The following is a 72,089-nucleotide window of genomic DNA, read 5'->3' as shown; positions in this document are numbered from 1 at the left end:
GGCTTTTAGAAAATATTTGCAAATATCTTTTTCCATTCTGTGAGTTGTCTTTTAATTCTGTTGATAGTGTCTTTTGATACACAAAATTTTAATTTTTCTTTTTAAGTTTTAATTTTGATTGAATTTGTTTGCTTGTGTTTTGTGTCATACCTATGAAAATGTTGCCCTATTCAAGGTCATGCAGAGTTTCACCTATGTTTCCTTCTAAGAATTTTATAGTTTTTAAAATAGTTTTAGCACTTACATTTAGGTTTTGATTCATTTGGAGTTAATTTTTGTATGTGTTGTGAGGTATGGGTCAGATACATTCTTTTGCATGTGGATATCCAGTAGTCTCAGCACGAGTCATTGAAGAGACTATATTTTCCCCCATTGAATGGTCTTTTTAGTCTTGTCAAAAATCTATTGACCATAGATACGTAGGCTCTCAATTTGATTTCACTGAGCTATACGTTTTTCTATATGCCAATACCACATTGTTTTGATTCGTGTAGCTTTGTAGTAAGTTTTGAACTTGGGAAGTGTTCTTCTTCCAAATGTGTTCTTCTTCTAAATTATTTCCACTATGTGGGATCCCTTGCAATTGCATATGAATTTTAGGATCTGCTTTTCCACTTCTGCAAAAACGCTATTGGAATTTTGATAGTGATTTGCATTGAATTTGTAAATCATTTTGGTAGTATTGTCATTTTAACTATGTCTTCCAATCCATGAATATCAAATATCTTTCCATTTATTTAGGTCTAGGTCTAAGTCTTCTTTAATATATTTCGACAGTGCTTTGCAGTTTTCAGTGTGCGAGTCTTGGACCTAATTGGTTAAATTTCTCCTTAAGTATGTTATCATTTTTGATGCTATTATACATGAAATTGCTTTAATTTCCTTTTAAATTTTCTATTATTAGCATATAGAAATAAAACTGATTTTTACATGTTGACCTTATATCCTGAAATACTGCTAAACTCATTTATGAATTCTAATTGAATTTTGGTAGTTGTTCAGCTTTTCTATATATAAAGTCATGTCATTTGCAAATTGAGAAATTCTTCCTTTCTAATTGGGATGCCTTTTATTTCTTTTCCTTGCCTAACTGCTCGGACTACAACTTCCAGTACAGTGTTGAATAGAAGTGGCAAAATCAGGCACCCTTCTCTTGCTCCTAATCTTAGGGGGAAAGCTGTCAGTGTTTCACTATTCAACATGATGTTAGCTGTGGATTTTTCATCACTGTACTTTATCATGTTAAGGAAATTCCCTTCTATTCCTGAATTGTTCAGTAATTTTACATGACTGGATTTTGCATTTTGTGAAATGTTTTTCCTGCATCAAGATGGTTGTGTGTGTGTGTGTGTGTGTGTGTGTTTTGCTCTCATTCTACTAATGCAATGTATTATATTGATTGCTTTTTTTATGCTGTACACATCTTCAATTTCTGGGATAAAGCCCACATGGTCATGGTGCTTTATCCCGCTAGATTTATGTTAATTTGGCTAGGAGTTAGGCAGCCATAGGTGCCAGAGACTTCAAATTCCTCTAGTATCCTTGTTTTTGTCTCCACTATTGACAAAACACTAAACACTCCCTAAACACTCCTCCTCAAGGAGAGTCTGTATCTCTCTTTCTGCTGTAATCCAGTGTTGTTGGTATGTTGGCAAGCTGTGGGGTAAGGGTGGGAGTAGGGATGGGGGAGGAGGATTCTATAATCTTCCAATTAAATCTCAGTTTTAGTAGGCCCATGTCTAGGGCAAATGTTTATCGGGTGGTATAGCTTTTTCCCAAGTTCCTTGCCCTATACTCCCTCCTCTAGTTGCAGCATTCCCAATCTTTTTCCTTGAATCCCCCCCAACCCCATCTATTTGACTGTTTTCTCCTCCTTAGTGAGACAGGAAGGTTAAAGGGGGCTAAAGTGGGAGGAGTGTCCTTACCTCAGCCACCATAAGACTCTAGAAACTCTTTTCCCCAGGAGAGTAGGCATTTTTGGTGGAGAAGACTCTGGGTGTATTTTACAATGGTTACTCTTCTTCCACTAGAGCCCTGAGGGAATATTTCTCAGGTTGCCACCATGCAAATCCAACCGGGTTTCTGGATCTAATGACAATGGAAATGTGGGGGACTCTTAAGGCTGTGGCCCCCCAGGAGTTTCTCACTCTCAAGACAGTCCACACAACCTTCAGCAATTTATCAAAATGAGCATTTAAATCTTTCTACCAGTTTATGGCTTCAGTAATTTCTGTTCCAGGTAAGCAGATCTTGGATGTATCTTTCTGGATATGCCTGTCTCTCCAGATTTCAGTGTTGCAATTTGCCCACCAACCTCAGTTCTCAGGAAGATAAAAGCAAAGTCACTGATTTTCAGCCTGCCCCAATTTTTCTTCTTGTAAGGATACAAGCGATCACTTGCAAGCTGTTTACATGTCATAGCTGAAACAGGAATTCCAAACAAGTTTTGGAATGCTAGAAAGTTGAAGATTATGAAATGCAAACAAAATCACAAAAATTCTTTAACTGCTCAAATGTTTAAATGCTGAAGTAATGCAACAGCTTCACAATAAGTACTCCAGTGTCAACAGAAAGAATATCAGGTGTTGTCTGTGCAGAATTATGCAGAAATGTTGAGTATGGGCAAGATAGCCAACACCCTGCATAGAATCCATTGCACTTTGATTCAACTTTGAATAAATTGTTTGCACTTTTGCACATCCACCATAATTTGCATTTGTATTATCTCTATGGAAAGCAGTACACTTCTCATGAACTCAATAAGTGAGCAGCAGCCTTCTAAGCAAGCCTTTTTCACGAGAAAAACATACAAGCAAAGGGATTTATTTTTCAGTATTGTGATTACTTGCAACTTGGGCTGTGTTGTAAAAAGACAAGGCATTTTAGATCTTTAATAATCTCTGTAATAGTAAATAGAGTTATTACATTGTTTTATTGTTACAGCATTTCATCCTGGCACTTAAAATTTTTTTGCAATTTTAGAATCAGAAAATACTCCTGGTATGTTTGATCAGCCATTTGTGCTGAAAAGATTGATAATGATGATACACAAGGTGGACGGTCATTACAACTTCTGCTGTGATTATTTTATTTTCATCCGAATTTGTTTTAATTAGAAAATGTATTTTATCTGTTTATAGCTGAGATAATCCTATATCTCTTAGGTTTAGCTGTTAATAGATACTGGTTTATAAATGACTTTCTATCACTTTTTCATATTGAATGAACACTTTCATGCTGTGGAAAAGGTTTCAAAAGGATTTTTTCCCTCATTTAATACATAACCAATGTTCTGAAAATGAATCATGAATTTACATTTGCATTTGGGATTCAAATACTAGATGATAGCAAACACCACAGAAATTGAAAATATTGAATTTGATAGTCTCATGGCATCATGATTATGTTTGTCACTCACGAGCCTAAAGTTATAACAGTAAATTGGGGTTGAACTGTAGAAGTTGTTACCAACTAACAATAAATTGAACTTTGAGATGTGATGCGGAAAAGCTGGACATCATGTATGGCTGCAAGCGAGAGCTGTATTCGCAAGGAAGAACCTTCCCAAAGAAAGCCACAGCTCATCTCATACAAGGTTTTGGGAAGCTTCGTTCAAGGATTGGTGGATTTTCAGAAGCAGGGGTGTGTATTGATTGACAGACTTTCAATTATGTTAGTGTGATCACTGAAATAAGGCTGTTATTGACTGGCAAACTTTCAGAAGTATGGTCACTAGACTGAGGTATCTGCTGACTGACTTGTCTACAGGCATGGGATAGTAACAAATTGGCTGACTTTCAGAAGCTGCAGTCTCTTTAACTTGCTAACTGTCAGAAGCATGGCCACTGTTAATGTTCAGAGCATGTGTACTGATCCAAAGTAATCTCTAATTAATGGTGATTACTTGCTTACAACTTGAGACTGTGACAAAAAGAAGTCTTTTCCTTTCTTTAATATGGAAAAGAAGACTCTCAATTCTTATTTACCTTCTCCTACACCCACCCCGCCCCCCCCAACTTTGGTCTTTCCTCCGCCAAAAATATGAGAGAGACTATAAGGGATTGTTTCGGTCTTTGTGGAGATACAATTTTCAGCTAGCATTGCCACCTAAGTCATTTAAGTGCCAATTACTGAAGCAGAAAAATAGTTTCAACTGCTCGATTTTCATTACTGGGAAAAAGCACAACTTATTACAATAAGGGTGACCTGACAAAATCAATACAGGATGCAGTTCAAAGTCATTCAATACGAGACATATCCAGTATACACAGGATACCTGGCAACCCTACCTTCGAGTCAGCTTAGCCTTCTCATTCACCAACCTCATCTCTTTGCTTGTGAACAACATGTCTTGTTTCTAATCCATTATCTTGTCTCCTGTTCTCCATATATGCTATCCCTGCTTGAGTTTGGACTCTCATTCACCTATCACTTGAATTACCATAGCCCAGATTTCTAGGCATCAGTCTATACAGCTTTAATACATACTAAACACACCCTCTATACATCATTGCCAGAACAATGTTCCTTACTTAACATTTTTAACTGACTCCATCAATTTCAGGATAAAATCCAAACTTCTTTTCATGGCAAATAGGCCCTTTGTGTTCTGGCCTCTGCCTTCTACTCAGACTTTAACATCTGCCATTCTCCTGCTCATTAGTTCTATACTTGAGTTTCCATAAAGGTGTCATGGTATTACTCACCTCTACCTCTCCTATTTGGAATGCTGATCTCATCCTCTGGAGAATTCTTATTATTCTTTCAAAACCTGGCTCAGGCATCATTGCCTCTGGAAAGCTTTCTCTGATGTCACCAGGTTTCCTTGGTTACATTCAATCTCTCCTTCATCACGTCCACATCTCTACAACTTTCTTGCACTGCAACATATTGTCACAACCTATCTATCTGCCTGTTAAAACAACCACACTTACATACAGTGACATAATAATTTGCTTTACTCATCTGATAGTCCTCCATCCCCTTTCCTCCATTCATGGCTTCTTGAAGGCCTGTGACCTTTTTCTTAAAATTCCCAGTGTGCAGCATAATACATGTCCCAAAGCTGGGACTCAAACAACCAACCAACCAAACTACTGAGTTGCTTATAAATTACTCCTTTTGTTTTCTTAAAATTGTTTGACACTAGAGAACACCAAGTAGGAAAAACATACTCTTTACTTCATGAAGTGATTGATGTACCTTCCAATATTTTGGCACATATGCTAGATTCATTAAACTACTTTTGACAGCCCCTTCTGCTGTGAATTTAGAATATATGTTATTAAATATATATGTATAATATATATTAAATATAATTTAATAGCTTTAAACTTGAAAATTGCTTATTTTTCCATTTAATATACTTAAGATGACAGCTCACAGTATATAGCATGTATAATTTCATAATAAATGACTTCAGAGCAAAAAAAATACTTCTGAGAACAGAATTAAAAATTGTGTAGAAAATTTCCAATTCACAGCAATTACTAGAACAAAGGAAGAGAACAGACTTTTATTTCTACTTTTAAATGAAATCCAGGCACAAAGTTTGACATCAAGTCAGGAAAAGGACAAACCCCAGAAAGTCAGAGGTAGTTTACAATTCATTTTTAACTTTCATTTGGTCCTTTTCTCTAAAAATGTATAATTTCTTTGACCACGTCTTTTATATACTATTACAATGTCAGTTATTTTTAAAAAAGTATTAAGTTTACAGTTTAACAGGAAATCCAGTGCACACTTCCCCTCATCACCCAGATGTTTACAACAATGACATATGATATGCAGCATGCGATGCTGTAGAGAAAACAATTACTTTACAAATGCCCAAAGTCAAGGTCTCCAGTCCGGAATTCTTCATTTTAGGTTATTATAAAGTGTCTGATAGGACTGAACAATTTCCACTTTTCTCATTATCTATTACATAGGTTTATCCTTGGAATTTATTATTTGATGACTAAATCATAGAATGGCTTTTCATATCTATTACATTTATTACATCACTTTCATGTATTCTGATGAGCTTTGGTTTCAGAATGTCACACATGCAAACCTACTTTCTAGGGGTTCTCTTCAATATGAATTTTATGATGATTAGTAAGAGATGACCTGTGATTGAAAAGTTTCCCACATGTATTACATTCATAGGGTTTCTCTCCAGTATGAATTCTCTGATGGGCAATACGTGATGAGCTTTGTCTAAAAGTTTTCCCACATGTATTACATTTGAAGGGTTTCTCTCCTGTATGAATCCTTCGATGTTGAATAAGAGCTGATCTTTGGCCAAAAGATATCCCACATTCTTCACATCGATATGGTTTCTCTCCTGTGTGAATTCTCTGATGATTACTAAGGGATGAGTTACACCTGGATGTTTTCCCACACTCATTACATTTATAGGGTCTTTCTCCAGTATGCATTCTCTGATGTTGAATGAGAGCTGAACTTTGTCTGAAGGCTTTCCCACACACTTTACATTTACATGGTTTCTCTCCAGTATGAATTCTTTCATGAATAATAAGTGTTGAGTGGGAACTTAAGGCTTTACCACATTCATTACAATTATAAAACTTCTCACCAGGAAGAATTAGTTGGTGTCTGTTAAGTCGTGAAATAGAAGTGAAACCTTTTCCACATTCATTACATCTATAAGGCTTTTCTCCAGTGTGAATTCTTTCCTGTTGAATAAGAGATGCACTCTGACTGAAGGCTCTCCCACATTCACTACATTTAAAAGGTTTCTCTCCTGTGTGTTTCCTCTGATGATAACGAAGGGATGAACTAGACTTAAAGGTATTGCCACATTCATTACATAAATAGGACTTCTTTCTGGAATTCATTCTCTGACATCCAGGAAGGGATGTGTTGCAACTAGATGCCTTCCTACCTGGATTATATTTATAGAGGTTTTCTCCAGCATGGATTTTTTGATGTATAAAAAGACCTGACCTTCTGCTCAAGGATTTACCACATTCTTTACATCTATAGGATTTCTCCACAGTGTGTGTTCTTAGGGGTTTATAAAGGGATGTACTGAGAGTGAAGGCTTTCCCACATTCTTTACATATATAGGGTTTCTCTCCAGTATGAGTTATTGGATGTTGAATAAGAGCTGAACTTTCGTTAAAGGCTTTCGAACAGTCTTTACATTTAAACAATTTCTCTCCACTATGGTTTATCTCATGTTTATGAAGGGATGAAGTATTAATGAAGGTTTTCTCACACATCCTACATTTATAACGTTTCCCGGCTGTGTTGATTTTTTGTTGATTAAATAAATTGGCCTTCTTGGGCCCAAATGTCAGGGTAGCGGTTCCTCCCAAAAGCTGACTCCAGCTGTTCCAAGTGCGCTGGACTGAAGGTGGTGCGTTGGCAGCGCCAGGAGTGTGGGCAAACCCTCTGTCCTCCTTGTGAGCAAAGACTTGGTCTCCCCACTCCTACACCAGAGAGGTTCCTGTAGGGCTGAGTGCTCATGTCTGAGAAGGAGGGTGGAGGAGAGTTTGCTGCCGCATGGATCCACCCATCCATCCCAGACCACATATGCTGGAACCCCCAGTTTCTACTAGGACCCAGTGTATTGCTCATATACTCTGCACTGACCAGAAATTCTTCAGCTTTCAGAATTAGCTGAATCCAGCTCAGCCTTGGCCCTGCTTCACTTCTGATTCCCTTAACCCATGCTGCCCTCTCCACATGAAGTCTGCCCCTCAGTCTCACTTGTCCTAGGCACTCACGCTCCCTCTGCCTCACTTCTGCATCTTGTGCCCACTCCCCATTACACTCCCCCAGATGCATCCCCATGTAAGGCATGCCCCTCCATAGCCTTTCATCTCTCTCAGCACACATACCACCTTCCTGGGTCTCACCCTGTGGATCTCCTATTTGCTCTGACAACCTAACAAACTGCCCAGGTCTCTGTCTATGACCCCTATGACTTGCTCCCTGCTCTCATGGTTCACATGCAACTTAAACCTTTATATTGTTCCCATTGTCCTATTCCCTCCACCTGGGAAGATGAAACATTCCTCACTCTTCTGCTCAGATACACCCTCCTCACACATACATTTCATCTTCTCCCCTATCCCAGTCCTGGCCTGGCCACCAGGCTGCAGGAAACTGAGCTCGTGGGAAAGGCCTGCCTCTTCTCCCTACAGACTCACTAAGCTCCCACACTAATTAGTCTGAGAGCCAGCTGGGGAATAGAGAACAGGAGCAAAAGGAAACACCTGGGAGGCACACACTGAGAAAAGATATCTGGAGTAAGGATCCCATCCCCATGGGGACCCAGGCAGTAGTCCCTACCCAGTGCTCACTGTCCACCTTAGCCCCCTGCTCTCCGCAGATCCAAAGCCCTGGCCCCTCCACCTCTCTTCCTTGGAGAAAGCAGTGCAGTGAGCAAACTCTGAGGTCAGGAGTGAGGAGACAGCTTTTAGCTCAGCCTCTGCCACCTCCTCATCCGTCAGGGTCTCAGTGTGCCACTCTGTAAAGCAAAGGCGTTGTATCGGCCCATGTGTTCTAAGATTCCCTTGTTTTTAACATTCTAGGATTCTGGTTTTTTATTTCTCCTCTTCACTTTCCTCGTGGTGAACCATCACCCCATGGAGCCTGGGCATGGAGCATGCACACCTGCTGTCTCCTCAGGACCACCCCAGAGATTCACTCACCCACTGTGGAGGTCAATGTCCCAGCGGCTGCGTAGCCCTCGGGCCAGAGACTGCTGCAAACTCGCCCCTTCTTTTGTTTACCCTGCTCACTCTTCCCTTCTGCATCCATGGCTCACAACAAAGACCAAAGACAGCTCAGTCTCCTGTCCCTGATTCTGGATCAGTCTTTCTGTGTTTCTGTTCCCCTCTATGCCTTGTATTTCACTGCTTTCCCCCTGTTTATACCTCTCTCTGAATCTCTCTCCCTGTGTAGATATAGATAGATAGACCTTTTTCTCTCTCTCCTTTTTTCTAACTTTTCTTTCTATTTCTAATTCCCCATTCCTTTGCTTGAGTATCATCTCATTCTGCCTTGCCCTCACTCTGTTTCTCTGTTTTAGTCTGCACTTTTCTCCGCCTGCACCTTCTCTCTCTGGGATGCCGTTCTCTCCTTTTGCTCTCAGATGCCTACTTTCCCAGCTTGCAATCCCACACTAACTCTTTCTCCCTGAGCCTTGGAGGAGTGACCTGTTCCTCACCCCTGTGAGCCCATCCAATCATTGCCTGGTCGCCAGAGCCCCCATCATCAGGGGAGGATCACAAGCCAGATGAGGGAAGGTGCTCTGTTGGAGGGTCTAGGGACTGGGGCCAAGAGCTCATATTCCCAGAGGACCAAATTCTTTTGTCCTGTTACATCCCCCCCTGGGAGAAGGCAGGGGAAGGAAGAGAAAATGCATTCCTCCTGAGACTCCTCCTCAGAACCTCATCATGAGGGGAGAGGGGGAGGGAGAGTTTGTGCAAATGGAGATGAGGAGTAGGGCCTGCCTTGTGTCTCAGTACGTGGGTGATTCCCACAGACTTCTTTCCAGGAAACTAAAAAACTAAAAACACAAGTACATTCTGGCCCCTCCTAAATATCCTGATTCTCAGAATACACTGGACACCCCGTCAGGACAACCTGAACCATAGGATGAGTCTCCCGGACACCATAGTTCTCAAGTACTTTCTGTTTTCTTCTCCCAAATGTCACCTCCTCATTCACTCAGAACCCCCCAGGACTCCCTGACCCTCCAAGGTCACCCAGACCATCAGAGAACACTTACCCTCAAGAGCATCTGTATTCCAGGTGCATCCTGATCTCCCTGGACCTCAGGACTCTGCAGAAGACTGAGATTCCCATGACATCCCGACATTCTGATTCTTCAAGGAAACCCTGACATACCCACCATTGCTGAGCAGTCAGGACACCCTGACACATGCAGTACTCTGCTTCTTGAGATTACTTAGATCTAGGAACTACATTCTGACATCTGTAGGACATCCTGACCCTTTAAAGACAACCCAATATCCTAGGACTCTAGGGTTCTCTAGGACACACTGAAACCTAGAGTATTCAACCTCAACTAGGAGATTATCCCTGTCCCCCGCCATGAAGTTCTGAAATGTCAGAATAGACTGAATCAATGAGGGCACCCTAATCCCCTTGGAACACACTGTACTCATAGGACTGTCTGATCCCCAATGTTATGCTAATCCTTCACACACATTCTTTAAAAGAACAACTCAAGACAGAAAAACATAGTAATCTTCCAGGATCCTGAGGCTTACAATATGATCCATGGATCAGAAGTATAAGCAGCACATGAGAGCTTGTTAGAAATGTAAGATTTGAGGCCTCACTTCAGTCCTACTGAATCAGAATTTTCACCGTAACAAGATCCCCAAGAGAACTGACTGTACACTTGTCTTCATCAGCTCTGGCTGCCATAATAAAATGCCAAAGGTAAGGTGGCTAAAACAACAGGTATCCATTTCTCACAGTTCTGGAGGCTGAGAAGTCCATGATTAACGTGCCAGCTGATTCAGTTCCTTAGAGACTTTTCCTGGGTTACAGACAGCCACCTTCTGTGTCTTCACAAGACAGAAAGAGAACTCAGTCCTGGTCTCTTTTCTCTTCTTATAAAGACACTACTCTTATCTTGTGGCCTCAACCTCACGATCTCACTTAACCCTAATCACCTCCCAAAGGCCCCACCTCCAAATATCATTGCATCACATTGGGGTTAGGACTCAACATATGAAGTGGTGAGGAGACACAAACATTCAGGTCATAACAACATAAAAGTCGAGAAACACTGATCCAAGATGCCAACCCCTCTCCCCCTACCCCAGGGTATACTGTGGCCTCCTAGAGAAACTCGAGCTGCATGACAGCTCTGCCTCCCAAGATTCATGTAGTCAACTTGGATCCACAAGCACACACTGAATTCCAATACTCTTGCTGCCTCAAAATAGCCTAACCCTATAAGGGAACTCTGACCAGCCATCCAAAGCAGCCTGATGATCCCAGGACACTCTGATAGTACAAAGAAACTCTGACCTACTACCCTGCTCCCCAAGACATTGAGACACTACAGGTTTGACTTGACATCCCAGGATACCATCATTTCCTAGAAGGCTGGGGAGGAGTTTTTTTTCCAGGGCATCCAAATTCCCACTCAAACTTGACCTTCAAGGAAGTCTGATACCCAGGGTTCTCTCACCCTACCAGAGGCAGGATGGTGTGGTGGGGAAGAATACAGGTTCTGGAATCAGGCTGCCCTGGGTTCAAATATCAGCTGTACCACTTACTAGCTATGTGATCCCGGGCTCATTACTTTGTATCTCTGCACCTCAGCTTTATCATCTAAGGATAATAATACAGTCAATTCTCTTTATGTAGGTAGTTTTCTTCCATAAAGTCATGATAAACACTGAATTGGTGAATACTGAACCACTGTTACTAAGGGAAAGAGGTTCCTGTGAGCCTCTGGCCACAATATTTTTGGTCAACCAATCAATACATAACATTGTTGTATGTGTGTCTCAGTTTAAATACACCTTACTTAATATATATTGTAAACTCATTAACATTGAACTCATGGCCAACAGCACTGTAACTCATACCTGAACAAAGATTATTTTCTCCGTTAAACACCTCATGGCCCTCCTGCACTTAGGAACACTAGACAACATTGCAGCACTATGCTTGGGGGCCGTTTGGAACAGTACTATTACCTTCAAAAGACAAAAATGTATAAAATGTTGGCTTAGACAAGATAGAAGTTTATTTCTATCACCCACAAAATAAGATCAGTTGTAGGTATTCAAAGGCTGGTACAGTGGATCTAAGATGTCATCAGACTCCCAAGCTCAGGAATTTCTACCCCATTATCTTAGTGTAAGTTTTCCATCCTCATCTTATGGTCCAGGGTGGCAGCTGGAGGTACTGTCATCATTTCCACACCACAGGCCAGAGAAAGAAGGAAAAGTAGAAGAGCGAGCATCCATGTGCCACGAGGCTGGTGCACCCCAAACTCTGTGGGACAGAAGTTCCTGCACTCAGGACCCTTCCTGACCTTGGCCTGTCCCTATGTGCCTCTTCCTCTGGCTGGTCATTTGTGTCATTTATAGTATCCTTTAAAATGAACCAATAATGGTAAATAAACTGTTTCCTTGAGTTCTGTGAGACATTATAGCAAATTATCCAATTTGAGGATAGGGTCATGGAAACCCCGATGTGTAACCAAGTTTAACAGAGTATGAGTAACCTGGGGGCCCAGTACTTCTGATTGGCATCTGAATGGGGGTAGCTCTGTGGGACTGAGCCCTTAAACTCTGGGGTCTGTCTTAGGTCAGAATAGTTAGTATCTGAATTAAATTAAATTATAGGGCACCCAATTAGATTGGAAAGGAAAAAGTAAAATTGTCTTTGTATGTGGACACAATAATCTGCCATGCAGAATTTTTGATGGAATTATAAGGCATCTATTATAGCTAATTAGTGAGTTTAGCAAAGTTTCAGGATTCAAAACCAATATTAAAAAATAATCATATAACAACAAATAATAAATAATTTGAATTAAAAACTTAGTACCATTTACAGTAGCATAAAATATGAAACATTTAGTGTTAAAGTTGTCAAAAATATGAGCAATCCATACACTGAAAACTAAAGATAATATTCATGAGTGGAATAAAAGAAAACCTTTTAAAATGAAGAAATATGCTATGCTTTTGGGTCAGGATACTAATTATCGTTAATTCTGAAATAGATAACATTTCATGTGGTCTCAAAATTTCATCAGACTTTTTCATAGAAATTGGCAAACTGATTCTAAAATTTATATAACAATGCAAAAAACCTAGCATTGCAAAAACAGCTTTGAAAAAGATCTAAGTTGGAAGACTTACACTGTCCAAATTCAAGAATTATTATATAAAGATTGTACTCAAGACAAATGAGTCTTGGCCATCAGTCTTGGCCATGAGTCCTGCCATCCGTATAGACAAATATATGAATGAAAAGGAAAGAATTCAGAAATAAACCCAAATACAAAGGCAATTTAGCAGAGAACGTCTAGCTTTTTTAAACAAGTGGTGCTGGACCAGTTGGCTATCTAAATCATATGGGGTGAGGGGGTATGGAACTTAGATCCATACCTCATACCATATTTTAAAATTAACCCAAAATGGACCACAGATCTGAATGTAAAATCTAAAGTTATAAAACTTCCAAAACACGTAAAAAATCTTTGGAGGGCTTCCCTGATAGCGCAGTCCTTGAGAGTCCACCTGCCAATGCAGGGGACACAGGTTCATGCCCCGGTCTGGGAAGATCCCACATGCTGTGGAGTGGCTGGGCCCGTGGGCCATGGCCACTGAGCCTGCGTGTCTGGAGCCTGTGCTCCAAAATGGGAGAAGCCACAGCATTGAGAGGCCCGCGCACCAAAAAAAAAACAAAAAAAAAAACAAAAAAAAAAACTTTGGGTACTTGGATTACATAAATATGTCTTAGATATGACACCAAAAGACCATATATAAATGAACAAACTGGTAAATTGAACATCAAAGTAAGAACTTCTGTTCTTCAAAATACACTGATAAATGAATTAAAAGACAAGTTACATACTGGAAGAAAACATTTGCAAATCATATATCTAACGAGAACATTTATCTGTTAATTCATATATCTGATAAAGTTTAACTATGCCCAATATACAAATTCAAGAATATAAAGACAAACATTGTAATTTTGAAAAATGCAAAAAATTTGAACAGGCAATTCACCAAGAAATATACGCAATACAACAACCTTGGAAAAGAGTTTGGCATTTTCTTAAAAATGTTAATTTCTTAAAATGATCCAGCCTTTCCTCTTCTAGTTAATTAATCCAAGAGAAGAAAAAGCATAGATCCATACCAAGTCTTGTAGTTGAATGTTGCTAGCAGCTTTATTTCTAAGAGACAACACAAGTCTTCATAGATAGGCGCCTGTATGAAGCATTGTAGTATAGCCATGAAATGGAATATTACCTGCAATAAAAAGGAATAAACTACAGCTACAGCATGGATGAATCTCAAAACAATTATGCTGTTAAAGAAGCCAGACAAAAGTGTACATGTTATAGGATTTCATTTCTGCAAAACCCAAGAACAAGAGTTGGCAAAGCACAGCCTATAAGCAAAATTCAGCCCTCTGCATTTTGTTTTCTTTTTTTAACAAGTTCTTTGGAACATAGCCATCATCATTTTTTTTCATATTTTCTATGACTGCTCTCCTTCTACAATGGGAGAGGTGACATTGCAACATGTAGAGTACTCAGTAACTGGCCTTTTACAGTAAAAATTTGCTGACTCTTGCCTTAGTGTACATGTTGAAGTACATAGAAAACACAATGGAATCTATAGAAACATTCCTAGAATTGATAAGCTAATTTCAGAGTACAAGGTGAATACGTAAAATCAACTGTGTGTCTATATGTTAGCAATAAAAGATTAGAATTTAATTCTCCCCAAATTAATCAACAGATTCAATACAACCCAATCAAAATCCTAACAGACAATTTTCAAGAAATTGACAAGCTGATTTAAAGGTTTATATTGAAAAGCAAAGGACCTAAAATAGCGGAAAACCTTGAAAATTAAGAACAAGTTCAGATCACTTATACTATTGATCTCAATATTTAACATAAAGATTCAATAATCATGACAGTGTGGTATTGGTGTTAGATAAACATAGAAATGAATGCAACACACAGAAACTCCAGAAATAGAATTGAATTTCAACAAAGGTGCAAGTATAATTCAATATGGAAACAGAAATCTTTTTAGCAGGTGATGTTGGAACAACTGGTAATCAGTATAGATAAAACCTAACTCTAATTATTATCTCACATCATATTCACTCACGGAAATGAATCATAAAGTTAAAGACAAAATTCTATTAAACTACTGGAAGAAAACATGGTACAAAATATTTGTTACACTGACTGAGGCAAAGATTTCATGAATAGGACATAAAAAGCATAAATTTAAGGGGAAAGAGTGATAAGATGAACATTAAAATTAATTTTTTTTCTTTTCATAAGGCATAAGAAAATTAAAAGCAAACCACAAACTGGGAGAAAATATTTGCGAAATTTACAATTGAGTCCAGAAAAAATAAAACTCAAAACTGAGAAGAAAAACAGCTCAATAAAAATAGACAAACAACCCAATAAAAACGGGGAAAATATTTGAACATAACTTCACAAAAGGGGATATATGAATAGGCGATAAGTATAAGATGCTCAACATCACTAGTTATCAGGAAAATGCAAATTAAAACCACAATGAGATATTATTATACATCCAGTAGAATAGTTAATGTTAAAAAGACTGACAAGGGCTTTCCTGGTGGCACAGTGGTTGAGACTCCGCCTGCTGATGCAGGGGACATGGGTTCGTGCCCCAGTCCGGGAAGATCCCACGTGCCGCGTGAGCCATGGCCACTGAGCCTGTGTGTCTGGAGCCTGTGCTCTGCAACGGGAGAGGCCACAGCAGTGAGAGGCCTTCATACCGAAAAAAAAAAAAAAAATGACTGACAATACCCAGTGTTGATAAGGATGTGTAACAATTCGAACTCTCAAATATTGCTGATAGGAATGCAAACTGTCCAGCTATTTTTTGCAAAAACGGTATTGCAGTATCTTATAAAGTTAAAACATTTACCATAAAAACCAGTAATCACATTCCAAGAAAAATGAAAGCATATGGCCACACACAAACTTCTACAGAAATATACATGGTAGTATTATATGCACATTGTATACATATATAGTGATATGCATACATATTATACATAATAGTTCTAAACTGGAAACAAACCAATTTCCTCAACTGTTGAATGGTTATAAAAATTGTGGATCTCCTTACTATGGAATACTACACAGGAATGAAAAGGAACACAATGTTAATAAATGCAACAACTTTGTGATACATTGACAACATGGATTAATCTCAAAAGCATTATGCTAAGTGAAAGAATTCAAACACAAAAGACCACATACTGTATGATTCCATTTATATTAAATTCTAGGAAACACAAAATTGTAGTGAAAGAAAGCAGATCAGTGATTACCTGGTCATGGAAGGGTGCTAACTTCAAAGGGAAACAAGAAAACTTTTTAGGGTGATATAACTGTTGTGTTTCTTGATTGTGGTGGTGGTTACATGACAACATGATTTTAACATTCATCGAAGTGTAATGTAAATGGGTAATGTTTATTATCTATCAATTATAACTCACCCCCCCAAAATTAATTTCAAAATATGGAAGGAAAAGAGGCATAAAAATTAAGCAAATGATGGCCTCCCTGGTGGCGCAGTGGTTGAGAGTCCGCCTGCCCATGCAGGGGATATGGGTTCGTGCCCGGGTCTGGGAGGATCCCATATGCCGCGGAGCGGCTGGGCCGGTGAGCCATGGCCGCTGAGCCTGCGCGTCCAGAGGCTGTGCTCCGCAACGGGAGAGGCCACAACAGTGAGAGGCCCACATGCCACACACACAAAAAAAATTAAGCAAATGAAAAAAATAGGCAATTATTAACTTCAGGATCATTCAAAATTTGTGCCAGGAAAAACAAAAGGATTAGTACACAAACGGTGTATAACAGAGTCAGAAAGTCAATAATAGATATTGACATACCTCCAAATTGTGTTGTGCCTATAAGAGGAGCATTTGAGGAAGAGGAAAAGGGATGGTGAAATGGTATTAACTCATCACCTGTCAAAATGGGAAGACAATATATTGTAAATCAATGATCAAAAATAGCATTATAAACATATTATTTAGAAATATATAAAAGTATTTATATTGGGAAGTTGGATCATGGAGTGGAAAGATAGGTAGTGAACTACCTTTCTCATTTAAAGAATTGTTTAACTTTTAAAGCTATGCTAATATATTTATTTGACTAAAATAATTTTAAAATAAAAATTCTTGATTAAATACTTGATTTATTCAGTTTTTATATTCCTTTATTATTAATAAGAGCATTTAAGTCTATTTTCCCATAGCTTTTTATATTTTTTCTCTAATTTATGAATCATTTGGTTTAAACTTTCTTTTTGATATGGGGATTATGAAGAACACTGTTTTAAATTTTATCAACTGAACATTTCTTTTTACATTTTGATTTCTGGTTTCTAATTTTTGGCTTTGTGGTGAAGGCCATAAGAGAATATATCTTATGAAATCAATGTTTGATTTCATTGATTCAGTTTTCATTTCAAAAACTCTATTATAAAGTTTTTGTTGTAGTCAAGAAAATGGCCAACATTTATAATTATTCCCTGGGCTTAAAATAAGAATATATATTTTCTATTTTCAAGGTGGAAATATGTGTATTTTATATGTGTGTATATATATATATATATATATATATATATATATATATATATATATTTTTTTTTTTTTTTTTTTTTTTTTTTTTTTTTTTTTGCAGTACACTGGCCTCTCACTGCCGTGGCCTCTCCCCTTGCGGAGCACAGGCTCTGGACGTGCAGGCTCAGCGGCCATGGCTCACGGGCCCAGCTGCTCTGCAGCATGTGGTATCCTCCCGGACCGGGGCACGAACCCATGTCACCTGCATCGGCAGGCGGACTCTCAACCACTGCGCCACCAGGGAAGCCCTATATATATATTTCTAACTGAGGTATAGTTGATTTACAATGTGATAATTTCTGCTGTACAGCAAAGTGATTCAGTTATATATGCATTTTTTAAATATTCTTTTCCATTATGGTTTATCTCAGAATATTGAATATATTTCCCTGTGTACAAATCAAATTTCTTTGTTGTTTAAACAAAATCTCTGTCATATTTTTTAATTAACTACTTGATCTATCAAATTCTGGGAATTGTATACTAAAGTCCATCATTAAGACATTAATCAACTTCTTTAAAATTTTTTTAAACCTTTGCCTAACCTATTCCTATTCTACATTGCTGTTGCAAACAGTTGCTACATTGTTTTGTTTGATTTCATAACTGTGATTAAGTTTTATGAATTTGTCCTTTGTTATCATAAAATATTCCTCTTTTGTGATTTATGCTTTCAGTTGACTTAATTATTGCTTTATCTGTAATTAATAATGCCACCAATGTTCTCTAATTTTTGCACTTGCCTAACACACCTTTGCCCAATTTCATATTTGTGTTCTTTCATTTTTTAAAATTGGTTTTAAAACTCACCTTGTAAAAATTTTGCTATGTATATGCACACAAATAGAAACTTAAAAATACACATCCAAGTGCCAATAGCCCACAGATATTATTTAGATGACCACATATATAACCCACACCCAGTATTCCCTACCCCCATCCACAGGCCAGCATTTCTAAGTGGTACCTCTGGTTTCCTATGTCAGGGACACAGCAACTATTACAGAGATTAACTGAGACAGAATTGAGGGTCTGTTCTTAGACCTTACTTTCTTACTATAAATTGACAAACCTTTTATTTGAAAGAAGAAAGAGTGCAGAGTCCTAAAGACTTAAGGATTATACAAAAGGGAGTCAGTGTAGAGCCTTGGAGCTACCGTGAATATCTGTGGGCCAAGTTCACTGGCTTCACAATTTTTCTTCAGATCAATTCTGAGCACAGAACAAGGGACCAAGTATATTTTGTCTGTGACATGGGTGTGAGATGTACTTGATGCAATGGGAAGCAACAAGTCTGAACACGAAACTGATTCCCCTCAGGCTGAGATATCTGTTTCCAGAGAGGATAGGAACAAAGAACACTTAGTATGTGTGCCTTTAATGAGGAGCTGTGGGGAATCCACCTGTCTGAATCTAAGTGTTCTCCTCCAGGGAGAAAATCTTTCTGACTCCCCCACTAGCTGTGACATTCTCATGATTCAGGGTCAGGCAAGGAGCCAGTGGAGACAGGGGTCCCATGATAGCCTCTCACAGCAGCAGAGCAGCCAGGTAAGAAAATCTGGGAAAGCAGGTGAGGACACAGTTATCTCCCACAGAGACAGATTCACACAGACAAAAACACATACATTTACATTTGGAGAAACACACACTAAATGCTTCAGCATCTCACCAAGTTCAAACGGGAAACATCACCTGGTTTAACATGTACAAGCCTTTCCTCTTTCAGGATGTACTGCCCATTGCAGAAGAGAGCAAGCATGTTTCCAAGGTGGAAACAGAAAATTAAGCAGTGGGAAACGAAAGAGGTAACTAAGGGCAGCATTGCTAAGATCAGTGATGGCAGGCTCTTAGAAATTCTGGCCAAAAGCTCAGAGCCAAGAGCCACCCTCTTTCCTCACAAAAGAGACTCTTCTGTCAGACATTCAAGACCCTCCTATTCTGCCCTTAAGCTCCACCGTTTTATTAGTTGCTTCCTTGTGTACCTTCACTGTGGTCTATGACCACATTACAGAAGTGTCTCAGAGGGAGGTTGCTTGGATGCCACATGGAACCCCACAGAGGGGGTCAGCTTGAGCTGCGGTCCAAGCACGAAGCATCCTCAGTTTTAAGGTCCAGGAACACAAACACTCAATGCTGCAAAACATGAGATGTCTCAGAGACAGTCACAAACTAAAGAGATTCACAAGGGACTAATATATGAAACCAGGCCCTCTTACCATATTGACTTGGGGGTTGGGGCCAACGTTGCTTGTACTCCTGGTAGGACTATCTCAGCAAACATTGACAGGAAGTGGCTAACCTTAATGCTGGCAGATCTCTCGACCTAGAGTCTGGGTTATTTAGAGCCTGTACACCTGTTTTTGCCTTTGCCAGTTCCCAGACAATAGGAAAAACCCTACACCATCCTGCTATACTTCTTTCCCCTTCTACTACCATTTCCATTATGGGAAATAGCTTACAATTAAGACCCTAATATCAACATCTACTCTTTGGAGCACAATGAAAAAGTCTGCACAAATATTGTTTTGGTTTTTCCTTGATGCAACCCCTGTACCCCACTTCTACATTCGACATCCTTTCCCTGAAGTACTTTCTTTCAATAGCTCTGGGTACTGCCAACTACTGCCTTTCTACCTTTTAATTCTGATATAATTTATGAGAAAATGGCTTCAGATCTCAGAATTTTACATTGGTTTTACTAAGTTAACTCTCAAAATGCTGGATACTTTATAGTCACCATACTATATACATCCTGCAACCACTCTCCTAAAAGTATTGCCTGTGACATCCTTTATCCCAGTCAGTCAAGACATTTAACCTGTAAATCTCCTCCCCTGAAATGCCATCTCCTCTCCTCTTTACTATTCGAATACTGTGTATTCTTACATATTCAAAATTCTCTATCTGACTCTTTCTGCCTGCATGAATTCCTTAAGGCTGGGATTATCACTTGGATATGCCCCCATAACTTGACTTTCTCTATGAATCTCCTTTTCCTCTTCAAAAATAATACAAATACCAGTGATCCTGTTTTGGCCAGCACAGGGAGAAAAGAAGTCTCTTCACAGAATGCAGTACATAGCAAACTCACTAGCATGCTTAGCTCATCCAAGCCAACATTTGTGAGCTACTGCAATGACATTTTGATGCTCTCCAGTTACAACGTTGAGGGAAAACTGCCAGGCAGATCCTTCAGTGCCTAGAATTAGTATAATCCTGAGAAAATAAGAGAGATCCAGAATGAATTTGAGTGAGTTGTATAAAGTTATTCGGGTAAAAGAACTTATGACTTTAAACAAATAGCTAAATCTCATTGCTTCATTTTTCCCTTCTGCTTAATGAAGCTTGTTATTTTTTAAATTTACATATTTTAAATCTGTAAGAAATGTATGTAAGGCAGGAAGACACTGCCTGGCACTTGGTTATAGTCTCAATAAATGGTTGATAATTGAAACTTGGAAGTAAAACTAGGGAGGAATATAAAGAAAAGGGCATTTCAGCTGTTTCAAGACTATAAATGTTACGCTTTCTTTCAATCTAATCTGTCATCACCTAATTTCCCTGAATCCCAGGTTCTTCATCTCTGATTCTTCTTCTCAGGGTCCTCACTTATGAATGATGGATTACAGAAGTTCCTGGTGGCCTAGTGGTTAGGATTCTAGGCTTTTACTGCTGTGGCCCAGGTTCAGTACCTGGCCAGGGAACTGAGATCCCAAAAGCCATGTGAGGCGGCCAATATATATATATATATATATATATATATATATATATATATGGGAAGTGAACATTCCTAGACACAAAAAAAATCAGAAGGGTAAAAATTTAAATCTAGGGAACTAAAGTACTGAGAAGATTACTCCAGAACACAGAAAGATTCCACTGCATTCTGGGACCCAAAGAAGCAGCAGGGTTGAATGAAAAGAGCCATGTTTGGGATATAGTTTTATTGCTCATCCATCTCTCCCTCAACTGTCAGTCAAAAGTTGGCTGTGAGAAGGAGCATGAGGATAGAGAGAAATCAGTGAACTTACAATAGGGTACAAAGTCAAAGGGAAAATCACTCTCTATCTACATGGTCCCCACTCATTCAGCTCAAGGGAGAAATCATCATTCACCAGACAGAAGATCCTGTCTGAAGGGGAAAAGAAATCTCAGCAGTGTGGTGTTAGCAGAAAGAGGAAAGGCCTCTGTCTTGCTCAGACTGGCTGTGGTGTGAGGTTATATGCTGTTTAATTCTACCAGAGCCTCGAGTCTTTAAACCTCCTACTTCTGAGGGCCACCTTCAACACCATCTTCACTGGCTCCTTGCATTACTTCAACCACTTAAGGGGAATGAAGGGGAAATAAGAAAAGGGGTTTACTCTAAGGTCCAGGTAGAATCAGCCTTTGTTGTGGTTTCCTGCATGTGAGAGTCACACATGACATGAAGTGGTCATAAATCAAAGCTCAGCCTCATGCAGGGCTTTGAGGGACCTCTGCCCATAGAAGCAAAGCAGTGCCAGGCTGGCAGAGTCCCCCCTGGGAGCAGCCAGGAAATCAGGATTGTGTCTGGGAATTCACCCTCCAGGGCCTGAGTTAGCAGAGGCCAGGCCTCTGCCAGGAGCCTCTTCTCTGCAGCTGGGACTCCCTAAAGACACCACCCCCACTTCCCCACAGGCAACTTCCATCTAGCACTAGTTAGCCAACAGGAACAGCTCTTTGTGAGCCAATTAAAACCATTTGGACACAAACCACCTAGAGGGGTGGGATAGGGTGGGTGGGATGGAGGGAGATTCAAGAGCGAAGAGATATGGGAACATATGTATATGTATAACTGATTCATTTTGTTATAATGCAGAAACTAACACACTATTGTAAAGGAGTTATACTCCAATAAAGATGTTTAAAAAACAACAAAAACAAACAAACAAAAAACATATGGAGGGAAAAGTTTGGCTTCACCTCAATGATGTTGGAATAAAGGCTCATCCTTCTTCCTGGCACATTTCCCCAGATACTGTTCTCCCTGGAGGGAGCAAGGATTGCTCCATGTCACGGCCATTGGAGGTATTTTCAAGTTTCATGGAATCATTTTCCTCTAACTTGTCCTTCAAGTGTCTGTTCCAAGGCCACGGTTTCCATCAGAGTCCAGCACCATCTCTCATGAGCTGAAGAAGCCCTTCCTGCTATTCCCTGGATATTGTAGCCTAGTAGATATTCTTAGTGTTCTGCCTGTAATATCTTGTCTCCTTGTGCTTGAGGGCAGAAAGCTAGGCTTTATATGAACTTTATCTATCACATTGTCAATTGGCCTTCTAGTAGATGACTTTGTTCTCGGCATTGACCTTTTGTCACTTGAATATTGAAAGCTGGCTATGTCTAACTTATGAAATCTGATTCCAAATGAATCTGGTTTTCTAGATTAACTTTTCATTTGTGAGCCACACAGAGGTACACAGTGTATTGCCAAGCCCACCGTCAAAACAGGCCACCTTTTATTCATTCTAAACTTCAAGCATATCCTGTTGCTCATCAAAAACTACTGGTTCAGGTTCATCATGATTTCTAAATGTGACATACAACTGATATAAAGGCACAAACTTGCCCCTGTATTGTGGATGGATATATTTGCCAAGAAGGATGTGAGGTTATCTTTGTTGCATGAAAGTAACTGCAGATGTCCCTTAAGAATTCAGACTTGATGATGCAGATCAAATCCCACAATACAGAGCCATGATTACAACACAAACTCCCTATAGAACTTAAAAAGACCAAAGAACTGCCTAGTGATCCAGTTGTTTCAAGAAATTTCTATCGTAAATAAATTCAGCTTATATCCTTAAAAATTGTCATAATGAAGCCAAAAGTAGTCTCAAGAAATCATATCTAATATAATATTTTGGTAAAGAAATCATTCAAAGCCAAATAGGTAAATAAATTACTCTGACTTTACTACATGAAGTGGGGAGGAGAGGATCAGGAAGGAGGGAACAGGGACATGGTATACTACTGATGACATTTATATGGTCAGGCCACTCAGGATAGGGGTTCTCTTCCTCTCTGAACATCCCCTGCTCAACCATTGCCTGCTTCCCCTATACCCTACTCACACGACTGAACTTCCTACATGCTTGCCCCAGGCCCAGGCTACTGATTGTCCTTATCAAAGGGGTAGTATGGGTCCTGGTAACTAATGCGCCAAACTGATGTAATTCCCTCTATAACTGGCAAACTACACCCCCTACCATCCATTAAGCCACTGATGTCTCTGTTGCTGACTCCAGGCTTCTTCTTTGGTCTTAAACTGGGCAAATGTAGGCCTTAGAGGCCTGCTGGGTGCAGCCCAACAGTTGGCAGAGCCAGCCAGGAGAACAAGGAAACTCTTGTGAGCACTGAGATGTTGGGAAATACAGGATGGGGAATGGAATGTTGCAGGGGTTGTCCACTAGCTTGTGGGGCCTGAAAGTTGTGGGTTTTATCCCGGGGTGGCCGGCCATTCACACGTGGGGTCCAAAAGTTGAGGGGGTAATCCTGAAAGTTGCAGGGGTAGTACTGTAGTGGATGTCTACTAGTATGTGGGACCCTGTAGTGGCTGTGCATGATGAATGGGGGCGGCCAAGAGATCTGGAGAACAATGGCCCCTCATGGCTCTGCTATTGTATCAAAGTGAGCCTTCTGTAATTGGTTAAGCTAGCTCTCTGAAGGAATTGGTATTTCTCTTCCTGTACCTTTGAGATGTATATGATCTACCTGGGTTCTCAGGAACTTTAATCTAATCATATGTGATCTCTAAGAGTAAATGAACAAAAAGGAGCAAGGATTTTAAAATTCTTTATGGGAATAATTATGTTTTGGGAGTGTCTATCTAAAATAGTCTCTCAAGATTTTTGTAACTTGAAACTAAACTAAGTTACATGAAGAGAATTCATTGACTAAGTCATTTCAAAAAAGGTAAAATATTGGAACATTAATTGCTGGGCAGGTCTAAGTTTATCTACTTTTGCCTGCTTAGGAGAATAAGACTAAAGCATTAAGCTTACCAATCAGGAAATGCACAATTGTTTTTTGGTTTTGGTGAGAGATTAAGGTTTTTAAGGGTTAAGATTATAATCAGTCATAATCCTAGTTACTATAACCAAGATTCTTTATTGCTTATATTGTGATAATATGTTTAACTGTGACTTTTTAAGTCTTTTGTCTTTTGTAGACAGTTATTGTTGTACTCTGATGCTTTTGCAAAAGTGCTTCATCTTCCAGATTCATAGGAACGACCTTTTGCTAATAACAGGTCTCTGATAAATTTCAGATTACACTTCAGAACTGGGTAAAAACTTAAATAATCCTAAAGGAAAACCTGATGGCTTCGTAAAAAGTTAATGGAAGGATTGGTTACTGAGTGAACTGGTGAATATGGTTATAATATTTATGGGTTTTGTCTGGAAAGTTTTGATCTGTGTTTTCCAGATAGAGGGATGCCCTTCCCCTCAAGTTAGTTGTGACTTACAGCAATTGGGTAAACTACTCCTGAGGGTAGAATTGAAACATTTTTCTTTTCTCTCTACCTAGTCCCTCCAAAAACTGGGACTCCTGGTTTCTGAGCAGCCTTATCAGGTGAATGGGAAAGACTGTCTCCTGGCATGTGCACGAATCTTGATATTTGGGATACCTCTAGAAGACAGAAATCCACTGAGGTGGAGGCTTATGGCAGGCTTTTGTCATGGCATTCCTGGCCTTGAGAGGCCTTTGGGGAATTCAGTCTGAGACTCCTGAGGACTTCTACCTCAGCCAGCTTGAAGGAGCTGATATGGTCAATTGCAAACAAACTAGTTTTGATTTGCTGTGTTTGGTGGAGATGAGGGTTATTTCAGAGAGAAAAAAGACTATGTTTTAGTGGATGTTAAATTCTATTTCTGTTAGTTAAGGTCTGTATTTATGACAGTTATTGTGTTAACCATGCTTTTGCCCTGATGTTCTGAATGGAAAGAAAATTATCTAGCGAAATTTTCACAGATTATAACTACTCATGAAATGTGACACTGCTTGCTTTAAGTCTGCTGCTAATAGCACATGTGCAATGCTTCTGTGACAATTGAGTGTAAGTGATAAAATGTATAGCCTATAAAGTGTTTCCCCATTAACATATCTCTGAGCCTGTTCATGAGATCAGCGTAGTTTTCCTCCAACGTGAGTGACTAGGTGAAAACAAAGGAGACGTAACAGCGAGGGACATGATCTGAACCTGAGGTAAGAGCCAGCACCCCAGCATTGAGGGATGGATATTTTGAGCATCACTGCTTTCTAACAAGATTTGCAATCAAAAGGGGAAATGATGGAAAATATGCACATATTCAGGTATGTGGGAAGTCAGAGGGCTTATGCATGTATTAACTTAAATTTTACCACCCATTTATGATAAAAACCCTGCAGAAAGTAGGCATAGAGGGAATTTTCCTCAACATAATAAAGGCCATATATGACAAACCCACAGCCAACATCGTCCTCAATGGTGAAAAACGGAAAGCATTTCCACTAAGATCAGGAAAAAGACAAGGTTACCCACTCTCACGACTATTATTCAACATAGTTTTGGAAGTTTTATCCACAGCAATCAGATATGAAAAAGAAATAAAAGGAATCCAAATTGGAAAAGAAGAAGTAAAGCTGTCACTGTTTGCAGATGATATGATACTATACATAGAGAATCCTAAAGATGTTACCAGAAAACTACTAGAGCTAAACAATGAATTTGGTAAAGTAGCAGGATACAAAATTAATGCACAGAAATCTCTGGCATTCCTATACACTAATGATGAAAAATCTGAAAGTGAAATTAAGAAAACACTCCCATTTACCATTGCAACAAAAAGAAAAAAATATCTAAGAATAAACCTACCTAAAGGAGACAAAAGACATATATGCAGAAAATTATAAGACACTGATGAAAGAAATTAAAGATGATACAAATAGATGGAGAGATACACCATGTTGTTGGATTGGAAGAATCAACTTTGTGAAAATGACTATACTACCCAAAGCAATCTACAGATTCAATGCAATCCGTATCAGACTACCACTGGCATTTTTCACAGAACTAGAACAAAAAATTTCACAATTTTTATGGAAACACAAAAGACCCCGAATAGCCAAAGCAATCTTGAGAATGAAAAAGGGCGTTGGAGGAATCAGGCTCCCTGACCGCAGACTATACTACAAAGCTACAGTAATCAAGACAGTATGGTGCTGGCACAAAAACAGAAATGTAGATCAATGGAACAGCATAGAAAGCCCAGAGATAAACACACGCACATATGCTCACCTTATCTTTGATAAAGGAGGCAGGAATGTACAGTGGAGAAAGGACAGACTCTTCAATAATTGGGGCTGGGAAAACTGGACAGGTACATGTAAAAGTATGAGATTAGAACACTCCCTACCACCATACACAAAAATAAGCTCAAAATGGATTAAAGATCTAAATGTAAGGCCAGAAACTATCAAACTCTTAGAGGAAAATATAGGCACAACACTCTATGACATAAATCACAGCAAGATCCTTTTTGACCCACCTCCTAGAGAAATGGAAATAAAAACAAAAATTAAAAAATGGGACCTAATGAAACTTCAAAGCTTGGCACAGCAAAGGAAACCATAAAGAAGACCAAAAGGCAACCCTCAGAATGTGAGAAAATATTTGCAAATGAAGCAACTTTGTCAGTTGGGTTAATCTCCAAAATTTACATACAACTCATGCAGCTCAATAACAAAAAAGCCAAAACCCAATCCAAAAATGGGCAGAAGACCTGAATAGACATTTCTCCAGAGAAGACATACAGATTGCCAACAAACACATGAAAGAATGCTCAACATCATTAATCATTAGAGAAATGCAAATCAAAACTACAAAGAGGTATCATCTCACACCGGTCAGAATGGCCATCATCAAAAAGTCTAGAAACAATAAATGCTGGAGAGGGTGTGGAGAAAAGGGAACACTCTTGCACTACTGGTGGGAATGTAAATTGATACAGCCACTATGGAGAACAGTTTGTAGGTTCCTTAAAAAACTAAAAATAAACTACGATATGACCCAGCAATCCCACTACTGGACATATACCCTGAGAAAGCCATAATTCAAAAAGAGTCATGTACCAAAATGTTCATTGTAGCTCTATTTACAATAGCCAGGAGCTGGAAACAACCTAAGTGTCCATCATTGGAAGAATGGATAAAGAAGATGCGGCACATATATACAATGGAATATTACTCAGCCATAAAAGGAAACGAAATTGAGTTACTTGTAGTGAGGTGCATGGATCTAGAGTCTGTCATACAGAGTGAAGTAAGTCAGAAAGAGAAAGACAAATACCATATGCTAACTCATATATATGGAATCTAAGAAAAAAATGTCATGAAGAACGTAGGGGTAAGATGGGAATAAAGAAACAGACCTAGTAGAGAATGGACTTGAGGATATGGGGAGGGGGAAGCGTAAGCTGTGACAAAGTGAGAGAGTGGCATGGACATATATACACTACCAAATGTAAAATAGATAGTGGGAAGCAGCCGCATAGCACAAGGAGATCAGCTCGGTGCTTTGTGACCACCTGGAGGGGTGGGATAGGGAGGGTGGGAGGGAGGGAGATGCATGAGGGAAGAGATATGGGAACATATGTATATGTATAACTGATTCTTTTTGTTATAAAGCAGAAACTAACACACTATTGTAAAGCAATTATAATCCAATAAAGATGTAAAAAAAAAAACTAAACATAGAATTATGATATGATCCAGCAATCCCACTACTGGGCACATACCCTGAGAAAACCATATTCAAAAAGACACATGCACCGCACCCCAATGTTCACTGCAGCACTATTTACAATAGCCAGGTCATGGAAGCAACCTAAATGCCCATTGACAGATGAATGGATAAAGAACATGGGGTACATATATACAATGGAATATTACTCAGCCATAAAAAGGAACGTAATTGGGTCATTTGTTGAGACATGGATGAATCTAGAGACTGTCATACAGAGTGAAGTAAGTCAGAAAGAGAAAAACAAATATCGCATATTAACGCATGTATGTGGAACCGAGAAAAATGGTACAGATGGACTGGTTTGCAGGGCAGAAATTGAGACACATGTGGAGAACAGATGTATGGACACTAGGGGAGGAAAGTGGCAGTGGGCAGGGTTGAGGTGACGAATTGGGAGATTGGGATTGACATGTATACACTGATGTGTATGAAATGGATGACTAATAAGAACCTGCAGTATATAAAAAAAAATAGTGAGGGAAGCTGTGTATGTGGGTAAGGTAGGAGGTCTATGGGAGCTCTCTGTACCTTCCGCTCAGTTTTGCTGTGAAGCTAACAATGATCTAAAAAAATAAAGTCTACTAAAAATGTTGGTAAAACTGGTTTGGGAGAGAAGATAAAACATCCAATTTAAAACATACTAAGTTTGAGATACCTAAAAGAGACACTTGCTGAGAGGGTGAAAGAGATACTGTTAACTCTGTCAAATAACACTGTTTGGTGTGTTAAATACTGTCATACTATTATTTGGTAGAAAATTTCCTATAAAAATACTATGGATACTAAAAAGTTATTTTGATCAAAAAAATCACCTAATTATTTAATAAATAAAGTGGTTCTTAATGGCCCATTTTACAATGTAAGTCCTGGTGACCAGGTATATACTAACCTGTCTTCTTTTCTGTATTAAAAAAGCTAACAAGCACATTATTGTACTATAGTTTTGCAAGATGTTGCCACTGGGGAAACGGTAAAGTATACACAGGAGCCCTGTGTGTTATTTCTGACAACTGCATGCGAATCAGTAATGATCTCAAAATAGAGTTTAATGAAAAAAAACAATTAACCAAAGAACAAGGGGATGGGTGGTAGGTAATAAGATAAGGAAATCCTTTCTCTTTCTCTGTGAAAGAATTTGACCTTGGAATAGCATTTTAGCTCTGTTCCCCTGGTAACCACCCAAGAAAGTATGTCAACTGTGTTTCTGAACAATCTTATTTATGTTTCTGACTGCCTTGGTAACATGCTCAAAAGATTCATCAGCTGCATGATGAGGCAACATTGCTTAAGATAAAAATGACTCCTGATTGGTAAAGTGTATTTACACTGGGCAAGTCCCTTGCAGGAACCTTGGAAACTCAGCTCTTCTCATAGGCTGTTACAAGATACATTAGATCTGATAGGGCCTAGGGCTTCAAAGCCAACATGAGTCTTGCTTCCTTGTACCTGAGCTATCATCTGAAACATCTGAGGAGACAGCTGCTGAATAGTTGTATGCACCTCTGAAAAGACCACTCCCACTGAAGGGAAATATCTGACAAAGACCAGCTGTCACACTGCACTCCTTGTATCTATTCAAAACATAAATGAAACAATAAAATGGTGTGAAGCCAGCTGAAATTATGGCTGCTGGGCCAGAAGATACTTCTGGACACTTGGAGGATGTGGAGGATAATGGCCCCAAAGTTACACCTATCTAATCTTAGCTATATATTCTTGGATAGAAGGTATAAGATCTAAATTTTTCTGTATGTTAAGATGCATGGGTACGTTTATTAATCATAATTTTTTACCTTTACCTCTTGGGACAGAAAATGCTCACTTCAACTTAAAGACTATTCTCAGATTTGTCCTTCTGTGTGGGCCATTGTTACCTGGTGTCTGGAGGCCTTGAGAACACACAGAATCACATGCCTTATGAGCATAGTGCTTTAGACACAGGAGGAAATCTGTAAGGGGTATCTTGAAATCTTTACAAAATATATTCTGTGCTAGCAAGAGATTAATATGCCACAATTTGCTAAGTCACATTTCTTGGGCTGATGTATTGCTGAGCCAAGAAATGAAAGAAAGTATTAATGTAATGTCATAAATGATGTGAATGAGAATAGAATAAGTGTGGATTACTTGTTAGAACTGGATCAAATTTAAATGTTTCAAAATATGTGCTCCTTAAACCTAGCCAATGATTTGAGTCCTATAGGACAAGATTAGATTTGGGTTTCAATGTTATTAATTGGTATAGGTATAATGGTATGCAGTACTGATTACACATGCATGTTGTTATGTATTAGACAATTCATTAATTAAACCTCTTATGGGAAAACTTTTAAAGATGATGTAAGGACTGGAGCCATGGGGATGACGTGCAGTGTGACCCCTGAAGTCTACTGGTGGTAGAGCAAGCAGTGTGCTTCCAAGTGGGGTCATCTGAAGACACAGAGCTGTGCCACAGCTCTGGTACACAGCTGAGCAACGATGAACATAGCATATAGCGAGAATGTAGAGTCTGTGCTCAGGATAAATTTCTTTTTCTTTATTAATTTATTTTATTTTATTTATTTTTGGCTGTGCTGCATCTTCGTTGCTGCTCACAGGCTTTCTCTAGTTGTGGTGTGAGGGGGGCTACTCTTCGTTGAGGTGCGTGGGCTTCTCATTGAGGTGGCTTCTCTTTCTTGCCGAGCATGGGCTCTAGGTGCGCAGGCTTCAGTTGTGGCACATGGGCTCAGTAGCTGTGGCTTGCCGGCTCTAAAGCACAGGCTCAGTAGTTCTGGCACACAGGCTTAGTTGCTCCAAGGCATGTGGGATCTTCTAGGACCAGGACTCGAACCCGTGTTCCTCGCATTGGCAGGCGGATTCTCAACCACTTAGTCACCAGGGAAGTCCTCCATATACTCTTGTTGAAAGACTTACGGGGAAATAGGTTTGTTCTTGGCGGTTGTCTACTTGCCTTGCTCTCATTTACGCAGATGCAGAGCTACAAGTCACTGCCCTGTAGGAACGTCGGTTTCCTCCTGGAAGAACCAGGAACCCAGGAGCCAGCAGCCCAAGGAGCTCGACCACGAACCCAGAATGGGGTCTGGACAAGTGATAGGCTCAGCCAGGGCTCTCCTCGCAGACAAGCTCGAAGAACTACATTTCCCAGAATCTTTTGTTCTCGCATGGACTACATTTCCCAGAGGGGCTCGCGACTGTCCCTGCCCCGTCCCTCCCGGACCTACGTGGGGCGTAGGGCGTCGGGCGTTTGCCGTTGGCATGAGCTAATTACTCGCCAGAGGTCCGCCGAGGCGGCACCGCGTGGAGTCCCCAGCGGAAGCTTCTGTCTGGCCGTGGCAGTTCCGGAGCCTCCAGCCTGCGGCCCGCGGAACCCCCGATGCCTGGGCGAGGTGAGCGGCGGGGGGTAGGCAGGATGCGGGAGGGAGGACCGGGCTTCGGGAGCATGCGTCGCCGGGGCATGGGGCACAGGCCCAAGAGACGCGAGCCGGGTCTTTGTGGGCGCCGGCGGGCCGAGAGCCGGGCACCCCTGGCTCTGTTCGCCTGCCGCCCCCAGCCATCCCACTGACGTGGCCCTGAACGAGACAGGTCGGACACATCGTCCCCATCGGCTGGACCCAGCCACCCTCCTGCTTCTTCCCGACCAGTTCCCAGCGCGCTACCTGCTCAGCGCCTGCCGGCATTTGAATTTGTTTCAGGCTGGCAGTGAACGTGAGAAAATTATTTCCTCCCCTTACCATCACCCCTGCACTCCCGAGTGACAGGCTTGTTTTACGCGAGAAGTGAGTCGCCAGCTTCCCCCAGTGGCAGAGCCAGGACTGGACCCAGGTCTTTGGTTTAATGGGCCCTTTCCTCAAGACAGCAGCCCCTCCCCGCCATAGGAGAGCTGATGTTTTCCCTTTCCGAAGCAGCTTTCTCTAGAAATCTGGAAATTGTTTCCTTGACAGGAGGGGGAGGAATTGGGTGGGAATGCTTGAGGTGGAGAAAAGTTGTCACATGCACGCAGGGAGGTTAGAGCAGGTGCTCTGGAGCCCGCGGTGCCTGGAACCCTGGTGCCACCCTCCCTGGCTGTGTGGACTGGGACAAGTTGCTCCCACTCTGCCCTCAGTTTCCTGATCTATAAAATGGGGTGCTGACAATGCCAACTGTGCTGTGGGACTCGATGTATTGATAGGTAGTGCCTGGCACGCGGTGAGGCTCAGGGAGTTGCTGCTACTGCTGATAGAGTCCTAGGACTTTTCCTCTGAGCCAGGGAAAGAGCTGGGCCTGGACCAGGATGACCCAGCCCTTCTCTCTGGTCCTGTCTAGCCCTCGTTCCTTCTGACTTCCTTCTCTGGGGGCACTTGGCATCATTTTCAAGTGGTATAAAGGTTTCAGAGCTGCTGATTCTGAGGTCTAGAAAGCAGAAGGGGCTTCCTCCTGGTTCCCTTTTTCTTCTCTCAGATCTGGCTTCTGGAGACTTCTCCCATCCTAAGGTGAAACTGCCCAGAAAGAGGACATGGCTCCTGAACAGAGGGAAGCAAGGTCTCAGGTGAGTTCATTGCCATCTCAGGTCTTAGAGATAGATGGTTTTTTTTTTTTGTTATTTTACCCACAAACTGAAGTTTTCTCCCCAATACAGTCTTCACCAGGATTTGGAGCCCATGTCCTTCTGCCTTGGAAGAGTTGGTCCACCCTGGTGGATGGTGGATTGCATAGGGAATGCTTGCCTCCAACCCCCCAATCCATGGCTTGTGTTTCTCTTTTTTTTTCTAATAGACACTCTTTTATTCATTAATCTCAATTCACTGTATGATTACTGAATTGATAGGTAAGATGCCACATGTCTTATACCACTTGGGGTCAGAACAAACAAACATGCACACTTGGCAGAGTTCCTTTCTGGCCTGTCTCCTTTGCTCAGTCGTGTCCCCCTCCCTACCCTTGGCCAGAATGCTTTTCTTTTTCTTTCCGCCCCTGAGAAATCCTCATGATACCTTCGCCAGGCTTTTCCCAGTCCATAGTTCTTAGTTTTTCTCCATCTTAACTTTCTGGATCATGTGCCTTGCTTCTGTCACTCTCTTGAAAACTGATGTTGACCTGCCATTTTCAACTTTATGTTGTGAGAATGAGGGTGGGACCCCATCCAGGTGAGCCACTGTGTGAACAAAGGATAGCCATGCTGGTGGGGACGTAGATGGAGAGGTCTCTTGACTCCAAGAGCAGAGAGAAGACTCCTCAGGAAGCAGCAGTGAGAGTTTCATGGGATATTGGTAGTGGAGAGGCAGTGTATACAGTGATTCCTCAGTGGGGCTTTTGAGCCAGATGGCCAGGTTTGTGCCCATCTCCTCTGTTGCTGTTAATGGGTCTTGGGCAAAAAACTCCACCTCTCTGTGCCTCAGTTTCTTTCCTCTCTGTGCCTCAGTTTCTTCACCTGTAAAGTGAATACAACAACTGGGCCTACCTCAAAGGGTAGATGAGAGGATCCTGGGAGTTAGTGCATGGAAAGCGTTCTTGTCAGGGCCGGGCACATAGTAGATGTTCAATATGTGGTGGTTGTGGTAGCTAAACGATATTATTCTAGTTCATGATGTCTATCTATCTACTGTTGGTAGATAGAAATGACTATAGTGTCCTTCCTTTACTCATCCTCATCTAACAATAGTAGTTAACGTTGCTGGGGAATATCCTGAGGGCTTCACCTTTGTTCTCACTGTCATAGCGAAGCAGAAGTTATTACCCCCATTTTACACTTGAAACTGAGGCTCAACGAAGTCAGGCAACCTGAAATCAAACCCAGGTATGTCTGGCCTCTAAGTTCATGTTAGTTATCATCCAGCCTTTCGTCTGGTACATCTTTCAGAACACAGGGCAGGCCTGGCTCCCAAATGACCAGAGTTCTCTGCAATGTGATGTTGTGTATCTTTTGGACCCATGAAATGTGGTAGTGGTTGATCTTCTGAGACTGTGGCTAGGACCTGCCTCTGCATATTTGGGCTACTTTTTTCTAAGCCCTTCCCGTTCCATTCCAACAGAGCCAGGCTGCTCTCTTACCCAGAATCTTCTCCATCCCTGCTTGTGAGTCCTATGTGACATTTCTCCCTAACCTCACCTGCTGCCGATACGTCAGTACTATGTGGAATTGTGTGTAAAACTCAGTGACAGGACGTTTAAGACCAGAGAGAGAATATACCCACCAAGTGCTGGGTTAAAAGAAAACTTCAGTTATCGTCTTGTCTCTGCCATTGGTAAAGTATGTGACCTGGTGTCTTAACTGCCCTGGACCTTGTGTTTCTCATCTGTAAAATGAGGATTGAACGAGGAAATAGTATATGGTCCTGTCCAGCGACACTTTTCTTGTTCAAATTGTTTCACGCGTTTTTCTTGTCTGCCAGTTGGATTGTAAATTCTTTTGAGGGCAAAGATCATTTCTTGTATTCCCTGCCATGTGCCAATAAATTATCTTATTATACATGCACTGCATGTTAATGTTAAAAATCTCAGAGAATAAAAACGTAAAATCACTCTTACCCCAACATCTTGAGATAATCATGGTCATACCTTTGGTATGCAGCCCTCAGAATAATTGTCTGTGTACCTTTATTTATTTATTACTTATTGATGTACATGTGTACATATGTATGTATGTATTTTTTATTTTATCATTTTAGCTTTTTATTTTGATAAAATACACATAAGATTAAACTCACCACTTTAACCATTTTTGAGTATATTGGCATTAAGTGCGTTCACAGTGTGGTGCTACCATCACTGCTCTTTACCTCCATTGTATGGATTATCATTTATTACTTAAGCCTATGAGATAGGCGTTGAGAGGCAGTTCCTTGGATTGGAATTCTACCTCTACCACTGACCAGCTGTGATATTGTGATTTATAATACAAAATATATATTTGGTCTTTGTCCCTGTTCCTGGCACATAATTTCCAAAACCCTTGTGATTTCCTAAGTGGTTAGTAATATATGCTTTTTATCCCTGAAATTACTTCAGAGCAATGAAGGCACAATGGGTGTGTTTTGTATCCACACCAGAGTTTATGTTAATGAGGTTACTTTTGTACCCCACCTAAGGATGCGGGCTAATTGCCAGGGGAATCAACCTTGATTAAAGTGTTGGAATTTTCAGTCCTGCCCCCCAATAACCCCTCTTATCCATCTGTCACCACCCTAGGAGATGAAAGTTGAATCAGTCGCCAATGGTCAGTGATTTAATCAATCGTGCCTATGTAATGAACCTCCATAAAAACCCAGAAGGGTTCAGAGTTCTTCCAGGTTGGTGAACATGTAGAGAGTCAGAGAGAATGGTGAATCCTGAGAGAGCATGGAAGCTGTGCACCCCTTCCCTGTGCCGCTCTTTCACCTGCCAGTTCCTATATCTTCTTTTATAATCAACCAGTAATCTAGTAAGTAAATGTTTTCCTGAGTTCTGTGAGCCACTCTGGCAAACTAATCAAACCTGAGGAGAGGGTTGTAGAAACCTCCAATTTATAGCCAGTCAGTCAGCAGCACAGGTAACAACCTGGACTTGTGATTGACATTGAAAGGGGGCCAGTCTTGTGGGAATCTGACACTATCTTCAGGTGTCAGAATTGAGTTTAATTGTAGGACACCCAGCTGGTGTCCCACAATTGCTTGGTGTGTGGAAAACCCCCCACATCTGGTGTCAGAAGTGAAGTAGTGTTGTATTAAGAGTAGCGGAGACATGCAGGAGGAGTGAGTTTTCCCTTCATACCAGCTGTGTGACTTGGATAAATTTCTCTTTGTTTTCTCTTGTGTAAAATGGACACAATAATAGTACCTTCTTCATAGGGTTGTTGTGAAGATAAAATAAAGATATACACTAAAGGTTAATATAAAGCTCTAAGAATAGTACTTAGCCTGAAAAAAGCATTCAATAAATTATAGCTATTTTAATTTCCATTATTACTGTCCTCAAGCTTTAGGGAGCACAGAGTGCCTTCAGTTATTTAAACTAGCTCCTTCAGTGATTATTGAGGTTGTTTCCATTTCTTTGCTGTTACTAACACCATGATAAATGTCCTTGCATGTGCATTTTTGTTCAGTGTTCATTATCAAACAAATATAGTAATTGGAGAGTTAAAGAGTATGCACATTTTAAAGCTTCTAATGTATGTTATCAAATTGCCAACAGGAAGATTATTCTAATTAACACTCCCACTAATGGCCTTAATACCTCCACCCATCTCTTGTAGCAGTTAACTCGGAGCCGGGTTCATACTTCATGCTACTCAGTATCTATTTGTCATTGGTCAGTTGTTCATTAAGCAAATGACCTGGAACCTTCAGAACCTAGAATAATGTAGAAGCATTTCATGGTAGCCCGTCTACTCCCCACTGCCGCCTTTTTCACCCTGTGTGATGGGTGGTCCTGGGTGAGCTGAGATGCTTGTCTCTACAGGTGTCAGTGACGTTTGAAGATGTGGCTGTGTTCTTTACACGGGATGAGTGGAGAAAGCTGGCTCCTTCTGAGAGAAACTTGTACCAAGATGTGATGCTGGAGAACTATAGTAACCTTGTCTCATTGGGTAAGGAAATTTTCCCTGTAGATACAGAGTTCAGAAATTGGGATACCTCAGCATCTGATTTCCTGGGTAAAAGCCCTGGGTCATTAAAAACTTTAGCTGAGTTTTGCCTTAGCACTGTGCAAACTGGATCTCCATAAATAAACCTGAAAACCTTTTTCTCCCTCGTAGGTATGGAATTGCCCCATGGATGGGACAATCTACAGAGCTGCACATTAGAAATTCCCTCACTGCAGGCAACTTTTTCCCACTATGACTGAACTATGATGTGTTTGCTCATCTCTTAACAGAGAGCATCCCTCAACCTTTTTCTTTGACCCAACACTGGCTTTTTTCAATTCTCTTTTACAGGGGTCAGCAAACTTTTTCTGTAAAGGGCCAGGGAGTAAATATTTTCAGCTTTGTGGGCCACATATAGTCTCTGTAACGTATTCCTTTTCTTTTTTTTTTCTTTGAACCATTCTTTGCTCAAGGGCCATGCATAAACAGACAGTGGCCTAGATTTGGCCTATGACCCATAGTTTGCTGACTGCTGCCATCTTTCAAAGGGAGTCAGATAGTGTTTTCTCATTTTAAACAAGCTACTTGGTACATAATCCTTTCCACAGATACCTGTTACAAATATTAATTTAATCTGTCCATTTAACATACATTTAACAGTATATACATATTCCCTCTTGTATAGAAAGCTATTAGCACCCTGTTAATCAGGTCTGCATGTTTATCATACTTCACTAACATACAACTAAATGTTACATTGCCCCTTGCTTTTACCCTAACACACCCCTCACATTGTGGGGGCACAACTGGAGCATCCCACAGAAGTTCTCTGTATCATCCTTTGAGTTTTCCGCTCAGATCTCAGATACCTCTTTGTGTCAAGGCAAAATCAAGTGTTTTTTTTTCTTTTTCTTTTTTTTTCTTCTTTTTGGTCTATGAGCAGGACTCCCATTTTCCAAACCCGAGGTGATCTCCCTGTTGCAGCAAGGAGAAGATCCCTGGAAGGTAGAGAAAGAAAGCCCTGGAGGCTCCTCTCTAGGTGAGTGGGTGCGGAATGTCTGCAGGCAGCAGTCTGGTAAGTGAGTGCATGTGCAACTCGGAGATGTTGGTCGGGGAATTTTCTGCAGGTTCTCAGTCCTGAAGAAGTTTTGGAGAAGGGATGCTAAGGCCCCTAGTCACAAGCTTCCTCTTCTTCTCTGATAATTACTGCACAAGTGAATCTCTCAGGATCTTTTCTCTTGTGATTTCCTGTTGTTTCAGAGGAGGGCTACATTGTCATGCATTCATTCAGCAAACTTAGTGCATTTAAGGAACTGCAGATAATTCATTCAGACTGAAGCTCAGGGTATATGGGAAAAGAAAGAGATGAGGAAGGAAATGAGATTAGAGAGCCAGGTGGGGGCCACACTATGAAGTGCTTTGGTACAGTTCTTAGGGATGGGAACTGTCCATGGATGACTGGAAATAATTGAAGAGTTTCAAGCAGAAGAGTTGTATGGTTGTTGATATTTTAGAAAAAATAGTCTGAGTCTGAGATACTTTAAACGTCCCTCAGTAAAGGCTAAAGAAGCTGAGGTGGGTCCCTACACTGGCACACAGCACCACAGTCAGAAAGCAGCAGCCCTGGTGTGGGCAGAGCTCCAAGCTACGTGAAGGACTAAAGCAAGTTACGGTGCATTATTATGACATATCGCCATTTATGTGTAAAGAAAATTACGTGGGTGTTTGTCTATATGCATTATGTGCGTGTAAGTGCCAAGAGAAAGGTCGGGGGACACCTAAGCTGGTAACTAGTTACATTTGGATTGGGACTGAGAATGGGCATTGATGAAAGGGGACTTTAGTTACATGCAATGTTATTAAAATTTTCACAGAGAATATATTCATGAGTCCTTATTACACAGTTTCAATTAAATAAGAATGGTTACTTTGGAAACACTGTTGGTCCTAGATTTGAAGTGAGGAAAAACTAGAGGTGGGAACCTTCTGGAGATTATTGCCTAATGTAGGCAAGACATTACCTGGAGGAAGGCATGTGCAGTGAGTTCAGGAAAGAGGAGAGGTCCCTTTATTAAGGGTATAGGACAGGTTCGGTGTGGGATGGGTTTCATTTGAAATGTTAGTGAAATATGGGTAGAGGTCACCAGTGGACAGCTGTAGAAGGTAAACAGGGTCAGAACTCAACAGGGAGGTCAGGGAGCCATCAGTGCAAAGGTGGCATTTGAAGCCTTGAGCTGAGCAGATGAGGGACCGGAGGAGAGGACAGAGTCCCAGGAAACCTCAGTGTTTATGAGGTGGGTTAAGAAGGAAGAATCTGTGGCTGAGCCTGAGAAGAAGTCACCAGAGGAGAAAACTGGCAGATTGGGCTGTCATGGAAGTTGAGGACTGAGAGCTGTTGACTTGGGGAGGCCAGGGCTCTGGGGGAGCCAGGTTCTAAGCCTCGCTCACTGCTTCCCTGTCCCGTGATAAACAGCAGTGCAACCTTGGACAGAAGGATGCAGGTCCTGCCCTGGCGGAGCTCAGTGGAGGTGGAGGCTAATCGCACACAGGGCTGTGGAATGACAGCCTCCGGTGAGGACCTCGGGGGAAGAGCCGCAGGTGCTGTGAGAACGGGGAACAGGAGGAGTGCTGTGGGCAAGGCTTCCCGAGGAAGGGCCGGATCCCACATTGTGAGAAGCGTTCAGGCACAGGAAGAGCATGTCCGAGAGTCCAGACAAAGGAAGCCGGTGTGTGGAGACGGGAGCAGGGAGAGGGAGCCGGGACCTGAGAGCCAGGCACAGCCTCTGAGGAGTTGAAGTACCCTGGCCACGGGCCCAGGTTTATATTGTGCAAGGATCAGCCTGCAACCAATGTGGAGCCACCTGCCATAGACGTAGTAGGACTTGTCTGAGGTTGCTGTCGGGTCCAGACGAGTCAGTGATGACCCCTCACAATGCGGGCCCAGCAGAAGGGCTGTGGGACAGGCTGTCTCGATCCCTAAAGCACCCACACCTTTAGTAGAGCTCGTTCTTCCCCGTATAATGTGAGATCTTTTGAGGTGGGAACCACACGTATCTCTCCTTTTATCTTTTAACTGTCACTTGGGAGAAATATTCTAATTTTGTGGGAACTGCTAGAGACCACCACAAAGTAAACAGAGAACGCAGGCAACAGGAAACCAGTGGAGAGTTTAGGAGGGGCGTCAGGTGTGGACTGAGTATGGCGTGGAAGATCAAAGGAAGAGATGGAAGAATTGTTCCCTTTCCATTTGCCTCGGGAGCCTCTGATCCATGAGGAGTCCCCCTTCCTGAGTGAAATGTTAGTTGGATTAAACTGAATAGAAAGTATGACTGGAGTCGAAAGCTGTCCAGAGAGACCCTGAAGACACCTAGTGGTGATGTCAAGTCCTTCTCAGAGTTGGGAAACTGTCCCCAAAGGAAAACTCTGAGTGGGTGTCTGGAGGAAGTAAGGCCATCAGAACCAAGCAGTGTGTGCATTTCTCTTGATGGGATGAACCTCCTCTCTTTGGTCAAAGGAGACAGTGAGATGGGGCGTCCTGGGTGTGCTGGCGTGTGGTTGTGTCTCTCCTGCACCCCTGGCGAGTCTCCCATTTGCCTGGACTAAAGTGCCCTTGGAACAGTTTCCCTTCCAAGGGGAGCTCACTTCCCTGTGAGCTTAGGTGAGGGACCTGGATGTTCTTGGAAGTACCTTGATCATTAACTGTAGGCCAAAACCAAAAACCAACCCTTTGAACAACCGGTGACAGAAAAGCTTATGCTTCCAGGGTAGGACTCCTAGAACCTCTAATTGCCTCCAAGTGTGTTTTTAAAATATAATTTTCACTTCAAGACTCCTCACAAATAGGAAAAACAAGACAAAAAGGGAAAACAAACTGTCATCCCTGGATCTGTATGTTTTATGTTGAGAGATGGGAGGAAATGGCTCAAAGGGTACACGTCTCATCTGAGTCTCTTACTTAAGAAATGAGTCCAAAGTCTAATCACTATTCTGGCATATTATGTATATAAGTTATATATATATATAAAATAAGCATAATGTGATTCAATCAACTTGAACGTCTCATGAGTTTGATTTACACCTAACATGAAAATATTCTTTTATTCAAAAAGTTTAAAATCCAGGGATGATCTAGGTAAACAGTTACCTCCAATGAAAAGGTGTTTTTCTTTCTTTGTCTTTTTCTCTTCCTTTGTTATATTTATGCAAGAATTCAGGGCAGACTGAACCTGGAAGGGTGGTCAGCTAAGGGGTTGCTTGTGGACTGCCTTCGACTCACTGAGACTTGCTGGGGCTTCATCTGCACAGAGAATAGGGGTCTTTTTCTAATTTGCAGAAAGGTGCTGTAGGGGTTATAGTGGCAACCTAATGAAATATCATGCAGTGATTTTAAGGAGTGAATTTCTTACAAGGTGAAAGTTGAGCCCAAATGCTCTGTGGCCCTGTTTACTATGTTTGATTTAGTCTTGTTCTCATCCCCTGCGCTCCTCTTCTGCCACCAACATCTACTGTCCTTGTAGCTGCCAGAATGGTCTATTTAAAAGATAGATCAGGTCATCTCACTCGCATGCTCAAAACCTCTAGTGGCTTCTATCACATAGAACACAATCCAAAGCCCCCAGCATGGCCCTCAGAGGCCTTTGTGGTCTGGCCCCAGCTACCTCTTCGCCTTCACCTCCTTCCTCTCTGCCCTTCATTGGAGAACTCTAATCACCCTGGCCTCCTTGTAGTTCATCAGGAAGGCCAAGCAGGCTCCCACCTCAGGGCCTCTGCACTTGCTTTTTCCTCTCCTGGACCATTCTTCCTGATGGCCAGGAGCCCACTTGACTCACTTCCTCACACTATACAGGTTTCTGCTCAGATGGCACTTTGTCAGTTAGACACAGCTCATCCTTTGTTCTTTGTCCTCCACAGGACACAGGTCCTTTGTCCTCCACATTCTTTATCCCCTCACCGTGCTTCATTTTCTCTCAGAGTACTTATTACTGCCAAATAGTACATATTTATTTATTATCAGCTCTTCCTCTGGATTGTAAATTCCCTCATGCTGGGTTGTCTGTTTCATTTGTTCCCATGTCCCCAGTACCTAAAATAGTGTCTGGTCAGAGTCAGCTTCCAGTTAGTGAATGTATGAATGACTTGGTTAGGTAGTCGTGATGGAGACCGAAAAAAGGGAACCAGTTTCAGAGATATTTGGCAGATAAAAGCAACAGGACTTGGAGATGGTTTAGATATGGAAGATAGAGGAGATGGAGTTGTCAAGGATGCGTGCTTGGTTTGTGGTTTGTTCTGGGATGGACAGTGATATCCTTCACTGAGATAGTGGTGCTAGGAGATCAGATTTGGGGGATGGTATAAATATGGTTTTGGATGACTTAAATTGTCTTTGGTTGACCCAGTTATTCAAGTGGAGATGTCAAATAGCCTGTTTGATTTGGAGTTCCACCGCTTATAATATACCCTGGGCATTAAATGTAAATTTGGGAGACCCTGTCACTAAAGATAATTGAAAGAGTGGTTGAGTTTGAGTTAGCCTGTGGAGTGGATTCAGAGTACAGCAAGAGCAAGAAAGAGCCTAGGACTCAATCTTGAGGAACTCTGGCATTTCATGGCTAGGCAGAGAGAAATGAACCCATAGGGAAGACAAGGGTAAGGTGTACTATAGAAGGAAACTCGGGAGTCTAGTGTCATTGAAGTCAAGTCTCATAAAGGATGGTATCAGTAGAGGTAGGGAAAAGGAGATGAACTTGAGACATATTTAGATGGCAGAATAAACAAGTCTTGGTAATTGATTAGCAGAGGGAGAGGTGTGAAGGATGCCTTTTAAAGTTTTGATTCAGAACTGGTGCCAATTACAGAGACAAAAAGGTTATACAGGTTGGGGGAGGAAATAATCATAAATTCAGTTGAGCTGTCTTTGAGACACTCAAGTTGCTGTTTTGAGCTGGGTTTTGTATAATTAGGTATGGAGAGTAGAGAAGTCTTGCCTAGAGTATGTTTATAGATGAAGCTGGCCTGTGAAAAGGGTACAGAGTGAAAAGAATCAGGGGCCTAGCACTCAAACCTACGGAACTCAGGTAGAGGAAAATGAGCACACAAAGGAGATTGAAGCTGGTGGAACATGAGAAGAATTTGAGGCAAGTTCAGGGTCACTGTAGCTTAGGTAGTGAGCATCTGAAGGAAAATGAGGGGTCACTATCAGATGCTGCTGAGAGGTAAGTTAGGTGGGGACTGAAGAGAGCATCTTGCCTTTGTCACATGAAGGTTATGGTTGCCTTAGAGTAGTGGTAAGGACAGAAGCCAGAATGGAGCCCATGAGGGGTGAGTGAGCAGGAGGAGATAAATATGTGTGGGATACGACAAGGTGAGATGTGACATGGAGGCAGTAGCTGGAGAGCTCTTCTATGCAAATATAAACAAATATTTCTTGTTTTTCTCTGTCCACTCCAATTATATTATACAGCACACATTATTCTGCCCCTTTCTCTTGATATATATTGAAACTCTTTCCATGTCAGTACATAAAGAGCTTCCTCATTCTAAGGAGTAGTTCTACGGCCTTCAGCTAGCTCTCTTCTTGGCTGGCAGAAGAGGTGATTTTGGTTGTATGTGGCTTTGGATAATGTTAGCCCATTGGGTCCAGTTTGGGCTAGAATTTTATAAATGCTGTGGTTTCTAATTAGCAATATGGATATTGGTTTAAAGCTGTACCTTTATCGTGTACCCATATGATGTCCTGGTGTATTACAGTTAGAGTTAATCCAACTGTCCATCAAAGGAATCTGGTTGAATAAGCTGAGGGACATTCTCATGGTGGAATTCTCACTGTAAATAAGAATGAGGAAGAATTCTGTAAATTCCACTGTGGGGTGATAATATTACTAAGTAGGGGAAAGTGCAGAACAGAACAGTGAGAATAGGAGTTTTATCAAAGGAAGGAGGAGATACCAAAAAAGACAAAGTGTATATTTGCTTATATTAAAAAAAAATAGAGAAGCCAAAAAAAAAAGGATAAAAGCAGATCTATAAAAATGGTTACCTATAAGGTGAAGGAAGAAAAAGAAAAAGGATTGAGAGAACAAGGATAGAATGTAGAATTTTTTTAAGGTACCTTGTTTTTATAATGTTGACTTTGGAACCATAAAAATGTTTATAGGGCTTCCCTGGCGGCGCAGTGGTTGAGAGTCCGCCTGCCGATGCAGGGGTTCGTGCCCCGGTCCGGGAAGATAACCACATGCCACAGAACGACTGGGCCGTGAGCCATGGCCACTGAGCCTGTGTGTCCAGAGCCTGTGCTCCACAGCGGGAGAGGCCAAAACAGTGAGAGGCCCAAGTACCGCAAAAAAAAAAAAAAAAAATTTAAATTATAAAACAAGATTAAACAAAAATGAAAAAGTGTTCCATAAATATTGAAAGCAAAATGAAACAAATGACCCTAATTGTGTTTCAGGTTGTTGGCTTAGTCACAGAGAAAAATTATCTCAAATGCTTTTAAATCACAGCAGCTTGAATAAAGATCCTTAGTGATTTATATAAATATTGTGGTTTATAATAAGTAATATATATTTGGTACAGAGCTCCTAAAACCCTGGGAATTCCTAGGTGATGAGAGCCACAAAGGTGTCTTTGTTATGTTAATGAGGTTTCTTTTGGACCCTATCTTAAGATGGGGCCTGGTTGCCATAACCAATCATGTGATTAGAGGTTTGAAAGTTGACCTCCAGGGAGGGGAGGGGGACTGGAGGTTGAATTAGTTGCCAGTGGCCAATGATTTAATCAATCATGCCTGTATAATGGCGCCTCCATAAAAACCCAAAAGGACAGATTCAGAAAGCTTCTGGGTTGGTGAATATGTGGAGATCTGGGGAGTGTGGTGTACTTAGAGAGGGCTTAGAAATTCCATTCCCTTTCCCCATACATTGACCTGTGCATCTCTTCCATCTGGCTGTTCCCAAGTTATATCCTCTTACAATTAACTGGTGATCTAGTAAGCAGAATGTTTCTCTGAGTTCCATGAGCCACTGTAGCAAATTAACCAAACCTAAGAAGGGGGTCGTGGGAACCTCTGATTTATAGCCAGTTGGTCAGAAGTACAGATGATAACCTGGGTTTGTAACTGGTGTCTGAGGGAGGCAGGGGGCAGTCTTATAGGACTGAACCCTTAACCTGTGGGATATGATGCTATCTCCAGGTAGATAATGTCAGAGTTGAGCTGAATTGAGGACACCCAGTTGGTATCCAAGTATTGCTTATTATTGATGTGGAAACCGCCCCCCCCACCACATTGGAATTGGGTGAAGAACATGTAATTAATACCTTACAGGCAAAAATAACTTCAAACAATAATGTTGATTTTGGTGGTTATAATAAAAATATGTGTTTATGTTTACAAATAGAGTTCTTATCTTTGAGAAATGTGTTCTGAAGTATTATTGATGAAATGATATAATACAGAATTAGCGTACTTTAGCATATGCTAATGAAAGAGACGTAAGGGAGTTGTATTAATTTTCTCAGCCTGCTCCAACAAAGTGCCACCAACTGTGTGGCTTTAAACAACAGAAATTTATTGTCTCACAGTTTTGTGGGGCGATTCTCCCTCTGAAACTCCAGGTAGAATCCTTCCTTGCCTCTCCCTACCTTCTGGATGTGGCCAGTGGTCCTTGTTCCTTGGCTTGCAGCTGCATCACTCCAGTCTCTGCTTCTCTTGTCACTTGGTGTTCCCCTGGGGTATCTTGACATGGTCTTTCTGTGCTCGCCTGTGTCCAAGTTTCCCTTTTATAAAGACACCAGTCATATTAGAACCTACCCTAATCACCTCATCTCAACTTGATTGAATCTGCAAAGTTACTTAACCTTACCAAATAAGGTTATATTCTGAGTTATTGGAAATTAGGACTTCAACATATCTTTTTTGGGTGATGCAATTCAACCCATAATAAGGTAATAGATGAAACAGCATTAGTGATTGTTGATGCTGGCTTGGCAATTCATTGTACAATTCACTCCACTTTTGTACATGCTGAACATCTTCCATAATAAAAAACTGTAAAAATCAGAATTACCAACAACAGAATTTCTAAAACAGCATTTCTCTTTTTCACCAACACAGGCATTCTGGAATACATTTACAGATGTGTAGTTCTGCCCCCATCGTGGTGTTGTGTGTAATTCTCAGCATATAGCTCCCTCAATTCTCTGACTCTAGAAAACCTTATGAGACTGCAAATGCATGTGACATTTTTATAGGAATAATTTTGAATCTGACCACCTGTAGGATAAGGTGGGAAGGATATAGGTCTGGAAAGTTGGCTTGGGTTCAAAGATTTTGATGCTGCCTTTAGCCCTCACACTATCCCTCCATCTAATCTATGGCTAATCCTTTAAAATCCCATTTTAGACATTTCTTCCCCCAAATTCTGGCCACCACTAGTACGCCTTCCCAGCTTGTACTTGGTACTATCTGAGGGTAGTTTGGATGTTGTTGTAAGCTCACATTTTCATCCATTTCTGTCTTGTGTTTTTGTTGTATAAATTACCACACTTCTCCTTTTTTGTCTCTAATGCCAAACTGGGAGCTCCTTAAAGAAGTTAACTGTTTCTTTTCATTACCAGATCTGGAATGTCTTGTGGATCACATGCCTAAGATAGAGCCTGACATGTTGTAGGTGCTTTTTAAGTATTTGCTGAATGAATTAAATAAGGAGCAGTCAGTGCTTTTTGAAATAATAAGAGGAGTTCTATATAGTAAGAAGGTTAAGTTCAGTGGGAAGTAATACTAGAAAGGTGAGAAACAGGTCAGGGGATCACCTTGAAGGTCAATAGCAATAGTCACTATTGAGTAAGGAGATCCTGAACTTGGATGTATTAATGATGGTTGTTAGAGACATCTTAGTGAAGAGATTCAAGGGAATTTGATGACTGACTAGACTTGGAATGCAGGGGAGAGAAGCTTCTGAGATGAAACTAAGAATTGATGGCAAAGGAGCTGAAGAAGTTATGATATAATTCAGAACTTGGAAACACAAAAAGAGTTTGAAAGGAATGCACTGGATTCGGATTTGGACAAGCTGAATTTGAAGAAAAATCCTCAAATGAAGAGTCTAGCAGGCAGCTGGAAATACCTCTGTAAAGTGTTTTGAGGCTCAGGATAGTCATTCAGATAGGAGGTGTGGGAGTGGATGAAATCATCTAGGGAGAGAAGGTTGAAGAGAGACTCACAGAGTTTCATAAGCACCAAGGGAGGAGAAACTAGACCTAATGACAGGAACTAGTCAGGGTGGTGGTCATTGGCGAAATCACCTGTTCTCTAAACTTCTGACCTAAGTCATAACCTTGTTCATGAGTTAGCTCAGGCCCAGGCTTGATTCTGGGAGAGAGCAAAAGTTGAACTGCACTTCAGGAGACATATCTTAGACCTACAGAAAACTTTAAGCAGACCATAAAGAACAGTTAGGATGTCCATAATCCAGGACTGATGTCCCCTTCATTGGGAAACATGACTGTTTTAAGTTATTAGTCCCATTCTGGACTAAGGCATTGGCACTTGAAGTAGAGTTGAGGTGAGTTTCCCAGTATTGGTATGGACCCTTGTAGCTATAATTACTTGCATTAAAAAATAAAAACTCCCCATGTCCTGTTTCTCTATTCTCCCTTAAACAGAACTTTTCAAAAGCATTTCTATACTTGATGTCTCCATGTTCTCACCTCCCATTGTTTCTTCTGTGCACTCCAGTAGGGCTTTCTTCCTTACTAGTCCATGAAAAGCAGTTATTAAATCCCAGACAGTCTCCATCTTGGCACAATCAGGGTTAAGTTTTTAATTCTTAAATTGTTTAACAAAGTTGATCATTGCCTCCTCACTGGAGTACTTTCTTCCTTTGGCTTCTGGACCACCATACTCTTCTGCTTTTCTTCCTTTTCTTGCCCTCTAGTATTACAATGCCTAAGTGATTTTTTCAGTTCTTCAGCTTCTTTTTCTTTTTTGGCTGTGTTGGGTCTTCATTGCTGCGCACAGGCTTTCTCTAGTTGCAGCAAGCGGGGGTTCTTTGTTGCGGTGCACGGACTTCTCATTGTAATGTCTTCCCTTGTTGCGGAGCACGGGCTCCAGGTGCACAGGCTCAGCAGTTGTGGATCATTACCTGGTCCATAGTACGCAGTTAATAAATATTTGTGAATGGAAAGGATGTCTCCAGCATATGCAAATATAACAAAATAAGAAAAAAAACATGTAGTGCTCCAGAAACTGCATGTAGTTCAGTATACATGGCAAGAAACCAGGGGAGGGAGATGAGTACCGAGGTGAATAAAGGTCAGATCATGAAACACCTTGTTGACCATGTTAAGTACTCTGGACCGTACTTATATACAAATCATTGAAGATAATTTGGAGGATCTTACAGAAGTTTGCAACATGGTAAGATGTGGATTTTAGAAAGATTACTGTGGCTACAGTGTGGAGACTGAATTGACAGCAAGATTTGAGGTGGGGAGACTAGTTAGGAGTCTATGGTGGAACAGTAAAGCATGAGACACAGAGTACCATTTAGGTACCCGAGCCCAGTGCTCAGGGCTCTAGTAAAGTTGTTGGTTGTAAAACTGCAGTCCTTACATTCAGACCTAAGGCAGGGTCTCTAACTTTGCCTTATAAACTACAATCCAAAATTTTGGAATCTTGCTATTTTCTTCCCAGCTCGTGTAGTAACCTAGAACCAATGACTGATGTTCACAGGGAAAGTACTCCATTTTTACCACTGCCTCCCACACTTGTGCCCAAATAATGTTATTGAAATTTGGATCACTTAAGCAAGACTTAGATGGATAAGGAAATTGAAAGGTGTTGAACAGAAAATAAAAAAAAAAACTCCTCTTTCTGTTACAACAAATAGTAAAGATTAGAGAGCAGATAGGTTTTGTGATTGGCTAAGTGAAAAAGAGCTATTACCCAAAATGCACATTATGGTCTCTTCCAGAAGATGTGGTTCCTAATTTAATGAGTGATTTATTGATACTTACCTATATATGTATTTTAAAATGAGTGTTATTCTCACTTGCTCGGCTTGGCAAATATCAGTGCCTTAAAAAAATAGTAAAGATGGGTGCATTTAAAATTAGTCAGAGAGGGTGTGTAGAATGGGGGAAAAAATCCCAAACCCTAGGGAAAGCAGTTTTAAAGTGGAAATAGAAAGTTACCCATGAAGGAAACTGAGAAGTTAACACTGGTAGAAGAAAAGAGAAAAGCAGAATATATTATGTTCACCAAGCAGAGAGAATCTGTAAACAGGTGAGAAAGTGAATGTCAGATAGGAATCTCAAAATACAGTGAGTTGCAAAGGAGCCCTTTAAATGGTTACTCTAGCCCAGGAGAAAATGCCAAAATATATGTATACCTATTCCCCACCAGAATTTAATATTCAATGAATTGTGTCCTTACCCAACTTTAAAATTTATTGAATTTAATTCTGTTTTTTACCACCTTATCATGTTAGCCCTTTTTACCATTTTGTTTATTCCTGTCTTATTGATCTTTGACTCTTTTCTATGCTGCTTGCATAGCATCTCCTGCTTGATAAATGAGCAAGGCTGCTTTCTTATCTTGCAACTTTTGGCTTCATGCCTACCTGTTGGCACCTCTGTAGATTAATTCAGTAATTACTTCCTGTTTGAACTGGCTCTGAAACCCTCCCACTGCTTGTATAATGTACTGTCCTGGAAGGCAACTTCTCATGCAAGTCTTGAATCCCCTGTGTGTGTGTGTGTGTGTGTGTGTGTGTGTGTGTGTGTGTGTATGAAATTAATATATAAATAATTGAGATTATTTGACATTGTTCCAATTAGGTATATATAAGTTATTAAGGAAGGTTAACAAAACAAACATTTTGTGTATAATTCAGATGCCATTAGGAGGATCTGTAGGTGAATAGGGCATGCTAATCTGCTTGCAGAGAACATTAGGGTAGAAAAGGAAAGTGAAAATATTTAGATATAGATAAATATAATTACATATATAGAATATATAGATATATATTTTTAACACTGTGGTGAGTGCCTATAATAACAGGAATGCTCTGTGGAAACTCACAGTCAAGAAGGGACTCAGAGTTAACCTTTGGACTGAGTCTGAAGGATACAAAGGAATTTGGCATGAGGGAAAAGGGATGAAGACTTTCCAGATTAGGAATGATTACACAAAGAAGAAAAATGTCATGAAGATAATTTAGGATTCTATCATAGGCTTTGGACTCTGATCCCAGGCTGCCTTTTCCAATTCATGGCTCCCCTTTGAATCCCTCTTCTCCATTTTCCATTAGCCAATTCTTCTGATCACTCTTACACTCACCCTCTTTAAATGGGTTTGTTTAATCTTTTCTCCACCCTGTTGTTCTCAACTCATGTTGATTGATTCTCTGTACTGCTTAAATCTCCTAAGTTTTTCTTCTTACTGTTTTTGGCCATATACCAAGACCTTATTTAAATACCATCAATATTCAGTCTATACATTTAGTCTCAGTAGCCAAATGCTGTATCACATGGAACATCTTCAGTTTTTTCTTTCCCTTCCAGGATGGAAGAACAGTTATAAAACCACAAAGTCAACTCAAACACAAGGTTCTTCATTTCAGGAGCTGATAATGAAAAGATCTAAAAGGAATGGACCCTGGGACTTCAAATTAGAAAACCCCTGCAAATATGAAGACAGATTAGAGAAAAAGCAGAAGAAAAAAGAAAGTGTTCAGATAGTTTCAGTCGCTCACAAAAAAATCCTCACTGTAGAAAGAAAACATAAAAATACTGAATTTGGCCAAAACTTCAGCCCAAAGTCAGTCCTTGTTAGGCAACAGATGGTTCCCAGAGAAAACACCCCACCAAAATGTGAAATACAAGGAAACAGCTTCAAACAGAATTCCAATTTATTTAATCAACAAAAAATCAACACAGCCGGGAAACATTATAAATGTAGTATGTGTGAGAAAACCTTCATTAATACTTCATCCCTTCATAAACATGAGATAAACCATAGTGGAGAGAAATTGTTTAAATGTAAAGACTGTTCGAAAGCCTTTAACGAAAGTTCAGCTCTTATTCAACATCCAATAACTCATACTGGAGAGAAACCCTATATATGTAAAGAATGTGGGAAAGCCTTCACTCTCAGTACATCCCTTTATAAACCCCTAAGAACACACACTGTGGAGAAATCCTATAGATATAAAGAATGTGGTAAATCCTTCAGCAGAAGGTCAGGCCTTTTTATACATCAAAAAATCCATGCTGGAGAAAACCTCTATAAATATAATCCAGGTAGGAAGGCATCTAGTTGCAACACATCCCTTCCTGGATGTCAGAGAATGAATTCTAGAAAGAAGTCCTATTTATGTAATGAATGTGGCAATACCTTTAAGTCTAGTTCATCCCTTCGTTATCATCAGAGGATACACACAGGAGAGAAACCTTTTAAATGTAGTGAATGTGGGAGAGCCTTCAGTCAGAGTGCATCTCTTATTCAACAGGAAAGAATTCACACTGGAGAAAAGCCTTATAGATGTAATGAATGTGGAAAAGGTTTCATTTCTATTTCACGACTTAACAGACACCGACTAATTCTTCCTGGTGAGAAGTTTTATAATTGTAATGAATGTGGTAAAGCCTTAAGTTCCCACTCAACACTTATTATTCATGAAAGAATTCATACTGGAGAGAAACCATGTAAATGTAAAGTGTGTGGGAAAGCCTTCAGACAAAGTTCAGCTCTCATTCAACATCAGAGAATGCATACTGGAGAAAGACCCTATAAATGTAATGAGTGTGGGAAACATCCAGGTGTAACTCATCCCTTAGTAATCATCAGAGAATTCACACAGGAGAGAAACCATATCGATGTGAAGAATGTGGGATATCTTTTGGCCAAAGATCAGCTCTTATTCAACATCGAAGGATTCATACAGGAGAGAAACCCTTCAAATGTAATACATGCGGGAAAACTTTTACACAAAGCTCATCACGTATTGCCCATCAGAGAATTCATACTGGAGAGAAACCCTATGAATGTAATACATGTGGGAAACTTTTCAATCACAGGTCATCTCTTACTAATCATCATAAAATTCATCTTGAAGAGAACCCCTAGAAAGTAGGTTTGCATGTATGTGTGACATTCTGAAACCAAAGCTCATCAGAATACATGAAAGTGATGTAATAAATGTAATAGATATGAAAAGCCATTCTATGATTTAGTCATCAAATAATAAATGCCAAGGATAAACCTATGTAATAGATAATGAGAAAAGTGGAAATTGTTCAGTCCTATCAGACACTTTATAATAACCTAAAATGAAGAATTCCGGACTGGAGACATTGACTTTGGGCATTTGTAAAGTAATTGTTTTCTCTACAGCATCGCATGCTGCATATCATATGTCATTGTTGTAAACATCTGGGTGATGAGGGGAAGTGTGCACTGGATTTCCTGTTAAACTGTAAACTTAATACTTTTTAAAAAATAACTGACATTGTAATAGTATATAAAAGATGTGGTCAAAGAAATTATACATTTTTAGAGAAAAGGACCAAATGAAAGTTACAAATGAATTGTAAACTACCTCTGACTTTCTGGGGTTTGTCCTTTTCCTGACTTGATGTCAAACTTTGTGCCTGGATTTCATTTAAAAGTAGAAATAAAAGTCTGTTCTCTTCCTTTGTTCTTCTAGTAATTGCTGTGAATTGGAAATTTTCTACACAATTTTTAATTCTGTTCTCAGAAGTATTTTTTTTGCTCTGAAGTCATTTATTATGAAATTATACATGCTATATACTGTGAGCTGTCATCTTAAGTATATTAAATGGAAAAAGAAGCAGTTTTCAAGTTTAAAGCTATTAAATTATATTTAATATATATTATACATATATATTTAATAACATATATTCTAAATTCACAGCAGAAGGGGCTGTCAAAAGTAGTTTAATGAATCTAGCATATGTGCCAAAATATTGGAAGGTACATCAATCACTTCATGAAATAAAGAGTATGTTTTTCCTACTTGGTGTTCTCTAGTGTCAAACAATTTTAAGAAAACAAAAGGAGTAATTTATAAGCAACTCAGTAGTTTGGTTGGTTGGTTGTTTGAGTCCCAGCTTTGGGACATGTACTATGCTGCACACTGGGAATTTTAAGAAAAAAGTCACAGGCCTTCAAGAAGCCATGAATGGAGGAAAGGGGATGGAGGACTATCAGATGAGTAAAGCAAATTATTATGTCACTGTATGTAAGTGTGGTTGTTTTAACAGGCAGATAGATAGGTTGTGACAATATGTTGCAGTGCAAGAAAGTTGTAGAGATGTGGACGTGATGAAGGAGAGACTGAATGTAACCAAGGAAACGTGGTGACATCAGAGAAAGCTTTCCAGAGGCAATGATGCCTGAGCCAGGTTTTGAAAGAATAATAAGAACTCTCCAGAGGATGAGATAAGCATTCCAAATAGGAGAGGTAGAGGTGAGTAATACCATGACACCTTTATGGAAACTCAAATATAGAACTAATGAGCAGGAGAATGGCAGATGTTAAAGTCTGAGTAGAAGGCAGAGGCCAGAACACAAAGGGCCTATTTGCCATGAAAAGAAGTTTGGATTTTATCCTGAAATTGATGGAGTCAGTTAAAAATGTTAAGTAAGGAACATTGTTCTGGCAACAATGTATAGAGGGTGTGTTTAGTATGTATTAAAGCTGTATAGACTGATGCCTAGAAATCTGGGCTATGGTAATTCAAGTGATAGGTGAATGAGAGTCCAAACTCAAGCAGGGATAGCATATATGGAGAACAGGAGACAAGATAATGGATTAGAAACAAGACATGTTGTTCACAAGCAAAGAGATGAGGTTGGTGAATGAGAAGGCTAAGCTGACTCGAAGGTAGGGTTGCCAGGTATCCTGTGTATACTGGATATGTCTCGTATTGAATGACTTTGAACTGCATCCTGTATTGATTTTGTCAGGTCACCCTTATTGTAATAAGTTGTGCTTTTTCCCAGTAATGAAAATCGAGCAGTTGAAACTATTTTTCTGCTTCAGTAATTGGCACTTAAATGACTTAGGTGGCAATGCTAGCTGAAAATTGTATCTCCACAAAGACCGAAACAATCCCTTATAGTCTCTCTCATATTTTTGGCGGAGGAAAGAACCAAAGTTGGGGGGGCGGGGTGGGTGTAGGAGAAGGTAAATAAGAATTGAGAGTCTTCTTTTCCATATTAAAGAAAGGAAAAGACTTCTTTTTGTCACAGTCTCAAGTTGTAAGCAAGTAATCACCATTAATTAGAGATTACTTTGGATCAGTACACATGCTCTGAAAATCAACAGTGGCCATGCTTCTGACAGTTAGCAAGTTAAAGAGACTGCAGCTTCTGAAAGTCAGCCAATTTGTTACTATCCCATGCCTGTAGACAAGTCAGTCAGCAGATACCTCAGTCTAGTGACCATACTTCTGAAAGTTTGCCAGTCGATAACAGCCTTATTTCAGTGATCACACTAACATAATTGAAAGTCTGTCAATCAATACACACCCCTGCTTCTGAAAATCCACCAATCCTTGAACGAAGCTTCCCAAAACCTTGTATGAGATCAGCTGTGGCTTTCTTTGGGAAGGTTCTTCCTTGCGAATACAGCTCTCGCTTGCAGCCATACATGATGTCCAGCTTTTCCGCATCACATATCAAAGTTCAATTTATTGTTAGTTGGTAACAACTTCTACAGTTCAACCCCAATTTACTGTTATAACTTTAGCCTCGTGAGTGACAAACATAATCATGATGCCATGAGACTATCAAATTCAATATTTTCAATTTCTGTGGTGTTTGCTATCATCTAGTATTTGAATCCCAAATGCAAATGTAAATTCATGATTCATTTTCAGAACATTGGTTATGTATTAAATGAGGGAAAAAATCCTTTTGAAACCTTTTCCACAGCATGAAACTGTTCATTCAATATGAAAAAGTGATAGAAAGTCATTTATAAACCAGTATCTATTAACAGCTAAACCTAAGAGATATAGGATTATCTCAGCTATAAACAGATAAAATACATTTTCTAATTAAAACAAATTCGGATGAAAATAAAATAATCACAGCAGAAGTTGTAATGACCGTCCACCTTGTGTATCATCATTATCAATCTTTTCAGCACAAATGACTGATCAAACATACCAGGAGTATTTTCTGATTCTAAAATTGCAAAAAAATTTTAAGTGCCAGGATAAAATGCTGTAACAATAAAAAAATGTAATAGCTCTATTTACTATTACAGAGAGTATTAAAGATCTAAAATGCCTTGTCTTTCTACAACACAGCCCAAGTTGCAAGTAATCACAATACTGAAAAATAAATCCCTTTGCTTGTATGTTTTTCTCGTGAAAAAGGCTTGCTTAGAAGGCTGCTGCTCACTTATTGAGTTCATGAGAAGTGTACTGCTTTCCATAGAGATAATACAAATGCAAATTATGGTGGATGTGCAAAAGTGCAAACAATTTATTCAAAGTTGAATCAAAGTGCAATGGATTCTATGCAGGGTGTTGGCTATCTTGCCCATACTCAACATTTCTGCATAATTCTGCACAGACAACACCTGATATTCTTTCTGTTGACACTGGAGTACTTATTGTGAAGCTGTTGCATTACTTCAGCATTTAAACATTTGAGCAGTTAAAGAATTTTTGTGATTTTGTTTGCATTTCATAATCTTCAACTTTCTAGCATTCCAAAACTTGTTTGGAATTCCTGTTTCAGCGATGACATGTAAACAGCTTGCAAGTGATCGCTTGTATCCTTACAAGAAGAAAAATTGGGGCAGGCTGAAAATCAGTGACTTTGCTTTTATCTTCCTGAGAACTGAGGTTGGTGGGCAAATTGCAACACTGAAATCTGGAGAGACAGGCATATCCAGAAAGATACATCCAAGATCTGCTTACCTGGAACAGAAATTACTGAAGCCATAAACTGGTAGAAAGATTTAAATGCTCATTTTGATAAATTGCTGAAGGTTGTGTGGACTGTCTTGAGAGTGAGAAACTCCTGGGGGGCCACAGCCTTAAGAGTCCCCCACATTTCCATTGTCATTAGATCCAGAAACCCGGTTGGATTTGCATGGTGGCAACCTGAGAAATATTCCCTCAGGGCTCTAGTGGAAGAAGAGTAACCATTGTAAAATACACCCAGAGTCTTCTCCACCAAAAATGCCTACTCTCCTGGGGAAAAGAGTTTCTAGAGTCTTATGGTGGCTGAGGTAAGGACACTCCTCCCACTTTAGCCCCCTTTAACCTTCCTGTCTCACTAAGGAGGAGAAAACAGTCAAATAGATGGGGTTGGGGGGGATTCAAGGAAAAAGATTGGGAATGCTGCAACTAGAGGAGGGAGTATAGGGCAAGGAACTTGGGAAAAAGCTATACCACCCGATAAACATTTGCCCTAGACATGGGCCTACTAAAACTGAGATTTAATTGGAAGATTATAGAATCCTCCTCCCCCATCCCTACTCCCACCCTTACCCCACAGCTTGCCAACATACCAACAACACTGGATTACAGCAGAAAGAGAGATACAGACTCTCCTTGAGGAGGAGTGTTTAGGGAGTGTTTAGTGTTTTGTCAATAGTGGAGACAAAAACAAGGATACTAGAGGAATTTGAAGTCTCTGGCACCTATGGCTGCCTAACTCCTAGCCAAATTAACATAAATCTAGCGGGATAAAGCACCATGACCATGTGGGCTTTATCCCAGAAATTGAAGATGTGTACAGCATAAAAAAAGCAATCAATATAATACATTGCATTAGTAGAATGAGAGCAAAACACACACACACACACACACACACACACAACCATCTTGATGCAGGAAAAACATTTCACAAAATGCAAAATCCAGTCATGTAAAATTACTGAACAATTCAGGAATAGAAGGGAATTTCCTTAACATGATAAAGTACAGTGATGAAAAATCCACAGCTAACATCATGTTGAATAGTGAAACACTGACAGCTTTCCCCCTAAGATTAGGAGCAAGAGAAGGGTGCCTGATTTTGCCACTTCTATTCAACACTGTACTGGAAGTTGTAGTCCGAGCAGTTAGGCAAGGAAAAGAAATAAAAGGCATCCCAATTAGAAAGGAAGAATTTCTCAATTTGCAAATGACATGACTTTATATATAGAAAAGCTGAACAACTACCAAAATTCAATTAGAATTCATAAATGAGTTTAGCAGTATTTCAGGATATAAGGTCAACATGTAAAAATCAGTTTTATTTCTATATGCTAATAATAGAAAATTTAAAAGGAAATTAAAGCAATTTCATGTATAATAGCATCAAAAATGATAACATACTTAAGGAGAAATTTAACCAATTAGGTCCAAGACTCGCACACTGAAAACTGCAAAGCACTGTCGAAATATATTAAAGAAGACTTAGACCTAGACCTAAATAAATGGAAAGATATTTGATATTCATGGATTGGAAGACATAGTTAAAATGACAATACTACCAAAATGATTTACAAATTCAATGCAAATCACTATCAAAATTCCAATAGCGTTTTTGCAGAAGTGGAAAAGCAGATCCTAAAATTCATATGCAATTGCAAGGGATCCCACATAGTGGAAATAATTTAGAAGAAGAACACATTTGGAAGAAGAACACTTCCCAAGTTCAAAACTTACTACAAAGCTACACGAATCAAAACAATGTGGTATTGGCATATAGAAAAACGTATAGCTCAGTGAAATCAAATTGAGAGCCTACGTATCTATGGTCAATAGATTTTTGACAAGACTAAAAAGACCATTCAATGGGGGAAAATATAGTCTCTTCAATGACTCGTGCTGAGACTACTGGATATCCACATGCAAAAGAATGTATCTGACCCATACCTCACAACACATACAAAAATTAACTCCAAATGAATCAAAACCTAAATGTAAGTGCTAAAACTATTTTAAAAACTATAAAATTCTTAGAAGGAAACATAGGTGAAACTCTGCATGACCTTGAATAGGGCAACATTTTCATAGGTATGACACAAAACACAAGCAAACAAATTCAATCAAAATTAAAACTTAAAAAGAAAAATTAAAATTTTGTGTATCAAAAGACACTATCAACAGAATTAAAAGACAACTCACAGAATGGAAAAAGATATTTGCAAATATTTTCTAAAAGCCTCATGTCTGAAATATTTTTTTAACTCATAATTTGACACAATCCAAGTAAAAAACACAATCCAATTAAAAAGGGGCAAAGTAATTGAATAGACATTTTCCTAAGGAAGATATACAAATAGCTAATAACCAAATGAAAAGATGTCTGACATCATTAGTCATAATGCAAGAAATGCAAATCAAAACCACAACGAGATATCATATCACACCCATTAGGATGGCTATTTTTTTTAATAACAAATGTTGGTAAGGATATGGAGAAATTGAACCCTTCGGCATTAATGGTGGGAATGTTAAATGGTGCAGCTGCTGTGGGAAACAGTTTGGTGGTGTTAAATACAGAATTACCATAGACCAAGAAATTCAACTCCTAGGTATATACCCAAGAGAATTGAAAACATTTGTTCCCATAAAAACCTGTTCACTACTGTTCATAGAAGCACTATTCACAATAGCCAAAGGATGGAAATAATGCAGTATCCATCACTCAATGAATGGATAAACAAAAGGTAGTATATCCATACAATGAAATATTATTCAGCAAGAAAAAGGAATAAAATGCTGATACAAGCCACAAAATGGATGAATCTTGTAAACATTATGCTAAGTGAAGGAAGCCAGACACAAGACCACGTATGATTCCATTTATGTGAAATATCCAGAATAGGCAAATCCAAGAGACAGTAGATTAATGGTTTCCAGTGCTGGGGAACAGATGAATGAGGAGTGATTGCTTCATTGGTACAGGGTTTTCTTTGGGGGATGATGAAAATGTTCTGGGGCTACATAGCGGTGAGGGTTGTGCAAAAGTGGTTGTACTAAATGTCACCAAATTGTGTTGACTGAAAACAAATAGACTGCCAGATATTTCTCCAGAAAAAAAATAGGTTTATTCAGCAGAGAATTACAGTTCAGAGTCTGCAACCGTGGCAAGTCACATGCGAGTTCCCCAAATAGTGAGAGAAGTAGAACTCAGACATCATCTGCTTCAATTCTGGGACATCTTTACTTTCAGGTCACCAGATGATGTACAGGTCCAGTCAGGGTGGGAATTTTAGAGTCTTCAGTAAGAGTGGGTTGTTATTGGGTCCAAACCAGAGCATTCTCTTGTTATCAAAAAAAAAATATTGAATTTCCAGTCTTGTTTTTCCTTTTTTCAGGCCAATTGTTGAAATTCTCTGGTCCAGTTTTCCTCAGTTATCATTTGAGGAACTATCCCTTTGGACCATGACAGAGGTTTGGCTGGTTTTGGTCCCTTTAATAGCAGCATTCCTTGTGGAAATGTCAGTAAGATAAATTTCCCTTAGCTTCTAGAGAGTCAAGTTTAGAATGTCCTGAAATCTTAATGGCTAAAGTGGCAGGTAAAAGTGTTGCATCCAATAACACCTAAACATAGGGGCCATTTTCAATTTTATTTCAGCTGGAAGTAAGGCAACCATGTTGCTTCTACCACATTCCAAAAGCATGAGCTACACCAAAAGCATATCTACTATCAGTGTAAGTATTGGCCGTTTTGCCCTTGGCTAAAGTACAGGCCTGGGTAAGAGCTCAAGCCTGTGTAGGCCTATTAGGCTGAATTACCCATAAGTAAAGATGCTGCCTCAACCACCTCAAAGGAAGTTGCAGTAGAATACCCAGCACGATATTTGCCACTGTCACCTTTTAAATAAGAACCATGGGTGAACCATGAGAAACCACAGTTACCCAAAGGAATTTCCTGCAAATCATCAAGTGAAGTCAAGAGGAGGTTCTTCAGGGCTTCCCTGGTGGTGCAGTAGTTAAGAGGCTGCCTGCCAATGCAGGCAACATGGGTTCGAGCCCTGGTCCAGGAAGATCCCACATGCCACAGAGCAGCTAAGCCTGTGTGCCACAACTACTGAGCCTGTGCTTTAGAGCCAGCGAGCCACAACTACTGAGCCCGTGTGCCACAACTACTGAAGCCCATGCTCCTAGAGCCCGTGCTTCACAAGAGAAGCCAGCACAATGATAAGCCCGTGCACCGCATCAAAGAATAGCCCCCGCTCGCCGCAACTTGAGAAAGCCCTTTCACAACAACGAAGACCCAATGCAGCCAAAAATAAATAAATAAAATAAATACATTTCTAAAAAAAGAGAAAGAGGAGATCCTCCAGCGTTAAGCAGTTGTGAGGGACTTCATTGGTGATGGACGGGAAAAGAGTAGTAGTGCTAAGGTTATTACAACATAAAAGAGTTATATGAGGAGCAGTTAACAAAAGGACTTCATAGGAGGTGAGGTGGCTAACTGAGAAATGTTGAGTGTGATGAGAATTCAGGAGGGTTTCTACTGCATGAGGTACAAGGATGATTAAAGGGAATCCCACAATGATTTTCTTGGCGGCCTCAACCAAAAGGGCAGTGGCTGTAATGGCTCTAAGGTGTGCCACAGGGTCCACCTGCTGGCTATAATACCCTATGGGTCAGTGGTATCCCAAGGGCATTCCCTTCCTTTTCATATACAAAAAAGAAAAAAGAGGATCTGATAACTGGGATTCCCAAGGGCAGGTGGGTTTCTCAAGCTCTCATTTAAGGCCTGAAAGTTTGTTTATGCTGTTTGGCTCTTCCCATAAAACTGGGTCAGAGTTGTTGTTGTTGAGTAAGACACACAGAGGTTTGTCTTTAAGAGAGAAATTTGACTACTAAGAACCTGCTGTATAAAATAAAGAATTTAATTTAATTTAAAAAATAGAGAAATTTGGAATAGACTTTCAGCAATAACTGACTAGCCTGAGAAAACCTTGCAGTCAATGCTTAGATTGGGGTTTTGGGAAACTCAGGACACCATGAAAGCTATCTGGAACTAGGTATAGCTTTTGTTCTGATATCAGATGCCCTAAATCTCAAACCTGGGTTTGGGCAAATGGCAATATTTCCTTGGCAACCTTGTGTCCCTTTAAGACTAAAAGCTTTAGGAAGTGGGTGCTGTCTTCCTGTGAAGCGGTCTGAGGAGAGCAAAGAAGCAAATCATCCACATGTTGCAACAAAATAGAACTTCTGGGAACTTTACATTATCCAGATCAGCCTTGAGAAGTTTTGAGAAATAAGAGCTCAGTAAAACCCTGAGTCATTACTGTCACGGTGAATTGTTTTTCTTCCAAGTGAAGGCAAAAACGATAGACAATAGTCCATCTTCATCAACTGGAATACTAAAGAATGTACTTCATAAATCAAATGACAATAAAAAATGTACATCCAGTGGGAATGGATGATGTTAGTGAAATATGAGGATTAGGAGCAACAGGGTGTGGAGGGATGACAATGTTGTTTATTGCTCTGAAGTCCTGAACAAACCTCCACCCTCGGCCCTTGGGTTTCTTCATTAGTAAAATAAGGGTATTGCAGGAACTCTTACAAGAAATAGAGTCTTTGAGACTTGTAATGTCCTATTATGGGTTTTATGCCATGAAAGGCTTCTTTACTTATAGCATGTTGATTAATTCTGGGAGAGGTTTTGAGGGATCTATTTGAATTGATGCACTGTGAATTTTGCCAATATCAGTTGGAGATTTTGCCTATAAGGGAGGTGGTTGTGGATTCAATAGGGACAAAGGATCAGTGTTCCCAGAATCAGCTCAGAGACAGAGCTGATAAAAGATGTCAGAGTCATTTAATTCATCTGGTTGGCTGCTTTGATAACTACTATCAAATTCCAAAATTATTTTCCCCTTTCAGGGGAGAGAAATTTTAGCATGATGCTTCTGTAAGAAGTCTCAGCCTAATATAAATGGATAGCGGCAGAGGAACTAAGGAGAAAAGAGTGTGCGTTTCTCAAAGGGCCTAAACGAAAGGGAATCAGTTCACAGGCAGGAACCTCTTGAGGTTCATTAAAGATGCCCACTGTTTGAACTGTATTAGTACTCCGAGGCAGGGGCTGCTTTATAGTAGTGGGGTTGAGCACCGAGAGGGTGGCTGCAGTGTCAGTTAGGATGAGAAGAGACCCATCCCAAATCTGAAGGAATGTTTCTCCAAGCTGATTAAGAGGGAGGATTGGGAAGAGCCCCTGTAGTTCCTTGGAGCCCAACAACTGGGAATTGGGAGGAAGTTGGAAAGCCTGGTTAGAGGGCTGATGGTGACTGAAGGGCTTGTATCTGTAACAATCTCTTTTCCAGTGCCCTGGCTCTTTGCTCTAATAGCAGAAACTAGGAGGGTTTTTGTTTCATTTAGGGAACTTTATTTGCTGAAGTTTACGATTAAGAATTTTGGCAGTTTTCCTTTTAGGTGACTCATCTAGAGTGTGAGAGAGCTGGTTTGTAAGAATAACTAAATCTGGAGTGGACATCATTTCCTATTCCATCCTGTTCTTTTTTACTAGAAAGGAAAGACCCTGGTTCAGACCATTAATAAACAGAGTTACATCTACCTGGGTGGGATCAACATCTGAAGGAAGACCAGAATTTTCTTTAAAATAATCTGAAGTTGATTGTAATAGCTATGAACAGATTCATCAGATTTGTGTGTGTAAGCCTGAATTTTATTCCAATCAATAGGCTTTGGAAAAGCCCTAGGAATTGCCCAATGAAGTCACCTAGAAATTGCCTTGGCCTGAGCATATAAGTTAGCAGGTTGCTCTCCTGCTTTTAATTCTAGAGACCTTTCAGGACTTTCCCAGTCAGCAATTTTCATCCAATGCTGGGCCTGGCCTTCACCAACAAGCATATGACCTAGCTGATGTAAGTCAGAGCACAAGATTGGTAAGATTGTTATATGAAATTCCTCAGCAAATCTGTGAGGATCTTTGGTTACTTTGGGACACTCTTTAACTATGGCTCGCAGTTCAGTTTTAGCCCAAGGAATATTTAAAGTTAAGGGTTTAACCTCTGGATCCTCAGAAAGCTCAATTCTAAAGGGACAGGTTCTGATAGATTCAGAGGAAAATGGGGTGAGGAGATTTTCAGGGGGAAAGGGAAGTTCAGCGAGGGAGTTAGTGTGGAGGACCTGAGGGTACAGAGGAGGAATAGGCAGTATAAAGGGGAAGGAAAAAGATGGCCCTGAAGGCAGGGCCTGAGCACAAGGTCCCAGAGGAGGGAAACAAGATGGCGCTAAAGGCAGAGCCTGAGACAAAGAGGCTGCAGAAGAAGAACGTGAGGCTTCAGAAGCTATTTTTTCCTTCTTTAATCATTTGTTTGCCTCAATTAACCTTAAAATCTTATTTTGCAGAGAGGCAATTTTAGGCTCCTGCTAACATTTGGAAGCCTCAAAATACCAATAAAAATAAGTGTTTTGTTCAGTTTTAGAAGTTTTATAGGTAAGGTTGTTCAGTGGGGTTTTAAGAAAGGTAAGTTTGGGGATTTCAAAGGTTTCCCGTAATTGCCTTTGGTTAGGTTAGTCTAATTTCAGAGTGCAGTGAGCAGCAGCTGGAAGCAAGACCATGATTGAACCCTGATTGCAGCAGTGAGAGTGCCAGATCTTAAGCACTAGATCAGGAGGGCCAGCGGATAACTTCTGAGCCCCATTTCTTGTCTGCCTTGAAAAAAATTTTGACAAGGAGACAGAAGGTAGAGAGGAAAGTAGGCATATATTAGAAAAGCAGAGTACATGCCAACACAGGCAAGGTTGAGTTCAGAGAAAAGTCACGCCTCTGGGAAGTTTAAATCATTTGTAAGGGGGCAGTCTTCCAGGTCTTTGTTTTTCTCTGGCCAATCATCTTGCTTTGTCCTTTGACTCAGGGCCCACCCCTATGTGCACCCCTATGTGCACACGCATACTTTAGCCAAGATGGATTTTAGCACAAGGACCTTTGGGAAGTTAGTAAAAGTTAGTATAGTCTGGTGTCCCCTCCGTTTTTTTTTTTTTTTTAAACATCTTTTTAAATTAATTAATTTATTTTTATTTTTATTTTTTAGCTGTGTTGGGTCTTCGTTTCTGTGCGAGGGCTTTCTCTAGTTATGGCAAGTGGGGACCACTCTTCATCGCGGTGCACAGGCCTCTCACTGTCGCGGCCTCTCTTGTTGCGGAGCACAGGCTCCAGACGTGCAGGCTCAGCAGTTGTGGCTCACGGGCCCAGCTACTCCACGGCATGTGGGATCTTCCCAGACCAGGGCTCGAACCCGTGTCCCCTGCATTGGCAGGCAGATTCTCAACCACTGCGCCACCAGGGAAGCCCTCCGCTCCCTTTTTGACCCCCGAGGATCCTATCTGTGCATGTGCAGTCAAGATCTCCCTGACCCCAAGGATGAGAAATATGTGACCTCTTGATCTTTTGCCCAGGCAGTGCTTAGCCTATTCCTGTTGTTATTTCTATCTTGAAGTATAAACAGGAGGCTGGCTGTAAATGTCTAATCTGGAGCCCATCTCTACCCTGCCTCAAGAAATATGTACAGGAGGCTAGTTGTAAATGTGTGGCCTGGGGCCCATCTATCTCCTGCCTCAGGTCCACATAGAAATGCACATGAGGAAGGACCACAGATTTTAAACATAAAATCAGCCAGGGCCCCTGTGGTTGAGGGGTGGGGGGGAATGCTCCTTCAAAATGTTTAGATAACTGGGATCCTATTTCCCAGAGGTCTTTCTCTAGAATAGAAGGATAAATTACACAAAAAAAAACCCTAACAGCTCAAACAGCCTGTAGGCCTAACACCAGCCAGTTCCAAGGGCACGGCCTAGCTCTGAAAGACTCAGGCCAACTGCTTAACAGCACAGATCCAACAGAAGAGCCCCTGTTCCAATGGGAATCAGGCTGAAGGCAAGGGAATTCCAGTTGGAGCAGCCTGATTGCAAAAGAGCCGGGTCAATGTGCCAAATAAACAAGGCTTTAATCAGAGAGGACAAAGCCTTAATATAGATCCTGAATAAAACCTGGAGATCCTCAAAGTAAAGAGGGCAGAAGCTCAGATCCAGGAGAAAGACCTACCCTCAAACCCCAGGGTCCCAGCAGGCATCAATGAGGTTAGTGTTGGTATCACACTTGTTTGCTTGCCCACCTTCCAGTTGTCGGGGGTCTTCTCTGGGTCCCTGTGTGGGCCAAAATTGTTGACCTAAAATAGACTGCAAGTTATTTCTCCAGCAAAAATGGGTTTACTCATGATCATCAAAGAACTGCAATTTGGCGTCTGCAACCATGGCAAGTCACATGCAAGTCTTTCACATAAGGAGAGAGGGGGAAAGGAAGTTGGGAGGGTTTTAGTAAACAAAGAGTTCCTTAGAGGAATTGAGAATTCAGAGTCTAGTGGCTTCTCATTTACTGAATTGTGACAATCGTTCGTTGGCTGAGCTCTTGCCAGACAAGAGGAGGAAGTCTTCTTCCTTTGGGGTTCCACTATGGTTGTAGAGTGTGAGAGCTTCCCCTTCTGGCCTCCTGGCTCTATTTTAGTTGAGGTTTCTGTTTATTAATTTTTTTTAAGATTTGTTTATTTTTGGCTACGTCGGGCCTTAGTTGCGGCACGTGGGATCTTTGCTTGGGGCACGCGGGATCTTTCGACGTGGTGTACGGGCTCTTCGTTGTGGTGCGCGGGTTTCTCTCTAGTTGTGGGGTGTGGGTTTTCTCTCTCTAGTTGGGCTCCAGGGAATGTGGGCTCTGTAGTTTGCAGCATGCTGGCTCTAGTTGAGGTGCACGAGCTCAGTAGTTGTGGCATGCGGGCTTAGTTGCCACGCAGTGTCTGGGATCCCAGTTCCTCAAGCAGGGATCAAACCTGTGTCCCCTTCATTGCAAGGGGGATTCTTTACCACTGGACCATTAGGGAATTCCCCTGTTTATTAATTTTTACAGGCATCATCATCCTTTGATTGAGCATTACTGGGCGTCCTGTCCCTCCTGGCAAAGTTGCAGCAGGCGCTTCTTCCTTCAGTTTCTTTGACCATCATAACATAGATATATGTTATTATCTCTGTGTCTCTTTCATTGCTTTCTGCACATGTCCTATGAGATATTTGTCAAAAACAAAACACTTCTCCTCTGTGTTGATCCCACTTTCACAAGTCTTCCTCTTAAACAACTTTTACTGTCATTCACACACACACACACATGCACACACACAAACATGTCACTTGATTTTCACTTTCCTAACAATAAAGAATATAAGGCAAAAAATATATGAGAATTGTATCACTGGTCCAATATTGCTTTTCAGGGGAAGATTATGAGCTTTGTGAGAACTTCACTTGAATGTGTGGCCAACTATAGGGCTCCATTCACTAGTCCTGAAGGCGAAAAATCCTTCGAGGAGGTCGAGACTTTGGGCTTGTTTGGGAAATCCCAGGTGATTGCTGGGGCTCTGCCAGGTCCCTTGGGTGTGTACCAAGGACACGTTGATAGGCCACTTAGGAAGGTGTAGTCACTGGCATACCAGGATGTGGTTGTAGCACTCCAACCTGGGCTCAGTGGCCCTTCCCCATGGGACTAACTCTTGGTGCTGAAGGGAGCCATTGTGCCCTGACGAAGATTCCCAAGAGCTCCAGATCCCCCAAGGATGCCAAGACCTTCAGTGGCTCTCCTCCAGAGAGCAGACAGAAGAAGCAGACCCAGGCTCACCAAGGGCTCTGGGGGCTGCCACTGGGGTTTTCATCTATGGGCAGGGAGCTTCCTGGGACGGAATGTCCCTAACCCTCATCCCCCCTCTCCCTGTTCCCCATCTGCCACAGGATGCTAGCAACAACTTCACACTGTTTGAGGGCATGGAAGTCTCCAGGAGTCTCAGTGGAATACCAAGATGCCCTGTTGGCATGATGACCCAGAAGCCAAGGGCACCACATTCCCCCAGAAACCAGTCAGGGGAGTCAAGATGCCCTAGATTCTAGGATGTGTCTCAGGAGCACCTGACTTATGCTCATAATTTCCTCTATCTTGTACAAAGGAAATAGTATATTTATAACTGATATATAAGGCTCTTGTCTAATTTGGTCATCAGTGTCTTCTCTGGATATGCTTCTATTGATTAATTTATTCTTGTTATTGTTGGAACTGAAGTATTTTATTTTTGAACTGGGACAAATGCTGTCGATTTTAATTATTTTTTAAAAATTCATGTATAATAGCTCAGAGGAAGAAGGTTGTCATCATGAACCTTTATATATGGTGAGCCCCCAAAACAACCATTGAACTTGGGGAAATAATTTATTTGTCCATCTTTTAACAGAATTCAGGGAAAAAATAAGACATAACTCTAATTTTTTTAAATCCTCATTGCCCTTTGCCTCTAGGTTTCTTTCTATACATTGAACAGATCATCTTCATACCACTTCAGGACCTAGGCATCACCTGTCCTTGGAATGTTCTCCAACAAGAAACTTTTTTTTGTCCATTTGTTTGTTTTTTTAAATTTTTTATTGGCGTATAGTTGACGTAAAATGTTGTGTTACTTTCTGCTGTACAGCAAAGTGAATCAGTTACACATATATCTGCTCTTTTTTAGATTCTTTTCCCATATAGGTCATAACAGAGTACTGAGTAGAGTTCTCTGTGCTATATAGTAGGCCCTTATTAGTTATCTATTTTATATATAGTACTATGTATGTGTCAATCCCAATTTCCCAATTTGTCCCCTCCCCCATTTCCCCCTGGTAACCATAAGTTTCTTTTCTACATCTGTGACTCTATTTCTGTTTTGTAAATGAGTTCCTTTGTACCATTTTTTAGATCCACATATAAGCACTATCATATGATATTTGTCTTTCTCTCTCTGACTTACTTCACTCAGTATGACAATCTTGAAGTCCATCCATGTTGCTGCAAAAGACATTATTTCATTCTTTTTCATGGCTGAGTAATAGTCCATTGTATGTATATATATATATATATATATATATATATATATATATATATATATATATATACCCTATCTTCTTATGCACTCCTCTGTCGATGGACATTTAGATTGCTTCCATGTCTTGGCTATTGTAAATAGTGCTACAATGAATATTGGGGTGCATGTAACATTTCAAATTATGGTTTTCTCCAGATATATGCCCAGGGGTGGGATTTCTGGATCATATGGTAGTTCTATATTTAGTTTTTTAAAGAACCTCCATACTGTTCTCCATAATGGTTGTACCACTTTACATTCCCACCAACAGTGTAGGAGGGTGCCCTTTTCTCCACAACCTTTCCAGCATTTGTTGTTTGTAGACTTTTTGATGATGGCCATTCTGACTGGTGTGAGAGGACACCCCATTGTAGCTTTCTTTCTCAATTGGGGTATAGTTGTTTTACAATGTTGTGTTAGTTTCTACTGTACACAGTAGAAGTGTAGAGTTCCCTGTGCTTTACTGCAGGTTCTCATTAGTTCCTCATTGTAGTTTTGACTTGCATTTCTCTTAGAATTAGTGACGTTGAACATCTTTTCATGTGGTTTTTGGCCACCTGTATGTCTTCTTTGGAGAAATGTCTATTTACGTCTTCTGCCTATTTTGTGATTGGGTTGTTTGTTTTTTTGACATAGACCTGCATGAGCTGTTTGTATATTTTGGAGATTAATCCCTTGACAGTCACTTCATTAGCAAATATTTTCTCCCATTCTGTGGGTTATCTTTTCATTTTGTTTATGGTTTCCTTTGCTGTGCTAAAGCTTTTCAGTTTAATTAGGTCCCATTTGTTTATTTTTGTTTTTATTTTCACTACTCTAGGAGGTGGATCAAGAAAGATATTGCTGCAATTTATGTCAGAGAGTGTTCTGCCTATGTTTTCCTCTAAGAGTTTTATAGCCTTATATTTAGGTCTCTAATCCATTTTGAGTTTATTTTTGTGCATGGTGTGAGAAAATGTTCTAATTCCATTCTTTTACATGTAGCTGTCCAGTTTCCCCAGCACCACTTATTGAAGAGGAGTCTTTTCTCCATTGTATATTCTTGACTCCTTTATCAAAGATAAGATGACCATATGTGTGTGAGTTTATCTCTGGGCTTTCTATTCTGTTCCATTGATCTCTATTTCTGTTTTTGTGCCAGTACCATACTGTCTTGATTACTGTAGCTTTGTAGTATAGTCTGAAGTCAGGGAGCCTGATTCCTCCAGCTCCGTTTTTCTTTCTCAAGATTGCTTTGGCTATTCAGGGTCTTTTGTGTTTCCATTAAAAATTGTAAAAGTTTTTGTTCTAATTCTGTAAAAAATGCCATTGATAATTTGATAGGTATTGCATTGAATCTGTAGATTGCGTTGGGTAGTGTAGTCATTTTCACAATGTTGATTCTTCCGACCCAAAAACATGGTATATCTCTCCATCTGTTTGTGTCATCTTTGATTCCTTTCATCTTATAGTTTTCTGAGTGCAGGTCTTTTGCCTCCTGAGGTAGGTTTATTCCTAGGTATTTTATTCTTTTTGATGCAATGGTAAATGGGATTGTTTCTTTAATTTCTCTTTGTGATCTTTCATTGTTAGTGCGTAAGAATGCAAGAGATTTCTGTATGTTAATTTTGTATCCTGCAACTTTACCGAATTCATTGATGAGCTCTAGTAGTTTTCTGCTGCCTTCTTTAGGATTTTCTATGTTTAGTATCATGTCATCTGCAAACAGTGACAGTTTGACTTCTTCCTTTCCAGTTTGTATTCCTTTTATTTCTTTTTCTTCTCTGATTGCTGTGGCTAGGACTTCCAAAACTATGTTGAATAAAGTGGTGAGAGTGGACATCCTTGTCTTATTCCTGACCTTAGAGGAAATGCTTTCAGTTTTTCACCCTTGAGTAGTATGTTATATAATACATAATTTTTAAGTATGGCCTTTATTATGTTGAATTATATTCCCTCTATACCCACTTTGTGGGGAGTTTTTATAATACACAGATTTTGAATTTTGTCAAAAGCTATACCTGCATCTATTGAGATGATCATGAGTTCTTTATTCTTCAGCTTGTTAATGTGGTACATCACATTGATTTGTGGATGTTAAAAACCCTTGTATCCCTGGGATAAATCCCACTTGATTATGGTGTATGATCCATCTGATGTATTGTTGGATTTAGCTTGCTAATATTTTTTGAGTATTTTTGCATCTATGTTTATCAGTGATACTGGCCTCTAATTTTCTTTTTTTGTGTGTGATACCTTTTTCTGTTTTGGTATCAGGGTGATGCTGGCCTCATAGAATAGGTTTGGAAGAATTCCTTTCTCTGCAGTTTTTTGGAATAGTTTGAGAAGGATGGGTGCTAACTCTTCTCTAAATATTTCATAGAATTCACCTGTGAAGCCGTCTGGTCCTAGAATTTGTTTGTCGGAAGTTTTTTTTTTTAAATAAATGGATTTCTTTATTTATTTATTTATTTATTTATTTATTTATTTATTTTTAGTTGTGTTGGGTCTTCGTTGGTTCATGCGGGCTTTCTCTAGTTGTGACGAGCACGAGCTACTCTTCATTGCAGTGCATGGGCTTCTCATTGCAGTGGCTTCTCTTGTTGCAGAGCATGGGCTCTAGGCACATGGGCTTCAGTAGTTGTGGTACGTGGGCTCAGTAGTTGTGCTTCCCAGGCTCTAGAGCATAAGCTCAGTAGTTGTGGCACATGGGTTTAGTTGCCCTGCGGCATGTGGGATCTTCCTGGACAAGGGCTCAAACCTGTGTCCCCTGCAATGGCAGGTGGATTCTTAACCACTGCACCACCAGGGAAGTCCCTGTTGGGAGTTTTTTAAATTTTTCTTTATTTTTTCAATTTCATTAATAGTAATTTGTCTGTTCACATTTTCTATTTCTTTGTGTTTCACATTGTACATTTTGGTAATTTGTCCCTTTCTTCTAGGTTTTCCGTTTTATTGGCATATAGTTTTTCATAGCAGTTAATTATGATCCTTCGTATTTCTGTGGTTTCAGTTTTAACTTCTTTTCTATTTCTGATTTTATTAATTTGAATCCTCTCTCTTTTTTTCTTGATGAGTCTGGCTAAAGGTTTATCAGTTTTGCTTATCTTTTTGAAGAACCAGCTCTCATTTCATTGATTTTTTGTTTTGTTTTGTTCTGGTTTTTTAGTCTCTATTTCATTTATTTCTGCTCTGATCTTTATAATATCTTTGTCTCTGATTACAGTCTTTGTTCTAAATTCTATTTTTATTATATAAGTATTGCTACAACAGCTTTCTTTTCATTTCCATTTGCAAGGAATACTCTTTTCCATCCTCTCACTTTTAGTCTATGTGTGACTTTAGATCTGAAGTGAATGTCTTGTAGGAAGCATATTTATGGGTCTTGTTTTTTATCCATTCAAGCCACTCTATGTCTTTTGATTGGAGCAAAAATTCATTTACATTTAAAGTAATTATTGATAGGTATATACTCATTGCCATTTTAATTGTTTGGGGGTTGTTTTGTAGTCCTTTTTCATTTATTTCTTCTTTCCCTCACTTCCCTTGTGATTTGATGACTATCTTTGGTGTTATGTTTGGATTCCTTTCTCTTTTGTGTGTGTGTATCTATTATAGATTCTTGGTTTGTGGTTACCATGAGGTTTATATGTAACAACATATATATATGATTATTTTAAGCTTAAAATCTCTTACATTCGAACACATTTAACAATGCTGAATTTTTACTCCCCTCGTCCATATGTACTGTTTTCTGCATCATATTTTACATCATTTTGTTTTGTGTATCCCTTAACTACTTATTATAGGTATAGATGATTTTACTACTTTTGTCTTTTAACCTTTCTACTAGCCTTATAAGTGGTTGATCTACACCTTTACTGTATATTGCCTTTACCAATGAGGTTTTTCCTTTTATAATTTTAATATTTCTAGTTGTGATCTTTACTTTTCCACTTAGAGAAATCCCTTTAATAATTGTTATCAATCAGTTTAGTGGTGCTGAATTCTTTGAGCTTTTGCTCATCTGTAATATGCTTTATCTTTCCTTCAAATCTAAATGATAGCCTTGCCAAGTAGAGTATTCTTGGTTACAGGCTTTTTCCTTTCATCACCTTAAATATATCATGCCACTCCTTTCTGCCCTGCAAACTTTCTGCTGAAAAGTCAGCTTGTGGTCTTACAGGAGTTCCCTTGTAGCTATCTAGTTGCTTTTCTTGATTCTCTCTTCATCTTTAATTTTTGCCATGTTAATTACAGTGTCTTGGTGTGGCTCTCTTTGGGTTCATCTTGTTTGCAACTCTGTGCTTCCTGGACCTGGATGTCTGTTGTCTTTCCAAGGTTAGGGAAGTTTTCAACTATTTTGTCTTCAAATATGTTATCAGTCCCTTTCTCTCTCTCTTCTCCTTCTACGACCCCTATGATGTGAATGTTAGTA

General features: G+C 40.1%; 1 protein-coding gene across 1 annotated transcript; it reads left to right on the top strand.

The window, feature by feature from the left end:
- Nucleotides 1-31,362: 31,362 nt before the first annotated feature.
- On the top strand, nucleotides 31,363-51,849 carry LOC309797795 (uncharacterized protein; the record flags this gene model as incomplete). The annotated part of the gene is made up of 5 exons (XM_082646208.1): nucleotides 31,363-32,714; nucleotides 36,602-36,728; nucleotides 37,669-37,764; nucleotides 50,286-51,544; nucleotides 51,739-51,849. The coding sequence occupies exons 1-5, from the start codon at nucleotides 32,682-32,684 to the stop codon at nucleotides 51,847-51,849; spliced, it is 1,626 nt and encodes a 541-aa protein (XP_082502334.1). The 5' UTR covers nucleotides 31,363-32,681.
- Between the last annotated feature and the right edge of the window lie 20,240 nt (nucleotides 51,850-72,089).

The sequence above is a fragment of the Mesoplodon mirus genome, assembly GCF_964341445.2.
Source record: "Mesoplodon mirus genome assembly, contig: HAP1_SCAFFOLD_991, whole genome shotgun sequence".
Classification (NCBI taxonomy): domain Eukaryota; kingdom Metazoa; phylum Chordata; class Mammalia; order Artiodactyla; family Ziphiidae; genus Mesoplodon; species Mesoplodon mirus.
Note: the sequence above shows the minus strand (reverse complement) of the source record. Positions and strands in the feature narration are given on the sequence as shown.